This window comes from Corythoichthys intestinalis, chromosome 11, assembly GCF_030265065.1.
Source record: "Corythoichthys intestinalis isolate RoL2023-P3 chromosome 11, ASM3026506v1, whole genome shotgun sequence".
Lineage (NCBI taxonomy): Eukaryota > Metazoa > Chordata > Actinopteri > Syngnathiformes > Syngnathidae > Corythoichthys > Corythoichthys intestinalis.
This window is the reverse complement of record NC_080405.1, coordinates 9964489-10036577: the sequence shown is the minus strand read 5'-3', so window position 1 is coordinate 10036577 and position 72089 is coordinate 9964489. Positions and strand designations below refer to the sequence as shown.

The 72089-nt window shown below is 39.2% G+C and overlaps 1 protein-coding gene across 2 annotated transcripts; it reads right to left on the bottom strand.

Annotated features, from left to right (window-relative positions):
* Positions 1-23313: 23313 nt before the first annotated feature.
* cnot6a (CCR4-NOT transcription complex, subunit 6a) lies at positions 23314-69442 on the bottom strand. 2 transcript variants are annotated; one of them, XM_057850141.1, is made up of 12 exons: positions 69280-69442; positions 62816-62937; positions 56438-56624; positions 52436-52521; positions 52193-52297; positions 51984-52052; positions 43976-44133; positions 43694-43848; positions 43321-43475; positions 43017-43250; positions 32590-32792; positions 23314-27027 (listed from the first exon to the last, which is right to left on the bottom strand). In XM_057850141.1, exons 2-12 carry the CDS (start codon positions 62925-62927, stop codon positions 26812-26814), a joined length of 1680 nt encoding a protein of 559 aa, XP_057706124.1. In that variant the 5' UTR covers positions 62928-62937; positions 69280-69442; the 3' UTR covers positions 23314-26811. The 2 variants fall into 2 exon arrangements, with proteins under 2 accessions (XP_057706124.1, XP_057706125.1); XM_057850142.1 differs by having other exon boundaries at positions 69294-69371.
* Between the last annotated feature and the right edge of the window lie 2647 nt (positions 69443-72089).

Here is a 72089-nt window from a genome sequence, read left to right as displayed (position 1 = left end):
TCCCTCGTTCTACTGGGGGACTTTAACGCTCACGTGGGCAATGACAGTGAGACCTGGAGGGGTGTGATTGGGAGGAACGCCCCCCCCGATCAGAACCCGAGTGGTGTTCTGTTATTGGACTTCTGTGCTCATCACGGTTTGTCCATAACGAACACCATGTTCAAACATAGGGGGGGTCCATATGTGCACTTGGCACCAGGACACCCTAGGCCGCAGTTCAATGATCGACTTTGTAATCGTGTCATCAGACTTGCGGCCACATGTTTTGGACACTTGGGTGAAGAGAGGGGCAGAGCTGTCAACTGATCACCACCTGGTAGTGTGTTGGCTCCGATGGCGGGGGAAGTTGCTGGCCAGACCCGGCAGGCCCAAACGTATTGTGAGGGTCTGCTGGGAATGTCTGGTGGAATCCCCTGTCAGAAAGAGTTTCAACACCCACCTCCGGCAGGACTTCTCCCTTGTCCCGGGGGAGGTGGGGGACATTGAGTCCGAGTGGGCAATGTTCCGCACCTCCATTGTTGAGGCGGCCGATCAGAGCTGTGGCTGTAAGGTGGTTGGTGCCTGTCGTGGCGGCAATCCCCGAACCCGCTGGTGGACACCAGTGGTAAGGGATGCCGTCAAGCTGAAGAAGGAGGCCTATCAGGCCTTTTTGGCCTGTGGGACTCCGGAGGCAGCTGACAGGTACCGGCTGGCCAAACGGACTGCGGCTTCGGCGGTCGCTGAGGCAAAAACTCGGACATGGGAGGAGTTCGGCGAGGCCATGGAAAACGACTTCCGGACGGCTTCGAGGAAATTCTGGTCCACCATCCGGCGTCTGAGGAGAGGAAAGCAGTGCACCATTAACACTGTGTATAGTGAAGATGGTGTACTGCTGACCTCGACTCGGGACGTCGTGAGTCAGTGGGGAGAATACTTCGAAGCCCTCCTCAATTCCACCGACACGCCTTCCTTTGAGGAAGCAGGGTCTGGGGACTCTGAGGTGGGCTCTTCGATCTCTGGGGTTGAAGTCACTGAGGCGGTTGGTAAGCTCCTCGGTGGCAAGGCCCCGGGGGTAGATGAGATCCGCCCGGAGTTCCTAAAGGCTCTGGATGTTGTAGGGCTGTCATGGCTGACATGCCTCTACAATATCGCGTGGACATCGGGGACAGTGCCTCTGGATTGGCAGACCGGGGTGGTGGTCCCTCTTTTCAAAAAGGGGGACCGGAGGGTGTGTTCCAATTATAGAGGGATCACACTCCTTACCCTCCCCGGTGTAGTCTATTCAGGGGTGCTGGAGAGGAGGGTCTGTCGGGAAATCGAATCTCGGATTCAGGAGGAGCAGTGTGGTTTTCTTCCCGGCCGTGGAACAGTGGACCAGCTCTACACCCTCAGCAGGATCCTTGAGGGTGCATGGGAGTTCGCCCAACCAGTCTACATGTGTTTTGTGGGTTTGGAGAAGGCGTTCGACCGTGTGCCTAGGGGAGTCCTGTGGAGGGTGCTCTGGGAGTACGGGGTACCGAGCCCCTTGGTAAGGGCTGTTCGGTCCCTGTATGACCGGTGTCAGAGTCTGGTCCGCATTGCCGGCAGTAAGTCGAATTCGTTCCCAGTGAAGATTGGACTCCGCCAAGGCTGCCCTCTGTCACCGATTCTGTTCATAATTTTTATGGACAGAATTTCTAGGCGCAGCCGAAGCGTTGAGGGTGTCCGGTTTGGTGGCCTCAGCATTTCATCTCTGCTTTTTGCAGATGATGTGGTGCTGTTGGCTTCATCAAGCCGTGACCTCCAACTCTCATTGGGGCGGTTCGCAGCCGAGTGTGAAGCGGTTGGGATGATGATCAGCACCTCCAAATCCGAGACCATGGTCCTCCGCCGGAAAAGGGTGGCATGCCCTCTCCGGGTCGGGGAGGAGATCCTGCCCCAAGTGGAGGAGTTCAAGTATCTTGGGGTCTTGTTCACGAGTGAGGGTAGGAGGGAGCGGGAGATTGACAGGCGGATCGGTGCAGCGTCTGCAGTGATGCGGACTCTGCACCGGTCCGTTGTGGTGAAGAAGGAGCTGAGCCAAAAGGCGAAGCTCTCGATTTACCGGTTGATCTACGTTCCTACCCTCACCTATGGTCACGAGCTGTGGGTCGTGACTGAAAGAACAAGATCCCGGATACAAGCGGCCGAAATGAGTTTCCTCCGCAGGGTGTCCGGGCTCTCCCTTAGAGATAGGGTGAGAAGCTCGGTCATCCGGGAGGGGCTTGGTGTCGAGCCGCTACTCCTCCGCGTTGAGAGGAGCCAGTTGAGGTGGCTCGGGCATCTGGTTCGAATGCCTCCTGGACGCCTCCCTGGAGAGGTGTTCCGGGCATGTCCCACCGGCGGGAGGGCCCGGGGCCGACCCAGGACACCCTGGAGAGACTATGTCGCACGGCTGGCCTGGGAACGCCTTGGAATCCCGCCGGAGGAGCTGGCTAAAGTGGCTGGGGAGAGGGAAGTCTGGGCTTCCCTGCTAAAGCTGCTGCCCCCGCGACCCGACCCCGGACTAAGCGGAAGATAATGGATGGATGGATAATTCAACTTATACGTCAAATACCTTTTAATGTTTTTGTAAAAAATAACAACATTGTGTTAATTTCAACAGCTAACTGATTTTTTACTTCAGTAGATAAATCTAAGTTTCTTTACGGACAGGGAGTTTTGAATTGGTGAAATTTTGGTCACTTTGGGAAGTCAAAAGAGCGACTTCATCCTCTATTGCAGACATGTCCAAAGTCCGGCCCGGGGGCCAAATGCGGCCCGTGGTCAAATTTCATCCGGCCCCCAGCCTCTGTCATAAAATCAGTAACGTCTGGCCCGCACACAGACTTAATAAATTGGTCAGCAATACTGCTACCAGCATATGAAGTAGCTTACACACCAAATGCTGCTGCTCATTTACCCACTAAAAGGCAACAGCACTCTAAGCAACATTACCCCGTGAGACCCTTCCAATTTTCTAAAATGGCGACAACAAAAAAAATAGTTGACTGCGACGGCCGACGCTTCAAGGATAGGTGGAAATTTGACTATTTCTTCACTGAAATACGCAACAACTGTGTCTGCCTCATTTGCAGAGACAGTCGCCGTTTTTAAAGAGTTCAATGTGAGGCGATATTACCAAACAAGAAAAGACATGTACGACAAGATTAGTGCTGCAACGATTAATCGATTAACTCGAGTATTCGATTACAAAAAAAAAATATTCAAATTAAATTTTGTTGCTTCGAGTATTCGATTAATTAAAGTGCCGTTTTAATGGTTTATTTTAAAAGTGTTTGCAATTAGTTTTATTGATGAGGGCGGATACACTGCCCTCCGGTCTGCCTTTTTACACATGGCTGAATCCAACTGCTCCCTGTTAAGACCAACGTCAGCTAAGTTTCTGTTTGAGCTAATTTTTTTTTTATTCATTCTTAATTTAGTTCATAGGTATATTTAGCTGTTTTTTGTGGGAATTTGTGTCTGAGCCATTTGTTAAGAGCATTGTTTAAAAAAAACAAAAAACATTAGCATTTAAGCTAGTGGACTTTTTCTATGTAAGTTAGCCAGTTGTTCTTTTGTTGTACATTGATCCTCATTTAAAAGAAATATATACCGTTTGAGGCTCAGCTCAGGTATTTTAATTTTTCATGTTCCTTATCCGATTACTCGATTATTCGAACTAAGTAGACCATCGATTAATCGACTACTAAAATATTCGATAGCTACAGCCCTAGACAAGATTACAGGGAAGATACGCAGCGAGAAATTGAACAAATTGAAGCAACTTGAAGCTAGTTAAATTTCACAGCAGCAGTATTTCGCAAGAGCCCGAGAGTCAAAAGAGAACGCCACAAAGGCTAGTGGCGAGATTGTTGAAATTATTAATTAAAAACAATAATAAAGCAAATGTGACACACAGAATGGCTTGCTAAAATTTGCTTAAATATATTGTTCTACGTAAAGGACGTCAGCCAGGATCGGCCCCCCACATTTTTACCGCACCAAATCTGGCCCCCTGTGCAAAAAGTTTGGACACCCCTGCTCTATTGAAATACTTTCACTCAAATTTAGAAAAATAACACCTGTGAATACCCCTACTGATGTAAATTGGATGTTTTTTTTCATAACGCAAAACACTTGTTTTCTGAAGCCCTTTATCTTCGCGTGTCTTTGATGGACGCCAGATTCGCACAGCCAAAGGCTTTTCTGCTCTGACAACAATTAGCCTTGCTAAAGACAGAGACAGACAGCAGAGACAAGCAGTCACACCAAGAGATGACAGCTTGTGACCCTGCTCGGGCCTGACATTCTCCACGCAACCACACATCCTGGCCACAAAGGAGACGTGCAGCCAAACGGGAAGGGGAGAGTCAGACAGATATTTCTCACCTGTAATTTCAATGAACAATCTGGCATCTTGTTCCATTGAAACTCAACCAAATTTGTTTGTTTTTACACCCAAACTTTTATCTTCACATTGTATCTGTTCAAAACCACTCTCCAAGTAGTGCATGTCCCAATTTTCCATGACCAAGTGCAGCTTTGGAAAAGTCCAACAAAGCACATGGGCCAGATAGTCTGGCTGCTCACACCTCGACTCCAAATAAACGCAGGAAACACGGAGCATTGCTTTGTTTTGAGAGAGTTCAGTGAACACTTTTTTTTTTTTGTCTCACTCCTTTTCACGAAATACGTGTCGTAAATTCTTGGCTTCACTTCACAGGCAAGTAGCCCTGTTTCCTTTCTGGCTCTTAGTGAATAATAAACACACGCCACACTCCACTACATTAGGTACACATGCGCAATATATTGAGATTTGTTTTTATTTGTTGACTTCCGCAGTTAGGATCGGAAGTAATTCAACATGTAACTAAATTAAAAAGAAGAACTGGAAGAAAGCCAGGGGTGCAATCGTGTATACCCTACCCTACCGCAGAGGTGGGTAGTAACGCGTTAAATATACTGACTTCGGTAATTTAAGAAAAATGTACTTAAAAGAGTAGTTATATCACACCATACAGTGGTATGAAAAAGTATCTGAACATTTTGGAATTTCTCACATTTATGCGTAAAAACACCATCAAATGTGATCCGATCTTTGTCAAAATCACACAGATGAAAAAAACAGTGTCTAAACTAAACTAAAACCACCCAAACATTTATAGGTTTTCATATTTTGATGAGGATAGTTTGCAAAAAATGACCGAATGCGGAAAAATAAGTCAGTGAAACATCACATTTAATATTTTCTGAACCCCATACCCCCCCCCCCCCCCCCTTTCTGTTTTGGCAGCAGTAACTTCAACCAGCCTTTCCTGTAGCTACAGATCAGTCTGGCACATACATCAGGACTAATCCATGCCCATTCTTCTCTTCAAAACTGCTGTAGTTCAGTCAGATTCCTGGGATGTCTGGCATTAATCGCTGTCTTTAGGTCATGCCACAGCATTTCAATGGGGTTCAAGTCTGCACTTGACTTGGCCAATCCAGAACGTGTATTTTGTTCTTCTGAAACCATTCTGTAGTTGATTTACTTCTGTGTTTTGGAACATTGTCTTGTTGCAGCATCCATCCTCTTCTTAGCTTCATCTGTTTGACATACGGCCTCAGGTTTTCCTGCAAAACGTTTGAATTCATTCTTCCATTATTGATTGCAAGTTGTCCCGCCACCATGCTTCATGGTGGGGATGAGGTGTTGATGTTGGTGAGCCGTTCCATTTTTCCTCCACACATGACTTTGTGTGTTACCCCAAACAATTCAACTTTGGTTTTCTCAGTCCACAAAATATTTTGCCAAGACTTCTGCGGAGTGTCCAAGTGCATTTTTGCGAATATTAAACGGGCAACAATTTTTTTTTTTTTTAGACAGCAGTGGCTCCCTCCATGGAGTCCTCCCATTAACACCATTCTTGGCCATAGTTATACATAATGTTGATATGTGCACAGAGATATTGGACTGTGGCAGTGATTTCTGCAAGTCTTTAGCAGACACTCTGGGGTTGTTCTTCACCTCTCTGAGTATTCTGCGCTGAACTCTTGTCATCATCTTTGGTGGACGGCCACTCCTTGGGCAAGAAGCAACAATGCCAAACTCTCTCCAATTGTAGACAACATCTCTGACTGTTGACTGATGAACATCTAGACTTTTAGAGATGGTTTTGCATCCTTTCCCAGCTTAATACAAATCAACAATCCTTGATCGCAGGTCTTCAGACAGCTCTTTTGACCGAGCCATGATGCTAATCAGACAATGCTTCTCATCAAAACAATTCTTACCTGGTGTGTGTTTTAAAGTGAGCAGGGGTGCTTTAAACCACTCATCAGTGACTGGGCTCACACATGACTTAAATTGTTTGGTAAAAAAATGGTTTCAATTGCTCTTTAAGTTTCCTTAGGCAGAGGGTTCACTTAGTTATTTTCCCCTCTTCTGCCATTGTTTGCATGCTATCCTCTTTAAAATATGAAAACCTATCAATGTGTTTTATAGTTAAACCTGACACTGTTTTTACATCTGTGTGATTTTGACAAAGATCAGATCACATTTGAAGGCTATTTTGGTGATGGTGATGCAGAAATGTGAGAAATTCCAAAAGTTTCAGAAACTTTTTCATATCACTGTACCTTTTACTTTTACTTGAGTAGATTTGTGAAGAAGAAACGCTACTCTTACGCTGCTGCTTTGGGTTAGACTAGTCATCTAGTCGTTTTTTCTCCTTTCTCATTTCTCTTTATTTGACATATTAGATTTTACTTCTTTTTTTGCCAGCAATGCCAACAGTAGCTCTACCAGATTCACCAGTGAGACCTCGCAACAATAATCACGTGCCTTCATTATACCAATGAGAGTCAAGCTCACCGTTTTATGATCGCACCGGCCTGTTCAGTCACGTGTCTTCTTTAAAGCACCGTAAAAAATTAAGTATTTGACATAGAGTACTGCCATCAACATGACTTGAAAGTGCAGGTTTTAACGTCTCTCCCAGTTTTTATTTGGCACTCAATGACCATGGAAACCGGGGATAAAATCTTTTTAATTTCATAATAGGAACTGTGATGGAACTATTTACTATTCAGCTATTCAAACTAGGAACTCTTTTCTCTACTAGAGGGCTCTAATGCTCTTTGGATGAATGGTGCTTCCTTTCTGTAATTTTTTTTTCTCTCGCCGGAATTCAATGATTTTTATTTTTTATTATTTCTTTTATTTATTTGGCTTAATGCGATTATGTAATAGATTACAGATCTGTATAATCAAAACAATTCATATAGATAACTTTGTGCTGAGGAAAAAAAAACATTGTTTTAAAAAAAAAATCAATCGTAAGCAGTTACTCACAATGTTACTCATTACTTAAGTACTTTTACCAAACAGTTTTTTAACTTGCACTTGAGTACTATTTTTGGATGACTATTTTTAGTTGAGTAATATTATTATGAAGTAACGCTACTCTTACTTGAGTAAAATCTTTGGCTACTCTACCCACCTCTGCCCACCAGTTGGGGTAGAGGCAGTTCACCTTGTGAGCTTAATGAGTTCAAGAAGAAGAAAAAATGGTCAAAGTTCACTATATCTCCCAATCTGTGTTTCACAACCTGTAATTTACCCTTTTGTCCAGCCTGAATGCCTGTAAAGGCATCAATCAAGTAGTTTTGTTATTGTTCTCCTTCTTTTGACAACAAACTATGAACTCCATCATTTCTGAACCGATTGTTACATAGGCAGATGATCTATGAATCCTCACAGCCCGATGTTTAAAACAAAAACCAAAAAAAACAAAAAAGAAAAGAAAAAAACATGTATCAGGGCTGATAATTAATTGAGACTTATTGGTGCCTGTTTTCCCTGTATGTTACAAGTTAGTTAATAAATGGTATACGCGCACAACTTTCAACCTGTAGTGTGCTTGTTCTCTAAAGCTTAACTATTTTCCATGTTGAACCACATTATATTTTTACCATAAAACCTTCAAGCATGACTCCTTGTTATCGTCCTGGTTTGACTCAGCCGTGATCTCATTGCCTCTGTGGTTTTTCAATACACAGCAGCCGTTTGGTGTATTCAATACACAACACAAATAGTGCGCGTCCAAGAAGGAAACATCCTTACATTGAGGGTTGGTCTCCATTTGGCAGACAGTGTTTTCAGCACGTGGATTCTTAAAATATGTTTGAGGAGGCTCATCCCAAGTTATCACAATAAAAGCGAATAATAGGAAACAGGCTTTGAATGGCTCGCCAAAAACGATCTTTGAGGGGGAAAAACACAAGAGATTGAATACAGCCATCCCAAGTGGCCCTGTCCTGATGTTAATTTGCTCCACATTCACATGAATGAGGTGACTCCTTTTATTAGTTTATACATCTGGTCATGATCACAGCTGACCACCCTCCTCTCAAATTCAAAGAAACACTGCGCGAATCTTTACGTCAGACTCGTGACTGCCTTAAATGTCCTTCAAACCATACCACAACCACTAAGTTTGAAAAATTTCGACTTAATGGTGGTAATGTTGTCAAAACGATAATCTTACCGAATCTGATAAAGGTCAGTTTTTTCAAGTCAGTCAGTTCACATATGATAACATACAAAATGCCCTTTTAATTCAAGACAGGTTATATGTACAATAATAAGATGTCTTTTTTTACCCATGAAATAAAACAAATGATTGAGTTTAGGGCTGCAGCTATCGATTATTTTAGTAGTCGATTAATCGATGAACTAGTTAGTTAGAATAGTCAAGTAATCGCATAAGGAACATGAAAAAATAAAATATCTGAGCTGAGCCTTAAACGGTAAAAAATAAATAAATAAATGAATGAGGATCTAAGTACAAGAACAATTGGCTAACTTACTTAGCAAAAGTCCGCTAGCCCTAAATGCTATACAATTCTAACGGTTTTTTTTGTTGTCTTTTTTTTACAATGCTCTTAACAAATGGTTTAGACACATATTTCCACAATAAAACGGCTAAATAAAGCTCTAAACTAAATTACAAATGCATTAAAAACCACTAGCTCAAACAAAAGCTTCCGTTGGTCTTAACAGGGAGTAGTTGGATTCAGCCTTGTGAAATGAGGCAGGCCAGAGGGCAGTGTATCCACCTTAGTCATTAAAACTAAATGCAAACACTTTCAAAATAAACCATTACAACGCTACATTTAATAAACGAATACTTGAAGCGACAAAATTTAATTTGAATATCTTTTTCTAATCAAATAGTCGAAATGCGAAGGGTGTACTCACTTTTGTGATACCCTGTAGTTATGAAGCCTGCCGAGCTGTGGTGCCTTGGATGAAAACAAAAACTTATCTTGTAATTGGCTGATTGGTGTCGGGCGGGACATCAGTTGTAAACACAGAATCAAAACAATAAATTGGGCTATCGGCTTTTAAAATGGGAAAAATCTCAGTTTAACAATTGAGATCCTTGTCTGAAGTATTTCCCCCAAAAAAACATGTTTCTTGAATGTCTATTGAAATATTAGGACCATTTAATGAATGATTGAAATGCAAATCTTATATACAGTATTGTTCATACTGTAAATAGCACCCAAGGTTACTTTGTAAGCGTCATGGCCAACACATTTATGTTTTGGTGCTTGTGTGATCTGGTTCAGTGACAGTCTAACTTGTTGAAGTCCATTTAGCAGACATCAACAGGAATATGGGCCTCTCTTTTTGTTCTGCCATTATGTCTAGTCTGGCAGCCTGAATTAGAAACACACAAAGCCATATTTCAAATGTCTCCTTTCTAGATCCTCGCAACTTGAATTCACAAGCAAGGATGCCAAAGAAGCGTGTTCGCAGGAGTTGGCACAGCATCACTCAGTCAAATAGCCCCATGCATGCACATACAGACACAAGTGGGAATTTCACAGGGAGAGGACTTTTTATAAGGTGGTTTAGTGGGGAGTAGAGAGCAAAAATTGGAAGTGTTCAAGTGCGAGAGGACTTCACAGGCTTTCCGATGGTGCTGCCACGTCTACACAACAGATATTGTCTGCCAACTTTGAGGAGACGAAGAAAAAAGGAAGAATGCGTCTGTCTCACGACAACATTGTCTGTAAGGGTCACACACGCACTCATAATAATTGAGCTCACGATTTAAAATTATGGCTTTAAAAAGCTTTGATGTTCATTGCTGTCCACGTCTCAGCTCCCAGCAGCAGAAAAACCCACGGTCCGGCCAACACAAATAAAAGACAACGGACGAAAACAACAGCGGCCGAGCGATGAAGAATGACGTCAGCCCCAAATGCAACCTTCTTCTTCCAGCCACACATTAGGAAGTTTTTTCCTCTATCAAATTACATAATTCTCATTTCTCAGGTTGTTAGAATCTATTTTCCGTATTTGGGAGAATACGATTCACTGGTAGAATGTAACAAAGTAAACTGTACTTAACCCTATATTGCCAAATGTATCACATTTGATACACCTAAAATTTCATGATTTTGAGATTAATTCAGAATTTTGACATTTCTTTTTGAAAAAAAAAAAATAATGCATGCAAGTCAACACATGCATCTGCAGGTTCCATGAGAAAAACAAACAGGATTTAGCAAGGGTTATCTGAGTGCTTATTACACATATTCATTTTGACTTTTCTTTTTACAAATGTGAAAAAAAGGTTTCATTAGGACCTTATTTTTCAAATTTTGGGATTCTCTGATAATTGCTTCATATTGCTGGCATTAAAGGGTTAAGTACATTTGTGTATCTGTACTTTTCTTGAGTCCAAATATGAAATGGAACTTTTATTTTTACTTCACTGCATTTTACAGCAGATATCTGTACTTTTTACTTCACTACTTTTCAAATTGTCGCCAACGTTACATCTTACTTTTGTTTTCGTTTTTTTTCTCATGCTGAATTGATACTTTCATTTTCATGCCTCCGGCATATTCGATAAGCACCATGCAACGATACCGTCACTGAGCACTAGGGGCAGCAACACGAGTACGAGCAAGATTAGGCAGGTAAAGAAGATATTGACCAATAAAAACCACCACACTCTTGTAACGCACGTGGCGGTAAGCACCTGATAGTTGCTTGCAATCCGCTATTAATCTAAGTTTTTGAGTTTTTGAGCTTGTTCAACTTCTGTTTACAGTGCAGTCAATTTTATTGATTGTTTGTTCCATTCTGCACAGTATTAAATAAAACTGAGCAGTCAATGAATTTTCTGGTTCTTTCTTTGAATATTGACTCAGATCCCTGTATGTATGTACAGTGAGGAGCAGAAGTATTTGCACTCATTATTTTGCAAGTTCACCCACTTAGAAAATAGGTAGAGCTCTGAAATTTCAATCATAGATGCATTTCCACTCATAGAGACAAAATCTAAAAAATAAATCCAGAACTCACATTGTGTGAATTTTCAATAATTTATTTGTAATTTACTGGGGTTCATAAGTATTTGTACCCATGAAGAAAATCAGTGCTAATATTTAGTGCAGAAGCCTTTGTTTGCAATTACAGAGGTCAGACACCTTCTGTAGTTCTTCACCAGGTTTTCACATATGGAAACAGGGATTTTGCCCCATTCCTCCACACAAATCTACTCTAGATCTGTCAGGTTTTGGGGTTGTCATTGAGAAACACGAAGTTTGGGCTGGATCCATAGATTTTCTATTAGATTGAGGTCCGGAGAATGGCTCAGCCACTCCAGAATATTGATATGCTTTTTACGCAGCCACTCCTTGGTCAGCTTGGCTGTGTGCTTCGGATCATTGTCATGTTGGAAGATCCAGCCATGACTCATTTTCAAGTCCCTGATTGAGGGAAGGAGATTGTGGCTCAAAATCTGACGATACATTTCACCATTCATCCTCTAGTACAGTCGTCCTGTACCCTTTGCCGAAAAGCAGCCCCAAAGCATGAGGTTTCCACCCCAGTGCTTCACAGTGGGGATGGTGTTATTGCAATTGTACTCATCCTTCTATTTCCTCCACACTTAACGAGTAAAGTTTGCAAGAAAAAGTTCTACTTTGGTCTCATCTGACCACATGACTTTCTCCCATGAGCTCTCTGCATCATTCAAAGATAAGCAGCCAACTTAGGACAATGTCACTTACAGCTACAAATCAAGTCAGAAACCTTGGCGTAATTATTGACTCAGACCTAAAATTTGATAGCCATTTAAAGTCCGTCACTAAATCCGCTTATTACCACCTAAAAAATATAACCAGAATTAAGGGGCTTCTGACTCAACAAGACATGGAAAAACTTATGCATGCATTCATTTTCAGCAGATTGGACTATTGCAACGGTATATTTACAGGTCTTGATAAAAAATCAGTCAGGAAGTTGCAGCTGGTACAGAATGCTGCAGCCAGAGTCCTCACAAATACAAGGAAGCTGGACCACATTACACCAGTTTTGAAATCGCTACACTGGCTTCCAGTAAGTCAAGGGATAGACTATAAAATACTACTGCTCGTCTACAAAACACTTAATGGCCTTGGACCAAAATACATGCTTGACTTGTTAGAGTCCTATGACACATCTAGACCCCTAAGGTCGTCTGGACCCGGTCTTCTGCATGTTCCAAGAACAAGAACCAAGCAGGGTGAGGCAGCATTTAGTTATTATGCTCCTCACCTCTGGAACAAGTTACCCGAACGTCTGAAGTATGCTCAAACTGTTCGCTCTTTTAAATCAGGGCTAAAAACGCTTTTGTTTAGCACTGCATATCTATAACTGTCTATATATTTCAATCTACCTGCTTTCTATTCCTCTTGTTTTTATCTCCATTGCTGATTTCAATTATTATTATTAGTAGTAGTTTTTGTTTTATTTTTATTTTATTTATTTATTTTTATTCTGTGATTAAATGCGATCTTTTGTCTTGGTTTCTACGTTGTGTTGATTTAAATGGGATTTTTATGATCTTCATGTGATGTAAAGCACTTTGAATTGCCTTGTGTTGAATTGTGCTATATAAATAAATTTGCCTTGCCTTGCCTTGCCTTGCCTTCAGATGGTCCCTGGCAAACTTCAGACCAGCCTTCACATTTAATGGATTCAACAGGGAAACCTTCTGAGCAATGCATGATTTTAAACCGTTGCACCATAATGTTCTACTGACAGTAGCTTTTGAAACTGTGCATCCATCTCTCTTCAGGTCATTGATCAGCTCCTGCCGTTCAATTCTTGGCTGAGTCCTCACTTTTCTCATTATGAGTGATGCCCCACGAAGAGAGATTTTACATGAAGCCCCAGTCAGAGGTAGATTATCAATCATGTTTAGCGTTTTCCATTTTCTAACAATTGCTGCAACTGTTGATATATTCTCACCAAGCTGCTTTCCAATTGTCCCATGGCCTTATCCAGCTTTGTGGAGATCAACTTTTTTTTTCTCTGGTGTCTTTCAAAAGCTCTTTGGTCTTACCCATGGTACCAGTTGAATTATGACTGACTGTGAGGTGCAAAGGTGACTATAATGATCTTAAACGGGTGGTGGATGGGTGGTTACTCATGGGGTAAAGATGGACTTTCTTAAAGGTAGACTGACAACACTTTGAGTGTCATTATTATTGCTGATTCTCAGGGGTGCATATATTTATGAACTCCAGTAAATTACAAATAAATTATTAAAAAGGTTTACAGTGTGTGTTCCGGATTTTTTTTTTTTTTTTTTTTGTAAAGATGATTTCTCTATGAGTGGAAATGCATCTATGATTGAAATTTCAGACATCTTTATTTTCTAAGTGGATGAACTTCACAAGGGGTGCAAAAAAATTCTGCTCCTCACTGTATATATGGCGGAAAACACATTTAGGTGACTTGAAGTTCCGCTATAAGACCCCCAATTTGGCCAACTCTCAAAACTGTCTCAATTTTCTGGGGGAAGAAAAATTTTGAACAGGAGGGCTTTTTTTTTTTTTTATTTTTTTTTTTTTAAAGGTTTTTTAAACAGCAAAACCCTATCTGGAGGTGAACGCACGAGAGAGCAGAATTACAGACGCCATGACTGATGGTCGAGATTTTCTTTTTCATATATTTACCCTTTTAAATGGTTTTTTTTTTTCAATTTTTCTCTGTTTGGATCGATTATTTTTCATGTAACATACAGTATATCATAGAAAATGCGACAGTAACAAAAAAAAATACAATTAAGTGATAGTTATGAGGTAGATATTCGTGACTTTTTTTACAGACGCCATTTTTTTCATTGTGACATAATTTGTTTAAAAGTTTAAAATAAGTGAGTGAATAATTTTTAATGTCATTTTTTTAAACCAAATATGAGACATTAATTAATGATTCTAAGCTAAAACGACAGACATTTTGAATAAAACATAATTAATTACCTTAGTTTTATGGCTGGGTAAAACAAAAGCGGTTGCGCAACATCTGTAAACAGGGGTTTTCAGGGTAAAAAGGACAAATTAAAAATAGTTGGGGGGCTTAATGCACCATGAACCTGCTATGGCAGCATATCTACCTACCTACCTACCTACCTACCTACCTACCTACCTACCTACCTACCTACCTACCTACCTACCTACCTACCTACCTACCTACCTACCTACCTACCTACCTACCTACCAACCAGAGGTGGCGCTAGACTTTTTCGTTGTCTGTCATTTTGACTGACAGGGTCATAAAAATCCGGTCATAATCTATTTTTACCCGTCACTTAAATTTTTAAAATGAAATGAAAAAATGAAATAAAATGCCGCTTGCTCGCTTAGTAGTTGCCGAGGGCTGATTGCTTGTTTGTGTCGCGTTCTGCTGCTTGTCAGAATTTGTTTTTGTTGCAGAGCCGGCTGTGGGGGTGTGCCGACGTCGCACCTGCAGCTAATCCCTGCTCGTCAGCTGCAGTATATAAACGCAAACTATCCGGGAGAAGAACGCCAAGATATTTCCCTTGCTGGTCGCCATTAACACGTACTGCTTTCGAGTCTCTTGGTATATGCCTTCTAGTCGTCAGACGTCTTAGTTTTGTGATCCTCTACCTTGTGCAGGTATTGAATGTATTTTTGTTTGTCTTTTGGCTCTGCCCTCCGCTTGGTTTTCGCGTTTTTGATCCCCGTCGACCTATTTGTCACGGACCCTTTTTGTTATTCCCTTTTTACCGCGTTTGCGTGTTTTGTTTTATTTGTGATTAATAAATCCCCGAACGCTTCCCCTCTGTTGTCTGCTTTTGGGTTCAATCTTGTTCGCCGCATTCGCGGATCTCAACAGTTTGTCCTTCATCCTACACTGCATCAGTCCCTCTTTTTTCACCTCTTTTATCAACACCATCGTTGTTTTGGGGCTTTTTGAAGAAACTTCGGACACTCAGTTGCCTTGACATTTTTCCGAGTAAGGCCAACGACGTCATGCATCAAGAGAGACAATAGCTAATTAATATGCTCACTCGCCACCCTGTGGTCAGGGGTGTGAATTGCAACCTGTCAAAATGACAGATGGACTTCGGTTTTTTCCGTCACCGTTTTAAAAAACCGGTCAACGACGGAAAATATTCGGTTAACGCGACCCCTGCTACCCACCCACCTATCTATCTATCTATCTATCTATCTATCTATCTATCTATCTATCTATCTATCTATCTATCTATCTATCTATCTATCTATCTATCTATCTATCTATCTATCTATCTATCTATCTATCTATCTATCTATCTATCTATCTATCTATCTATCTATCTATCTCTATGACAACAGTTCTTTTGGTTTAAAAAAAAAACAGTTTATTTAAAGAGGGGTGCAAGAGCAGAAACTTTTCCGCCATATATATAGAAGATTCATGGCGCATTTTTTATTTGTCCATTTGACCCTTGAAACCCCCGTTTACAGATGTCGCGCAACCACTTTTGTTTCAACCAAGGCATAAAAAGAAGGTAAGTAATTATTATTCAAAATCTCTGTCATTTTTAGCTTAGAATCATTAATTGATGTCTAATATTTCGTTTGAAAAAAAAAAAACGACTTTAAAAATTATTCGCTCGCATATTTTAAACTTTTAAACAAATTACGTCACAGTGAAAAAAATGTCTGTAAATAAGTCGCGAATATCTACCTCATAACTATGGCTTGAATTTTTTATTTATTTTTTTGTTACTGTCACATTTTCCTCAATATGTTAGATGATAAATAATCGATCCAAACAAAGAAAAATTGGGAAAAAAAAAAAAAATGTTTAAAAGGGTAAATATATGAAAAAGAAAACCTCCACCACTCCTTGATTTCTGCGATTTCTGCATCGCGACCCTTGTTATATTACCATGTTTCACCCATAAAATCCCCCAAAAATCCGGCTGTGGCCATTCACATCTGTGTCTTGACACTCGATGATACATGCTACAAGGAGTTTTTGGATCGAAACAAGGTAAGTACGCGATACTATCTCATTAAAATCATGGCGTCTGTAATTATGCTTTCGCAAGCTCTCACCTCCAGTTAGGGTTTTGTTGTTTAATTTTTGTTTTTTGTTTTTTTAAATGCCCTCCTGTTCTAAATTTTTGTTCCCCCAGAAAATTGATATTTTAAGCTTTCCAATGATGTATCACACATGCATATAGGACAATGTGGAAATTTGGCCAAATTGGGGGTCTCAGAGCGGAACTTCAAGTCACCTGAGTATTGTCCGCCATATATATTAATTACATTTTTGCATCGGGAGAAAATACTTTTACTTTTTACTTGTAAAGTAAATTTTAAAGCAAGTACCTTCGTACTTAAGTATTTTTTGCACCTGTATCTGTACTAGTATTTCATCCACCACTGATAAGATTACAGAGTAAGGATAACCGTTTATCAGTAAAGGGGACCATGCTAGCAGGTGCAAAATTATTGTAGCCCAACATACGGTACCAGGTAACAGTGCAAAACTGCAAAGGTATACCAGCACTAGGTGTGAAATTGATTGACACCTCATTCTTGAATCCCTATGTCTCGGATTGGTTGTTTTTCCTTGGGCACAGGGGTTTTTACTGAGAGGGCTGGCAGTTATTCACTTTTAATGATAATCCATTTAAAATCTATTGCCATCAAGTGCAATGAATGAGGTGATAAGAGACGTTTTCTGTAGCTCCTAAGTTATCAAAATGGCCTTTTTACATAATCGACAATTAGTTTATTTTCCTTAAGCAATTAACAGAGGACCGTTTTAAACAATTATTTGTACTTCTACAGCTCTCTGCTCAAAAATCAAACAATCATATACTAGTGTCAACATCCTTTTTATCTCTTCACATGGTTGTTATAATTCAAAAATTTTTGTTCTAATATGAATCAACTATGTATACATGTGTCATTTTTAAGAAGAGCTATTCAATTCTGCTGCTTTGCGTACACATGCAGAATATATTCATGTTTTTCTCTAGCTTTTTCCCCACATACTTGATCTGACTAGTCAATTTTGTGAAGTCCTTCTCCAAGGTTGACGCTGACATGTGAATCTTTAACACCATCTAGTGGCTAAAGGTGATCCTACATGACGTTCTCATACGTACAGGGAGAACGGAACACGGCACAATGGTCATGTTGTAATTTGTATGGAAAATAATGGCACATGAATACCACAACAATCGAAGGCCTGCAATCAAACAAGTTTTTTTTTTTTTTTTTTACTTTACACATGAATACAGGCTGACGGGTGCGTGTACTTTAACCTTTTTAAAGTGTTATTAGAGCTATGAACTGAGTAAATTTCGGTTTTTATTCATTTTATTTTTATTGCTTAGTTCATACAAACATTTTATGAATTGATAAAGTTATACATATATTTAAAACGGTGATAATGAATAAGTCATAATCATAAATGTTTTAACAAATATGATGTTAATATTTAATATTAAAATTATTATTTGTTTAAATTACCCAAAATAGTCGCTTCCCCTATAAAGGGTTTCCTGTGACATATTTTATTATGAATATTTATTTTATTTGTTTGTTTGTTCGTTTGTCAACTCTTAAGTATTAACTTAACGGACTGTTGTTCGTACTTCCCCTGCCCCAGATGTGTAAAATGATATTTATGACAAATTGACAGGGAATGTGTTTCAAAACTAATAGCACATATAAAGGATGTGATTAACAACAGCACAGTAATTAAGTGGGGATAGAAATTTTGCCCTAACATGATTGAGTTCACCATTTAAAAGAAAAAACATGCATGGTACAGATTTTGAGGCTCAGTAAAAACTACATTGATGTAATTATAGGTGTGAATCAAGGGTGTAGGTTTGCATAGGGACGGTAAGGACATAACACTATCAAGTTTTCAGGATGCTCAAATTGTCCCCACCACTTTTAAGCAACCTTATATGCATTATATAATGAGTTCAGTTATATAAGTCTTTTAGATTCTCCTCATATATGTTGTAAGGATAGAATATACCCTTACCATTATGAAGTGAATTTTCATTATGTTCAGATTTACATTGACCCTTTTTCACTTGCTGATGTGCCAGTCCATTTTTTCCCTCAAACGCACTTTTGTTTGGCTGATGACTTGAACCGCCCCACACACACACAAACACACACACACACATACTTACGCGCGCATTCACAGCCCGACAGAAATACAACATGCCTCCTGCTCCGCCCCCTTCCAAGACGAGAGATATTAGAAGTTGTTTTCCGTCAGCAGCAGCCACTGTAAGTAATGTAAAAAGATGTCAATGTTGTGGAGGTGGGGAACATAACACTAATTTTGCTACTGAAAAGCCGACCTGCATCAGAGTTAGCATAACATTAATTTGTGTGAATTTTTCTAACTCAAGGAGGAAGCTTCTTTGAGAGAACTATCCTCCTGTATGTTTTCTACTGTTAATGTTAATTAAACAGTAAGAAATGTAGTGAACTGAGGATTACCCCCTTCTCCCCAATTTTAATTTCTAATTTATTTAGGTGGTTTTAAAGCAGCCCAAAGGAGCTTTAATTTTTGTTGTTGTTTAGTTCGGCTATGCTTGTGGACAAAAGCAGTAGTGTTTAACATGAAGGAAGGCTCAATTTCTATTTATTTTTGTTATTCCCTGACTAAGATGTTTTTGTGATATTTATTTTATTTAGACAATTTTGAGTGGTCTTTAGACAAATCTTTATTTTTTTGCATTCCTGGATAGTTAAGAGATGATTAACATGTTTGTATTTCTTGTGTATGTTAATATAATTTGTGTTCAAATGTTGCAATTTAAATTTGCTAATAAAATCCAGACATTTATTCTGGAAGTTTTCAAAAATGTTTCTTTAGTAGTTTTTGAAAACAAAGGTTTGAACGGTGTATCACCTGAACCGATACATATGCACTGCAAAAACCCACCTCCTTAAAACTGAAAAACTGAAAAAATAAATAAATGAATAAATAAATAAAACTTAAATTCCCTTGTTTTAAGTGTAAATCTACTAGAAATAAGTGAAATTATCTGCCAGTGCTTCCTGTAAATTTTACTCAGATTTCTTGAAATAAGAAAATTGTCAGATGAAAATAATCGTAACAGACTTATTTTAAGCAAAAGCTTTGTATATATATTCTTAAAATTATATATATAAAAAAAAAAAAAATCCGTCAGAAATGTTAATTCAAGAATATTGTTCATTGTTTGAAAGCATTTTTTCTCGATTTAGGTGAAAAATGACCAACTTTTTTATGTATGGGCTTCAGAAGAACAAATAGTAATACTTACTTAAAGTAACTGAAATAATCTGACGCATTAATCTGTTAGCTACCCTTTAACACTCAAAACAACAAGAAAAAATATCAGATTAAGAAGTTATAAATTTGCAGTGTGAAAGTTAGTAAAATCAATAGATTTATCTTGCATTAATCATTTAGCCTGTCAATTAATTAGGTTCACATTGGTGAGAAATGTAGCCCTGACCACCGTTCACCCAATCTGTTTGGTCTTATGAATGCCCCGTCCCCAGCAAAAAGTGTACGTGGAGGTTATGCTGTTATACCGTCCCTATCAATATTGAGACCAAACCTACGCCATTGTTGTGAATGTCAAAAAAGTTATCTCACTTAGTCCAGGACAAAATGAGATACTGTGCTACAGAAACGGATTGCTGTACTTTTCAAACTCATTTGCTGCCAGTGATGACAATATAATTGGCAAATCCATTTTAACTGCAAGCTCTCTCAGTTAAAATTGATTTGCCATCAAAAGCAGCAAATGAGTTAATGTGGGGTGGGTGGATTGTTAAATTAACCAATGATGGCTACAAATATTTGCTGTCTTGACATTTGGGGAAGAAAAAAAAAAAAAAAAAAAAAAAAAACATTCCAGCAACACTACATCCAAGCCTTAAGGTAAGCAGAGCTGCAGTGACTTTTATGGGATGTGCAGATCAGCATTAGAGAACAGCTTCAGCTGAGTAGTACATGCTTGATTCTGTGATTAAGTTGTCAACCAGTTTTCAGTGCAAGAGTAGTTGTGTCAGTTAATGTGTCATCTGTGAGGTCTGCATACTATTTGACAAGTGGAATGTGGTGGTTTGGTGCTAGCTCCATGAGGGGAAATACAAGCAAGTCATTGGAAAAGCTCACGTGCTTTGAGGAGTCGCTTGTTTAATTCAACAAGCTAAGTGCAGTCACCTCTAGTTGTCCTATGGAAATCCAGGGGAAAGGTGCAGGTGCTTGAGCATCACCTGGGATATATGGCATGCGCACATGCCTGGGGACCACTCTTTCAAATGAGATTACTTTGGCTAAAAATAAATAGATAAATACAGTATACTGTACATAGTATTGAATAATTTTAAAGTTAGATATACTGTAACTAACTGTATAAAGGTGTGCTTGTGCGCACCTTTACAGTAAGCACTTAAGACATGAACACAATTGATTCGATTAACATTGCTTTGTAAAAGCAATCTTGCCGCGAATTTCGGCAAGACAAAAAACTGGGTGTAGACCAAAGGAGCTGCTTAACAGAATGATCGTGTGTTTGCGTGTGTGCATATAATCTTTTTTAATGTGATTACTGTACTTAACACACTAATACAATTTATTCTATTAACGTTGCTTCGTATAGAAATGATATAAAAACTCATTCACTGCCACTAAAAGCAATAAATAACCAGTCCAAATGGATTGGACTCATCATACACTGTATATAGTAATGGTTGTTACTTCGTTATTACAATGTAGTTAATAACACTTCATAAAATAGCAAAAAAAGCAGACAGTGATGTCTGCTTTCACATTGTCAATTGGCATTAGAGCAGCAGCTACCGATTGTTTTAGTAATCGATTTAACTTTCGACAAGTTAGTACGAGTAGTAATCGGATTAGGACCATTTAAATGCGTTACAGAATAAATTTTTGAAGATGTAAAACAAAGGCTTACTCAGATTGCACTTTTAAAAGAGCATAAATGCATACACAAAATATAATTCTAGAGTTTTACAATGCTCTGAACAAATTGTTCAAACACATATTCCCATTTAAAAAATGCTAAATATATCTATAAACTAAATTACGAACGCATGGAGGAAAAATAAATAAAATAACATTAGCTCAAACAACAACTTACCTGAATTCTTTACCTTTACCTTCCTTACCTGGATTCAGCTATGTTAAAACATTTGTCATATTCAGTGTCAGCCACTAGAGGGTAATGCATCCACTCAAATCACTAAACCAACTGCAAACACTTTCAAAACAAACAGAACACCACTCTAATGAAACGAATCCTCGAAGCAGCAATATTTGATTTGGAGCTTTTTTTCTAATTGAATTACTCGAGTTAACCGATTAATCGTTGGAGACCTAATTGCCATCAATGGCAGTAAATGAGTTAGTCATGAAATGCAAGTATAGCAGTGCTGGGCAAAAGTATTGGCACCCCTGCAATTCTGTCAGATATTGCTAAATTTCTCCCAGAAAATGATTGCAATGACACATGCTTTGGTAGTGATATCTTCATTTATTTTGCTTGCAATGAAAAAACACAAAAGAGAGTGGGAAAAAAAATATCATTTTACACAAAACTCCAAAAATGGGCCGGACAAAAGTATTGGCACCCTCAGCCTAATACTTGGTAGCACAACCTCTAGACAGAATAAGTGCGAACAACCGCTTCCAGTATCCATCAATGAGTTTCTTACAATGCTCTGCTGGAATTTTAGACCATTCTTCTTTGGCCAACTGATCCAGGTCTCTGAGATTTGAAGGGTGCGTTCTCCAAACTGCCATTTTCAGATCCCTCCACATTGCTGGCTACTTTAGAAGTCTCTAGTGCTTTCTCTCAAACCTTTTTCTAGTGCTTTTTTAAAGTGTGTTTTTGGGTCAATGTCCTGTCAGAAGACCCATGACCTCTGAGGGAGACCCAGCTTTCTCAAAAGGGGCCCTACATTATGCTTGTTTGACTGTGGGGACTGTGTTTTTTTTTCTTTCTGTAAACTTTATGTTGATGCCTTTTCCGAAAAAGCTCTACTTTTGTGTCATCTGACCAGAGAACTTTGTTCGAAAACGTTTTTAGCTTTTTCAGGTAGGTTTTGGCAAACTCCACCTTGGATTTTTTTACGTCTCTTGGTCAGAAGTGGGGTCTTCATGGGTATCCTATCATAGAGTCCCTTATCATTTAGTTGCCGACGGATAGTACGGGTTGACACTGTTGTACCCTTGGGCTGCAGGACAGCTTGAACTTTAGATGCTAGTCGAGGTTCTTTATCCACCATCCGCACAATCTTTCGATGAAATCTCTTGTCCATTTTTCGTCCGTCCACATCTAGGGAGGTTACCCACAGTGCCATGGGCTTTAGACTTTTGACACTGCGCACGCTAGACACAGGAACATTCAGGTCTTCGGAGATGGACTTGTTACCTTGGGATTGCCCATTCTCCCTCACAATTTTGCTTCTCAAGTCCTCAGACAGTTCTTTGGTCTTTTCTCCATGCTCAATGTGGTACACAAAGACACAGGTTGAGTCAACTTTAATCCATTTTAACTGAATGCACGTGTTATTTTTTGCCACCACATTATGTTCCACAGGTAAGTAACAGGTGCTGTTAATTACACAAATTAGAGAAGCATCACTATTTTTCAAAGGGTGTCAATATTTTTGTCCCCCCAATTTTTGGAGTTTTGTGTAAAATGATTTGATTTTTTCCCCATTTTCTTGTTTTTCATTGCAAGAAAAATAAACCAAGATATTACAACCAAATAATTTGTAATTGCAATCATTTTCTGGGGGAAATTGAGTATTATCTGACAGAATTGCAGGGGTGCTAATACTTTTGGCCAGCACTGTGTATGTGTGTGTATATATATCACACATTATGAAGTCTATGAGCAAACAGAACAATTAGCCGACTTGAGAACAGATATCGAATATATAAAATTATTCGCATAGAATAAAAGGTGACACCGCTTGAAACAGATAATATAGAATTTATTCTGAACAAGTAGGAAAATACATAGGTAGGTGAAAAGGAAACAAGCAGAACCTGTAGTCAATGAAACAAAACAAAAAAAACAACCAAAAAAAAAAGTACAAAACTAGTCCAAAGAGAATTGAGAGGACGGCTAAGTGTACAACAGAAAACATTGTTTACCATTCAGTTCCGTTTTCAAACAATAAGTGTTGATTTGAAAAGAGCTGCCTTGATTTCTAGTCTTGGTTAATGAACATTCTATAACATTGTGCAAGTGTTTTGTCATCAGTTATTAATTTATTCTTTTTTTTTTTTTTTGCTGGTATTTATGAATGGTAAACAATAGTTGGTCCAGTGCATAAACACAGTGACAGATCAATAAAATGTACTCAGCTGACTACAGATAGACAATCCTGATCATTGAACAACTAGCACGAGGTCAGCAAGGGAAGGAGATGAGCAAATATACAGGTGAAAGCAATGCATCAGCTAAAAAGTTAGGTCAGTGTTAATGAAAGAAGCTACATTAGTGTCCACAAAAAAATGCCTAAAAAATGTGTGAATGTTAGGAGTATTATTGCCATTTGTCTGAAAGGGATGCAATCGGTAATGTGAAAATCTAATGATGTGAACCCGAGGAAAGCGTTACTTGCAGCCCTACTTTCACTGACTTTTGATGGGGGAAAAATATGACCAGCGACTACAAGCAGCTTTGGTGCACTGTTGGAAAAAAAATCACTACGTCAAAAGGAGCACAACACAAAATCACAAAAGCACATGATTGTGGCTCTGCGAATTGGCCCTTTAAGGTGACAATCTACTTTCAGGAGGGAAGTGTGTCAAATTAAGTAGCAATAAAAAAAACTAAAAAAAACGATCACAGGAGCAGTCTGGCGACCAGCGGCACAAGCTCAGCAGCCACGAGGTCAGCTCTGCTGCCCTCACCTTCAGGCACTAGCACTGTCCAGCTAGTGCCAGGCAAAATATCTGCAATAAAGCTGAAAGGTAGCAAAACCACAAATTAAAAAAAAAAAAAAAAAAGTGTGGGGGCAGGCTTGAGTCTGCAATATAAATGGATGTCACCTTTTCTGATGCCAAAAACAAATAACATCCTTCATTGCGGAGCATCCAACTCCTATACACATCATCTACAGAGGATTTGGTTTGTGGCGGGAGAAGCACGCACGATGGGAAAGTACTTAAAAAGTCGCAAACGATACCATCGTAGAATTCATTATTTATACATCAACACAATTCAATATCAGTTTAGAAAGGAAACATGAGATACATCTTTTATTCACACTTTACAAAAAAAAAAAAAAAAAGCTAGACTTTTAATCTACTACAATACTAATGCCATTCAGGAAAAGTGAAGGAAAAGAAAAATGGACACTTGCTTTTCAGTTAAAAACAAATAGGAGGCAAACAAACAGGAAAGACCTCTGAGGACTACATTGATACTTCCTATTCCTTTGCTTCCCTTGATTAAAACAAAAATGGCGATGATGCGGGAGGTCGGGCGTCTACTAAGTGCTCGTCATCAAAAGCCAGGCCGAGTGTCGTCACTGGCATTTCGGGGTGAGACAAAATAGATAAGTGGTGATGGGGGAATTAACAGATGGCACAGTAGCTGCTGCGACGTGAAACAGTGATACAAAGTGGTTGCTCAAATGGGATTTAAAAAGACACAGCTCGACAAAACCAAGTTGTGAGAGATGGTGAGGGTGGTCCTTTGATATGAGGGGCTAATTCAGGTGGACTTATAAAAATGCAGAGATGATCTGGCTGTGGAAGCAAAGAAATAGAGCTGTGCTTATGTACAGTGACTTCATAAAAGACACTCCTGATCCACATGGAGGATGGGGGTCACACACATACCTGATTATGGGGCTCAAAGAAAAGCAATATACACAAGATCATTAACATTGTCACGGCTTGTAAAAAAAAAAAAAAAAAAAAAAAAAAGGAAAATAAAGTACTTTAACAAAACACAAAAGGACAAAATCTTCACAAATGTCTCAACAGTATTTAAAAATAAAAGCAGAAAAGGTTGTTCAGGCGTCTGTCGAAATGTTTAGTAGTGCAAGACAACGACTGCTACGATGAGGCACGATGTTTGCTCGGATGCGTGGGATTCTTATTGGGTGTCAGTCCCACGCCACATACTAAATCTGTTGCGTGTAGTATATTGATGAGGAGGAAAACCCGGTGGGGATGACAAGACGGCGGCGTTGACTCTCGCAAACAAACCAAACCGACAGAGCAGACTGGGACGACGCGGCTTAAAAACAAAAGATACTGCGTAATGGTCGATCTAGAAGGGAGTGCAAAGTCGTGACAAAACGCCGTGAACAACCTCTTCTTCTTAACGTTGTTTGTACAAGCTGGTCATCAATTTCATCGCGACATGAACGGATTAAAAATTTAGCCATAGTTTACATACAATCTTCTCAAATGGGATCATAATTTACTCTTGGTACAAAAAATGCCAGAAAACAAGTCTTCTGTGGTTCATATACAATCATGTAAAGACTGAGTCTACATTTTTGATTCTGTACAAACACTTGTGGAAAAAAAAAAACTGAAGAAAACACTGATTTCACTTGAGTGTGTTGGACTGGAGGAGATGGGGACGTCACTACTGGCCATCAAGACAGTGCTACAGAGTGTGTGTACATGTAAGATTGTGTGTGTTGAGCTGGATAGAGAGAGGAATGCTAGTAACCACCCATGACTTGCTCTCTTGCTTGCTGACTGGAAGCAATCGAGACCCAAAACCGTCCCTGACCCAAAATTAAGTGCTGGCTGGGAGTGTCGTATAGCGCGAGACCACATTAACAACACCCAAAAACAGTCTGAATTTAGGTTGGCGGCTGTTTTTCAAAGCATCGCTCCAGGCTGTGTGACTTGTGGGAGCTACTGCACCAGGGGTGGGTGGGGTCAGAGGTGTAGCACCACAGGAGGTCGCGAGAACTGATCGTGGCCCCGAGCACCACAGCGCGGAAAAGCTTCCGTCTCGACTGCTGACTACCCCCTGCCCGCATGAGTTTCGAGTGACGTGTCTGTCGTCTTTGCTGGTTTCAGGTTTATACAGGACAGACTGGCAGACCCACGCCACACGCCATCAACTCGGAAGCTCCTCCGCTAAACGTGGCCCACCCTCTCGCGTCGAAAAACGCGGGATGAACTAGCATCCTGTGTAGCATGATAAGAAGGTAATGTGTGCGGAAATGGGATCCAAAAGACGAAATATGATACACAAATTGGACTGAATCGAGCAGTTAAAAAAAAAAAAAAAGGAGAGAGAAGAAAAAAAATATAGAATATCTATAACATACGAAATCCCTGTTGGCCAGATCTCACTGTACGAATATTTTACAGGTTGTTTTTTTTTCTTTTTTGCCTTCCTCCTCCGGGGGTGACAGAGGGACACGCTGGTCATAGGGTTGGTGGAGAGGGAGCAAGCCCCCCCCTGGTGGAGTGGCAAGGACTCACTACCTGCGTGTAGGCAGATGGAGACCGTTGACCTGGGGAGGGACGTTGGGCAGGAGCAGCTCCAACTGGGTGAAAAGACTGAAGTGGTCGGAGGGGATGTGAGGGTGCGGGCAACCGCTGACATTGTTATCTACCAGCCAGTGAGAGTCCAGGGGGCCAAGGATGCCCAGGACGTTCAGATGAGGCTTGGAGTAGAAAATGTAGTCGATGACACCCTGGAAAAAGAAGCACAGGAAGTCAAGGCGGATCTCATGACTCAAGTCAGAGCTCATTTTAGCATGACACATGCGACTCAATCAACTAGATAAACACCGGCATCTTCAAATTCAGCAAGGGCTAAAATTTGAGAGTAGTTGCCAAATCAAGTAAAGAACATCAAATTTACCACTTTCACTCAGTATGGTAAAATGACCTTGACAATTTGCCTTTTTTTTTTTTTTTTTTTTTTGCATTTTACACTGCTGGCCATAAGTATGCAGACTGTAATGAACAGTTCTTCATAAATAGGCAACAATCCAAATTCAATTTCAAAGCAAACTCTCGTTTGACAATTTACGGTTTGAAGGGACTGAGCTGTTACACTGCTGGCCAAAAGTATTGGCCCCCTGAAATTCTCTAAGATAATGCTCAATTTCTCCCCCAAAAAAGATTGCAATTACAAATGCTTTGGTGGTAATACCTTCTTTTATTTTGCTTGCAATGAAAAAAACAAAAGAAAATGGGGGAAAAAAAAACAAATCAATCATTTTACACAAAACTCCAAAACTGGGCCGGCCAAAGTATTGGCACGTTTTGAAAAATCATGTGATGCTTCTGTAATTTGTGTAATTCACAGCACCTGTTACTTACCTGTGGCACATAACAGACGGTGCCAATAACTAAATCACACTTGCAGCCAGTTAAAATGGATTAAAGTTGACTCAACCTCTGTCCTGTGTCCTTGTGTGTACCACATTGAGCATGGAGAAAATAAAGAAGACCAAAGAACTGTCTGAGGACTTGAGAAGCAAAATTGTGAGGAAGCATGGGATATCTCAAGGCTACAAGTCCATCTCCAAAGACCTGAATGATCCTGTGTCTACCATGCGCAGTGTCATCAGTAAGTGTGAAGCCCATGGCACTGTGGCTAACCTCCCTAGATGTTGACAGATAAGAGAAAAATTGTCAAGAGATTTCAACAAAAGATTGTGCGGATGGAGGATAAAGAACCTCGACTAACATCCAAAGTTCAAGCTGAGCCGCAGTCTGAGGCTACAACACTGTCAACCCGTACTATCCGCCGGCGTCTGAATGAAAAGGGACTCTATGGTAGGATACCCAGGACGACCCAACTTCTGACCCAGAGACATAAAAAAGCCAGGCTGGAGTTAGCCAAAACTTATCTGAAAAAGCCAAAAACGTTTTGGAAGAATGTTCTCTGGTCAGATGAGACATAAGTAGAGCTTTTTGGGAAAAGGCATCAATATAGAGTTCACAGGGAAAAACTTGAGGCCTTCATAGAAAAGAACACGGTCCCCACAACGTCAAACATGGCGGAGGTTCCCTGAGGTTTTGGGGTTGCTTTGCTTACTCTGGCACTGGACTGCTTGACTGTGTGCATGGCATTATGAAGATTGAAGACTACCAACAATTTTTGCAGCATAATTTAGGGCCCAGTGTGAGAAAGCTGGGTCTCCCTCAGAGGCCATAGGCCTTCCAGCAGGATAATGACCCAAAACACACTTCAAAAAGCACTAGAAAATGGTTTGAGAGAAAGCACTGGAGACTTCTTAAGTGGCCAGCAATGAGTCCAGACCAGAATCCCATAGAACACCTGTGGAGAGATCTGAAAATGGCAGTTTGGAGAAGGCACCCTTCAAATCTCAGAGACCTGGATCAGTTGGCCAAAGAAGAATGGTCTAAATTTCCAGCAGAGCATTCTAAGAAACTCATTGATGTATACCGGAAGCGGTTGTTCACACTTATTTTGTCTAAAGGTTGTGCTATCAAGTATTAGGCTGAGGGTGCCAATACTTTTGTCCGGCCCGTTTTTCAAGTTTTATGTAAAATGATAACGATTCATTTTTAAAAAATTCTATTTTGTGTTTTTTCATTGCAAGCAAAATAAATGACGATCTCATTACCAAAGCATGTGTCATTGCCATCATTTTCTGGGAGAAATTTACCATTATCTGACAGAAAGAATTGCAGGGGTGCCAATACTTTTGGCCAGCAGTGTACATTGCCATTGTTCATGCACACCAGAACAGGTTTCTTGTACCATTTTAAAAGTCAAATTTAATGCTTTTGAAGACATTTTTAAGACCTTAAAAATATTTTTTCTTATGAAGAAAAAAAAACTAATTTTATTTCAGTGTCAGGCATGAAAATGGGTCAGGGGTTAAAAAGGTGAGAAAGGTGTGGAGGAAATATGTTCCGGCGTTCTGCCAAAATGTCCTCCGTCGGCGAAACGTGCTACATGTGGCGAATTTGACAATTTTTCACATAAGGCTTAATATTCGAGTTAGCTGGGGTTTAATTAGTTGGAGTTGATTTCAACCACCATTGACTCGCGCTAGCTTAGCATCTCCGGAGTCCTGAAACTAACAAATAACTGGCAAACTGCACAGAATTTGTTCAAATCAACTCCAACGACTAATTAAACCCCGGCTAACTCAAAGATTAATCCTAATGTAAAAAATTCTGAACTTCCCCTTTAAAATAAAAACCATTGAATATGGCCATTAAAATGTTGTCTATAAAAGTTTTAGAGCAATAAAACAAACAACAAAAATGAATGAAATGAACAAGAATCCTTCAAAGTATTTCATAATGGGTCCAAATTATTTTTCGAACAGATCATGTGACTATAGCACCTTAGAGACAGCCGTTTGCATTGCTTAGCCAAAACTACAGCTGAGGAGGCAAGATGGATATTTAGAATTTCTTTAAACCTAAGCTTTCAAAACCATCAACAACAACTGAGCTTGAACCGAGGATTGAGCACGAGCAGTATCAAAAAGTCCTGGCTGTTCTGTTACCTGTTGTGCTGTAATTCCAAGTGGTACTTGAATTGGATGCTTTCGCGGTCGACAGTCTTTTTGAGCCAGCGCAAAGTTCGCAGCGCACGGAGATATTTTGGTCATCTTTACTGGACAAAAATGTGAAGTAATGGCTGTGTTTCCAGTGTGCAAATGCAGCTGTTTGTAGTATATCTCCTGCCTATTTCACTGCATCCTGGCGAGGTAGCAAGGCTATGTTGTTTGGCCGCAAACTCCCAGCGCTCACGGCTCACGAATCATGGTAATACACGTGACCCGTTTTTTTTTTTCCATCCCCAATTAGAAAATGTGACATGTGATGTCACTCCCATGACTACAGTATTCTTCATTCTACATACATTATGGGGCAATAACAAAATAGAAACGCACAGGCATCAAGGAAAGTAATTTTAATCAGATTACTGATTTAGAAAAATGAACGCGTTAGATTGTTCTTTACTGAAAGACAATAATCAGATTACAGTTACGCATTACTCACATAACGCTTTACTGACAACACTGCTTTTATATTACCGTTAAATACACAAGCTTGACGCTACCTTAACGGGATCTATTTTTTCACCGGACGATCTGGAAGTGTTCAACGCAAGCTGCAACGAACGGCAGTAACTTTGACATACCGCAAAATATGAAAACGATCCATTACTCACCAAATTCAATATGCAGGCAAATGCATTCATCTAAAAAAAAAAATTGGGAGTGAGACCTCACCTCGTCCAGCAAACGTGAATTTGTGCTTAGGACAAGATCATCTGTCGCTATTAGCGATCTTTGAAGCTCTTTTTTTCCCCTCCCCGCATACAAACTTGTTTCTCTCTCAGCGGCTGTGATTAACCTCAATGAAGTTGCTCTCCTAGCTAAGCCTTGTCTATCATTCGTCTTTGTAAGTTTTTAGTAACTTTGTGTATTGAATTTGAAAGGAAATGTGTGTTTTGTTTTTGGCGAACTTTTTCATGAAGCTTAACTGTTGAAGCTACTCACACGGGGAAAAATACGATTGTACGTTTTAAATGTATTTATTTGGTATTTTTCAGTTACCACGATTTGAGAGATCAATAAATTGAAGAATTTACGCCTTGTGTTTGGAGTGTTTGTTTTTGGGTTTGCTGGAATAGCATCACTGACACACGCAGCATCAAACGGAAAGGGGTAAGCGTTGCCGCGCCAGCCACTGCGCCAAGCCACTTCTGGCTGCATTTTCGACACATGAAAAATAACGAATACGTACTACTGTATGACGGAAAATTTTAGTGGTTTTGTAACCGCGACGTTTTCATAGCATGGTAAACCGTGAAGGTAACCGGCACATGCCTACACCCCCCCACCCTCCTTAAAAAAAAATTCTCCTCGGATCTACACGATTCACGTAGGTCATCCTTTTTGACTTCAAAACGGCGAATTACGCCGAAAGGTGAGAGATTTTCATGCCTGCAGTGTAAACACAAAATTGCTCACACAGACCGCTGGTGTTTATCTTCTTTCATGTGAGACTCGACGGCTTTAACCCCCATTGTCACTTACGAAACACTTTTTTTTGCAGACTTTGCACTAGGGGTGGGAACCTCGGTACCTCACAATATGATTTGCGATACAACAATCAACGATACATGGGTCAGGAAATCATTCTAGGATATTCAACAAAACAACGGAAAAACAAGCTCTTTTCATCCTTCTGCTGTGAGTTCATTACTAGTAAACGTCCAATTAACTTGAAGTGGGAGGGATGGCAGCGAATGTCATTCGCTTTCACCCCTCCCACGTCTAACAGATTGGACCTCTATCGCCGTCAGTAGCAGCCAATGCCAGGCAACGAGTACATTTTAGGCCATTTGACATAATTTCTTGATTTTCGGTCAATTCCTTTTCCTGTTGAGGCATTTAGAGGTCACTTCCTGCTGACTTGGGGGCATTTACAGGTCACCTCCTGTTGATATTGGGTTACAGAAAAAGGAAATGACTCAAGAAGGTCCCCAAATGAATATGAAGTGACTCAAAATCAACAGGAAGTAGCCTGTAGATTCCTGAAAATGAACAGGAAGTGACCTGTAAATTCTCACAAAGGTGGTGAATGCTCTAGTTTCAGTAACTGGATTGGACGTCTAGGACCGTCAATGGTAGCCAAAGAGCTAATGTGGACACTTTTCTAATGGAAGATTATGGAAGCATATGATGGGAGCATATTGTTATGGTGTTATGGTTATGGTGTTATACTTATATAGCGCTTTTCCAACCTTTTGGGCTACAAGGAACAGCGATATACCACCTTTTCGATATATTGTCACATCCCTACTTCGCAGCGGGAACGGTTATTACTTTCACCAGGGGCCAACCACCTCTTAAATATACAATCTTGTCCACTGATGACATTAAGCAGTAGTAACTAGGGTTGTGCGCGACTAGTCTTTTAACCACCAACTCATAATTAGACGTTTCATATTTTACTAGTCAATTAAATGCAGCATCATGCATCTTGGTCATCTTTGCAAAGAGGCTGTTAAAAAATCCAGGTTGTTTCCATATTGTGTGGTTTTGGACACCCCTGGTGGCGTGGAGTTACCTTTTGTTATTTGTTCTGATTAGGCATATCTTTGGCCCCCAAAAGCTAAGACCTAAGGTAAGTTGCATTTAAATTATTAATTTGTATTTCTTTTTATGCCTATTTGCCAAATAACTGCTTTACGTGAACTTGATCCTTGCTGCAAACAGAGCTAGACTATTTGGAGCCAATCCAGTTACCTTGAAGTCAAACGTGTAGTTGGTGTAAGGCATCAGGCCATTCTCGTAAGCGCTTTTCAGCTTGAAGCCGTGGGTGATCCTGCCATTGGACGTGCTGTTCTTGCCATTGCAGTTGAATTTGGTCAAGCTGTCGCTGTAGCGAAGCTCCTTGAAGTCCTTGTGGGTGCAGTCCACTCCGCCTGTACTCAGGTACTCCACCACACCTGTATTGGAAAGAAGCTTTATTAAGAACTGAGTAACTGCCACATCTTTTCCACCAAAAGAATATGGGAAAAGAACCGTTCAATGCTTGCGCTCATACCGTTCTTTGTCGGTTTGAATCACATGCTTCCTAAGAACCGTTTTGGTTTTCCGTCAGCAAAGAGTCAAGTTGGAGTCACATCACCGTTAAACGCCTGTACACCAGTCATTACATGAGCAGTAAGTGAACGCGGGACATGTGTATGTGTGTGTGTGTTCGGGGGAGTCCATAAATTTATGTTGTGCGAGTATGAGAACTGCCTGACAAAAAGTGTCGTTCCTGAACCCTGTCTCTGTATTAAGCGTAAATGACAACAGCAAAACAAGCAACAAGCGGAAAAAGGGCAAAAGTAACAAGCGGAAAAAGGGCAACAGTCGCCGCTCAAACTCATCTCCAAGCCGAATGATCGTCACAACACTGTTTGCACCAGGCGCAACATGTCTAATGTGATGCCGAGGAAGAACGTCGAAAATCAGGTGACTCCGGTGCAACAAAAAATGCAATTGGGACAGACGTAGTCCTTAGTGTTGTCACGTTATAGCATTGTTGCTAGGGACCATTTTGAAACAGGTGCACTACCGGCTGAAGGCTGTGTGGCATGCATGCATGCCCGCTACTGGCTAATATGTCATTTTTAAATCAGGCTCCGAGGATCGAAAGATACTGGCCCACACTACATAGATACCAAGTTCAAGATGATCGGTTCACCAATGATGGTGGAGCTTTCCAATATATGTCTATGCAAGCTTATACATATTTATTATTTATTTATGGTGGGGATTGTAGGAGGCACTGAAGGAACTTTACCTTTATCCTGCTGTGCACTAAAGCAGGGCGGAAAACCGAAACTCTTCACGATGACCGGCGTAATTTTGACCATGTCGGTAAATGCGGTAATTTAATAAAACAAGAAAATATAGTCTTTTCATCCCGCTTTGACTCTGTGTTGTTCGGCTATGTTCATTCTAGGGCTGTCCCAAACGACTAATTTTCTCCCGATTAGTCAGCCGACTATTTTTACGATTAGTCGACTAATTTAATAATTTAAAAATATATATATATTTTTTGTTTACTAATTTAGCAATGAAATTTTTGTTGACGTTTATCAATTCACAAAAAACATATTGGAACACTTAAATTATTTATTAAAGTACAAATAAACACGTAAATAACGATAATAAATTACAAATAAACAATGACTTCAAATGCTGATAGAATTAACTAGTGGAGCATCCCGATTGAAAAGATGGTCTGTTAAACTGATGGTTTACAACTTTTATTCCATCCTTTATGTAATCACACCGTAAGAGCTACGGTGCACACAAATAAAACAACACAATTAGAAATTAACAAAAACTTTTCATCCTTTTCCTTTTAAACCTTAGTTATATATCAATGAATTGCTTATATGAATTGCCTTTACCTTAATTTATTACCTTATCATTGACAATCTCTCCCTTGAGTGCAATCACTGTATATACTGTATATATTTATGACCTTTTAACCTTATATAATTTTCCATACCATAAAATAAACCATAACATGAAATAAACCTTTCAGTTAACATTAAGAACAATACTAATAGAACTTATAGGCCCATTGTCAATGAAACATTATAATTTAGTAAGGCGACAGCACCCTCTGGTGTACAAAAAATGAAAAAAAAAATTTTTACAAACTGGGTGATGGCGCTTGAGGTGTTTATTCTCGGCTGACGTGCAGCCAAGCTTGGCATTGAAGAGACAGGACAGAAGAGTGTACCCTCCTTTGTTTCTTTGAATTAAGTCAATGTTTTGGACACTCTGGTGCGCTTTTTTTGGCTTTGTGCCGCATTCCCCGCTTGCATACAGAGCATCCGACATTCTGAACTTTCCACGCATATATATTTTTTAACCCTTCATTAACCGTCGACGGGATGTTGTGCTCGTCGACGGATTTACGTAATCGATGACGTCGACTATGTCAACTAGTCGGGACAGCTCTAGTTCATTCCCCTTTAAGAAAGCAGACAGTATGCTCACGTATGGAGTCACGTGGTTTTCACGAAGCCAAACAAACAGAAGCCCGGTAGGCTAACGCTAGCGGCTAACACTACAAGTAAACGGGATGGAGTCGGGTTTAAGTTAGCTTCGCCAAACTTTCACCCGACATTAAGTAAACTCTTGGCGGGTTCCAGACGGGCTTTCACCCGCTGTCCTCCCTGGTTCTCACGATTTCAGGAGAGTATGCTTTCAGTGCTTTCTTCTGGTAGCCAAGCCACAGGCTAACGCTAGCGGCTAACAGCGGCTACAAATGAACGTGATGGAGTTGGATAGCGGCTCGAACGTTGTCAAAACGGCTGAAATTAATGAGTGGACTGGGCACTGACTTCATGTAGCAATCATTATGTCACGTTATTTGGTATCTGTGTGATTTCTCTGAAAGCTTTCATGATGGCAAAGCACTCAGCATAAAGTATAATCCAACAGTGAAGCCTATATATAATATGACAGTTTAATGGCCACAGCTATTTTTCTGTATGTGTTTGCTTTGTTCTGCCATCATAAAATCTTAAATGTTTCATTGGCATCAGAGCAATACAGCTTTAATCTGGTTGTGTCTGTGTGGGGGGTGCATGTGTCAAAAAATGTTCTGGGAAAAAAAAAACAAACCTTGACGTAAACACTTGTGTTGAATAATTATTTCACAGCAGCCATCACCAATAAGTTGTCTGAAGTGTACTGTTAAACCTGCAAGTCATTTGTGTTAGAATGACATGTTTGCACAGTCGTCATATTGATTTTTTTAATGCAGTACATTTTTCAAGTCATACAAGCTGTTATAAATGTTCACACTAGAATTCTTATTGTTTACAAGATTTTTTAAATACTTAAATGTTTAGACTGCATGTGCAATTGTTAAACTGAAAGCTGGTAAATAAATTTAACGAGAAACGGTTGATTTGTATTCCATGCATTGATTCAAATTTTCAAATTATATAACTGTCCGCTTGGGCGAATTTATCATCATTTATCGTTATCGAGGTATATTTGCTCAATTTATCGTGATACATACTTAAGGCCATATCGCTTGCTCTACTCTGCACCAATCACTTTTAATGGGTTTTGACTACATAGTTTTGTTGGAACTCTAATATAAATTTCGTCGTTATCCTGACAATGACAAACTATGAAACTGGATCTGTATGACTTCAAAGTGTTCACAAGAATTACAACAACCTGAGTTGCAATTTCAGCCTGGAAAATACGCCTGTGACAATACTAGCAGTGGTCCTTATGCTGGAGACATTCCTGCACAGTGGAAGGAAGAGCAACCCTGGGGGACTTATCCTGACTGAGGCATTTTGGCGTCCCAACAAGAAAAAGGCTAATGCACTGGTAAGTGCTTATGTTTTTGAAAATGGTGAATAAGTCATGATATGCCGATTTAAGTGACCACATAAAATTTTGCTAACAATTTAATTTCCAAATGAAAACAAATGCAATAGCATATCATACAATACAAGATTCGAGATATGAGAGATTCAGCTCTATGAGCTTATTAAAACAATACAATGTTATGCTTCAGAAAACATTTAAGTAATCTGGAACACAACTGTCTGCATTTGGTATGGCCCTCTACAAACATTCAAGAATTACAACACAAGACATCGATCAAATAGATAGGCTGCTGAATATGTAAAATAGCAAAGAGAAGAAAGAGGGCAGCAGGTCATGTCTATGTTGTCAACTGTAATGGATAGAAATTGGATGACTCAATTGTTGAAAAGAGCTGAAACGATTAGTCGAATAATTTGAGTAACTCGATTTAAAAAATTGATCAAGGAATTTTCTCTGCCTCGAGGAATTGTTTAATTTTGCTAGCTCTAAGCATGACGTTTTGCCCGGACTACTTTTAATGCGTCATAACACGCTGACGCCACATGCGTCCAGTAAGAAAAAAGAGGCGGTGAATCTATTTGATTTCAACCACGCATGGAGGCAACGACGAAGACGCCGACGAAAGCAAATAGAAAGGCACCAAGAAAAAGCAGAAAATGTCAAAAGTGTAGGAGCCCCGGCTGGACCCCGCGACTGATCACTGCCCCCGAAACTCAGGCTGGGTGTCACCGCGCGACCCACCCGCCTAGCCCCCGCTCCACCGAAGGCACCCCGTTTAATCCGAGAGCAGAGGAGCTCAGGACAAGGTAAAATTAAAGTAGCGCTAAAAAATAAGATTAACGTTACTGTACCTTGCTAACGTAACGTTACAAACCTAGCCCTCCGCAGGGCTATTAATTATGACTACTGTCGATGCGTGGCTGACGTGTCTTTCATACAGGCTTTATTTAAACTGTAAAAACAGAGTGCTGTAGGGTGATGACGTAAAATAAAAAACATAAAAAAGCTAAATGTCAATTTTAGCTCGGTAGTCATTGATGGATAAAACACCAAATAGCGGTGGTGCCTAATGTGCTCCTATACAGCAGGTATGCATATATTTTGAACACTGCAAAAACTCAAAATCCTATCACGACTTAGAAATGTGACTTAAAAATAGCTTGACACAAATGGAAATTCATTTGAAACACGTGGAAAGAACACCTAACATTTAAGTGGTGTGTTACCAAGCTAATGACATTTTTGGGTAAGAAATAAGATCTTATAATAAAAAATAAATTTTTTTGAGTGAAAGCAGTGAATTTGGTTTTTTTTTCTAGTCACATCTTAGATGCAATTGTTGGCTCTTTTGAACAATGTACATCTAAAAAAGACTGTCTAAACATGGTTGAATCTTTAGGTGAAATGTGTTTTTTTCTCATGTATATTTATAATTGCTCTTTAAAAAAAAAAAAAAAAAAGTTTTATCCGATTAATCGATGTAATTTTCAGTAGAATACTCGATTACTAAAATATTTGACAGCTGCAGCCCTAGATGAAACCTTCTCTGCAACGGCGTAGGTTTGATCTCAACATTGGTAGGGACATATAACAGCATGACCTGCATGTACACTTTTTGCTGGGGATGGGTTAATAAGACCAAGCAGATTGGGTGAATGGGGGTGAGGGTTACATTTCTCACAAATATGAAGCTAATTAATTGATAGGCTAAATGATCAATGCAGCAAAATAAATCAGTATTGACTTATACACTACTGCTTTGTTCCACAAGCACAGCCAAACTAAACAAATAATGAAAGCTCCTTTAGGCTGCTTTAAGACCACATTAAAAAAGAAATATTAGGGAGAAGAGGGTAAAACTCTGTTCACTACATTTCTCACAGTTTAACGTTAACAGTAGAAAACACATACAGAAGGAAACTTCTCTAAGCAGCTTCCTACTCAAGTTTTGCAGATTAGCAAATTCGCAGTTTAACGTTATGCTAACTCCTGCAGGTCGGACTTTCAGTAGCAAAATTAGTGGTGTGTTTCCCACCTCCACAATATTGATGTCTTTTTTTAGGGCTGTCCCAAACGACTGATTTTCTCCCAATTAGTCAGCCGACTATTTTTACGATTAGTCAACTAATCTAATAATTAAAATTTTATTTTAATTTTTAATTTATTTTAATTTACTAATTTAGCGATAACATTTTTGTTGACGCTTATCAATTTAAAAAAACATATTGGAACACGTAAATTATTTATTTAAGTACAAATAAACACGTAAATAACAATAATAAATCAAAAAATAAACGAGTTCAAATACTGATAGAATTAACTAGTGCAAAAGAATGGAATGTAAACAGATTCAGAACACTGACTTCGCCTTTCCAACATGATTCAAAACAATTATTATTTTTTTTTTTCGGGGATCAGAAGCAAGTGGGACAATCCACATTAAAGAGGCAATCAGCAGTAGATGTGCCCATCATCAGTTCATCAAATCCCCCTTAACTTTTATTTTAATACAACAACCAAACAGAACAAAAAAACCCCAAAAAAATAAACGGAGGGGAAAAAAAAGGAAAGAAAGAAAACAAGCCGAAACCCACCCCCTGACCCCTAAAACCCCCGGCACATATCTCCGACCCATGTATTGTTATGAACAAAGGCTACATGACAAAAGTGTACGTCTATATTCTGCGAGTTTTCAGGCATATTTCAAAAATTTAAATCAAGATGACAATCTGTGCTCCTAACATATAACAAAAAAGGGTTCCAAGTATTTTCAAAGGACCCAGATGATCCACCGAGTGTCAGTCTAATTTTCTCCAATTTGAGAAAATACAGCATCTCTTTAAGATTCAAAACAATTCTTAAAAAAACACCTAGCATTAATATTATAGTATAGTACTATATATAATAGTATTATAATAATTATAATAATTATTCATTGCCAATCAGATTTTTCATAAAGGGTGTCATTTTAAAGGTATTCTTAGTGTAGAATCTGAATTTTGAAGTATGTGGGATTAACTCCACAAATCGCTATTTATATGAAGAACATCACATGCTTTTATTTTGAAATGTTCACCGGAAGTACGTTCGCTAAACCGCAAACTTTAACTTTACACTCCGCAAAAAAAGCACTTTTTGTAATTGCATGTAGTGTCAGTAATAGATTTTTTTGGTCATTTTTTTCGTTTGCAAATGCTGTTAACCTGCGATTTTTCATGTTTGAAGTGTCACCTTTTAACCGCAAGTTTGCTTTCACGAGACGACTGCCAATGTTTTATAGCGGGCTAAAGTAAGTTGCCTTTTTCCCCCATTCACCTCAGTGTAGCAGTGCTAACGTTACAGTGTTTAATACAGATGTGTTTTCTTATTTTGTATGTCTGAACTTTAATTCTACAGCGTGTTGATAAGAGAAAGGAACTGGAGTCTCATATGCCATCAGCACGCACGCACCAATGTATGCACGCACGCACATGAAGGCAGCTGTGAAAATTACCAGCCTCATTTTTATTTGCCGTGCAATAAATAGACTCATTGCATATCGTGACAGGCTTAGCAACTTCAATAAAACATGTCATTAGTTAGTTAGATGGACTTACAAACTGGGTGACGGCGCTTTAGGTGTTTATTCACGGCCGACGTGCAGCCAAGCTTGGCATTGAAGAGACAGGACAAAAGAGTGTACCCGCCTTTGTTTCTTTGAAATAAGTCACTGTTTTGGACACTCTGGTGCGCTTTTTTGGCTTTGTGCCGCTTTCCCCGCTTGCATACAGAGCGTCCGACATTCTGAACTTTCACCGCATATATTTTTTTAACCCTTCATTAACCGTCGACGGGATGTTTTGCTCGTCGACGGATTTACGTCATCGATGACGTCGACTATGTCGACTAGTCGGGACAGCTCTAGTCTTTTTACATTACTTACAGTGGCTGCTGCTGCTGGCCAAAAAAAAAAAATTCTAATATCCCTCTTCTTCTGAGGAAGCGGAGAATGTGGCATGTTGTCGACATGTATTATAGTAGTATTTCTGTCGGGGCTGTGAGTGCGTGTGTATGCAAGGGTGAGGGAGTGGTTATCAAGTCATCAGCCAATCAAACGTGCGTTTGGGGGGGGGGGGGCTGACTGGCACATTCAGCAAGTGAAAAAAGGGTAAATGTAAGTCTGAACTAGACATGTGCTGATTACCGGTTTCAAGGTATATCGTGGTATGAAAACGTCACGGTTTCAAAACCACTAAGGCATTAGCCATTTTTTATGTCCCAAAAAAAGCAGGGAGAAATCCCCGCTTGCAGCAGCAAGGCTCAACCCTCCCCGACCGGCTATTGCTCAGTGTCAGTGAGTCTGCAGTGCTACACGATGGCTGGATGAGGTGAAACTCCTGAACTTTTTTCCCCAATCGAAGAAAACAAAATCGCTGGTATGGGAATACTTTGGCTACAGAAAAGTTACAGACAACCACGGCTTTGAGGAGGGCCAACAGACATGTAAAACATGTTTGCAGAGGGTGGCTGCTGAGGAGGCAATACTTTCAATATGATGTTGCATTTGTATAAAATTTGAGGTTACTAAACACTATCATGAGCGTTTCCCACCAGCTAAGAGAGTTAACTCCAGCATGTTTAGTGTCTAGCGATGGTAAAACGTGGTGTTTTTGGCTCTCGGGCAACTGTCGGCATTGAGAAAGAGTTTGTGTATAATGTAAACATGATGCAAGCCATACAGACGTCATACGCTTTTATGGAAAATAATTCTATTATTTTTGTTCTGATGGTATTAATGCTGTGGGTTTCGGCTCAACTAAAGGACTGCGTTTATTTAAATGTTATTCAGAATATGAGTTATTTTTTGTTATTTATTTTAACTAAACATGCTTATGTTCCAATTTGCTAATATGTTTTGGAAAAATAAAAATCCGGTTCAATGGAAAAAAATATTTTTATTTTTTAAACTCATATCTCAAAGTAACACATTTTAGAGCTGTAATTGCAATACTGTGATACCGTGAAATTTTAAGGTTTTTATCTTATGGTCATCATACCGTCAGAAACAAATAACGGCACATAAATAATAATAATACGCAAATTCATTTAATAAGAGTAGGGTCAATTCCATCCTTACAACATAAGAGAAGACGAGCTAAATTACCTTTATAACTGAAAGCATTATACACGGGTGATTCAAAAAGAATGTGCCAAAATCATCACGCATTTATTCATTTTAAATCATTGAAATAGACTAAATTATTAATTAATTAAGATTAATAATTTAATAAGAATTTAAAGTCTTTTTAAAAAGTAATTAATTTTAACAAATTAAAAGTCATATCAGCTTGATGCTGTCCGTGCCACTGGTGGTGGTCACATTGAGAACTTGTAAAGCATGAAATAAAAACTTTATAGTTAAATACAATACCTGTATCCGGCTAGTTATCATTTTTTTTTTTTTTTATGTTTTAAAAGTACTGCAAGGATTTTGGCACATTCTTTTTGAATCACCCTGGTATAATGCAAATAAGGTTGCTTAAAAGTTGGGGACAATTTTAGCATCCTGAAAAGTTGGTAATGTCATGTACCACCCGTCCCTAAGCAAACCTACACCCTTGCTTCTTTGTGGAATAATTGGGCTGGGTATTTTGGCTTGAAGCAATATTGCAATATATCAAAGAACAAATAATAGCTGTGTCGAGCCATCGCAGCCACATTCACCGAACATGTTGCCTCTAGCAGCAAGAGAAGTGCATGCTACAGAGCTATTTACTTGTGCCAATGCAACTTCCAGTTTTGGCAATCTTATTTAGTTCAAAAAACATTTTTAGTCACATTATGGCCCAAAATCTTCGGCCCGAATAGTCAGTGCATCGTGATTGGATTTACATACCAAATTAACATAACCACTAGAGGCGTGCGAAATTTCCGATTCAGCTGTGGAAGATTCGAGAACGATTCACAAACATCCAAATTCCGATTATTAAATTATACCAGGAAAAGCGGAAATAAAACAGTCAGCGCGGTCTTCAGGACGCAATGAGGAACGGACCGAGAGTAAATATGTTCAACCCATGCCGCTAGATTAAAAAAAAATAAAATATAAAAATACCTGACTGCAGCCGTCAGCCGCTACAAACAGCGCCCAGTTGTTAGTTGCTACAAACATACGGCAACATACGGCTATGGTAGATATCACATATCTAGAACTAGATGCGAAATGACAGACGACGGCCGTGTTAGATCATATACCAAGAACTAGATGCGAAATGACAGACTTTCCCACGCTAGTAAACAGGTGCCATCTTAAGGCAGTAGTCTTCTCTAGAAGGCTCTGTTGTAGCGTACCTAATTACTTTTTTATCTAAAGAAAAAAAAAAACAAATCGGCAAAATCTTGAATCTATCTTTAAACGATGAAACAGTTTTAAAACTTTCACGTCAAAAGTAGATGGAAGGGAAATTGTGAAATAACGGGAGCAATTTTAACAACTTTAACGGTTGATTCACAAAATTAAATTAATTGAATGTAGTTTAAAGCTGCCGATACAGAATGGGGACTTGAGTATTTTATTTACTGTTTTTAATGGTTAAGTTGATACTGAAATAGTAGTTTGTTTAGCCCGAGAGAATTTTTGAACAATTTTGGAACTAGTGTATAAAAAACTAAAAGAAAAAGGGGTGGATGGGGGGATTGTGGTGCATCAATAATCGATTTATAATCGAATCGGAGCCTCTGAATCGTAATCGAATCGTTAGGTGCCCAAAGATTCCCATCTCTAATAACCACTGCCCGCACATAGAGTGGACATCTGTCTCACATACCAGAATCAGGCAATGAGTTGAGGTCAGCGCAGAGCACCAGTGGAATGCCATTGGTTTCACCAGAGACTGAGGACAATTTTAGGCTGCGTGTCGCCTTGTCCACGATGTTCTTAACTTCTGACAGGAACATCATTGTCTGTACCAGCTTGACGTCAGAATATTCTGGGTCCCAGTGCATATGTGCATTGGCTACCAACAGCAGCTGCTTCTCCATGCCATGCAGTGACTTTCCAGCTGAAAAGATGGTGAGCAAAAAGTGAGGCAAAAGCTCTAAAAGGTAAGAACTACAGTGGCATCAACTCACAGGAGACTTCCATCATCTCTTTACGAACTTCAAGCAGTACGGCAACGCCGATGTTGTCCTTCGTCATCACACGATTTAACATGGCCTCTGAGCCCTCTGAGTTAGCCATTGCCAGCTGGTTAAACTCCACTGTGTGCTTCTGCACGGCACTGAACCTGAAGAGATGTGGATCACACGGTGAGAACTGACCAAAAAGTGTGCGTCACACATCACTTTAATTACTTCATACACATGCTAACAGGAATTGACAGTCGATTAAGGTGAAAACATTTTGAACCCACCAAGATATTAATTCAGACAGATATTCAAACTAATCATTTAAAACTACAGTAGCAGGTCTAGTTTCAATCACTGTTGCTTTTAGAAAACATACTTTTCTGTCTTGTAGAAAATTGCACATCCATCCACATGTTTACGGTCTGACTCGGACATGGTCCTCGCTCGTGACTTTGGACTGAAGAAACCATCATAACCCTGCTCCTTCAACTCAGGCAAGAAAAAATTGTAGTACTGCTCCGTCTCCACTTCCTGTGTTTCACAATGAGCCACGGGTCAAGGTGGACAACGGTAAGAGCAGAGGTGATGACATAAATTTATAAATTGTATATGTCATACAAATATTACAGGGAAAAAGGTAGAATAATACATGTCTCACCTGCAAGCTGATGATGTCTGCATTGCATCCCATAATCTCTTGCATGATGGACTTCTTCCTGTACTCCCAGTTAAGAGCCCAAGAGGGGCAGTAGCCGTACAGCTGCCTTGTGGCGTACTTATCACACAGCACGTTGTAGCACATGACAGAGAACAGTGCTACAAAGGGAAAAGCAAAGAAAACTGGTTAGTTCCTCTCGTACAATTTTAATAATAACAATGGTCATTCAATACATTCCTCGACTTTTGAAGAAAAAAAAGAAAAAAACTAAAGAGAATGAGTAAGAGGCCTAATTTTGTTTGGGAATCCCATCTTTAAGATGAATTCACAGCCTGTTGATAAACATTGTGTTGGTCAAGTAGTCCAAGGTTTGTACAGTTTTTTACATTAGCACAGCAAAGCGCAACTGGACGGAATAAGAAAGGCGCCCACTTGGGGCTGCCAGGGACATGGCTTTGAATTGAAAGTGGGGATTCCGTCCAGCCTCTTCACTCAGTGTGTGTATTGCCTTACAGTGGGGCAAATAAGTATTTAATCACATTGATTTTTAAAGAATTTATTTCCAAATTACAGTGGAAAATAAGTATTTGGTTACCTACAAACAAGCAAGATTTCTGGCTGTCAAAGAGGTCTAACTTCTTCTAACGAGATCTAACGAGGAGTGGCTTCGTAAGGAGTAGCTTTGTAAGAAGCATTTCAAGGTCCTGGAGTGGCCTAGCCAGACTCCAGATCTCAACCCCATAGAAAATCTGTGGAGGGAGTTGAAAGTCCATGTTGTCCAACGACAGCCCCAAAACATCACTGCTCTTGAGGAGATTTGCATGGAGGAATGGGCCAAAATACCAGCAACAGTGTGTGAAAAGCTTGTGAAGAGTTACAGAAAACGTTTGGCCTCCGTTATTGCCAACAAAGGGTACATAACAAAGTATTGAGATGAACTTTTGGAATTGACCAAATACTTATTTTCCACCATGATTTGCAAATAAATTCTTTAAAAGTCAAACAATGTGATTTTCTGTTTTTTTCCCCCACATTCTGTCTCTCATGGTTGAGGTTTACCCATGTTGACAATTACAGGCCTCTAATATTTTCAAGTGGGAAAACTTGCACAATTAGTGGTTGACTAAATACTTATTTGCCCTACTGTATATCTAGCGACATGATTCGCATCACGATTCACAGGTCCTGATTTGGTCCTGATATTACACTAGAAGATGATTATTGCGATATTTGCATATCACTTCAGAAAAAAAATCAAAATGCTACAGGTGTCCGATAATGACTTTTTAACCGATAATCGATGTCCCGGTTTTGTCCAACTCCAAAAATGTAGTACCGATATCAAACCGATACAGATATATGTGGTCGTGGACACATAACACATTGTGGCTAATAAATTGTACTGTGATGCCCCACTGGATGCTTTACTAATGCCAAGTTTAACAACTTCTAGGTTTTCCAAATAAAAATTCTGTGAAAAATAATGTCACCTGAAGTTATGGAAAAAGTGCTTATATTGCACCTCTATATTTATTGTTGAAATCAAAATAGTGTAAACATCAGTTTTCTGGATCAAGTGGAAAGTGCCAATAAGGCGCTTATTCCGTCCTCAGTATGTGTGGGTACACACATCGACAAACAGTGAACAAATCAGGCTCTAAAGAGCAGTGTTGTTAATCTTACCTATAAAAAGTAATTAATTAGTTACAATTTACTTCTCCCAAAAAGTAATTGAGTTAGTAACTCAGTTACCTGAATGTAAGAGTAATTAGTTACTTGGCAAAGTAACTGGTGCTACTTTTCATGTTTTTTTCCCACCCATTCAAAAAAGGCCACACTATGTGAAGTTCAAAGGGTTTTTTGAACAGTGGCCCTAACCCAATTTTTTACCATAAACTTAACTAGACACAGGGGTATTGCAGATATTGCGACAACTAGAGAGTAACTTTTGCTATGTTTGGAAGTCATTGAAATGTTGTGAATCAACCATTAAAGTTGTTAAAATTGCTCCCATTATTGCATCAGTTCCCTTCTGTCTACTTTCGACATGTGAAAGTTTTAAAACTATTTCATCATTTTAAGATAGAAGTCAAAATTTTGCCAATTTAGGAGTATTTTAGATAAAAACATACTTATGTTTGCTAGGAAGGGTCTCTACAACAAAGCCTTCCTGAGAAGTCTACTGCTTTAAGATGGCGGCTGTTTACTAACGCCGATGAGTATCATTTCGCATCGCCTTCTATATACGTGATATCTACCGTAGCATCATGTGGGCGTAGTTTGTTGGCTATCAGCTAAAGTCAGGTATTATTGGACCCACCTAGCATCGCGTTTGTAATGGCGTCACAACTCCCCTCCACCCCACTCCCGCTCTGCTCTCTCCATGACTCAGTGTCCCTCAGACTTTTCTGGCGTCATTCAACCAACGTAGTAACGTATGGTAACGCACGCCTATACATTCTCAGTAACCGCGTTGCAAAGATGAGAAAAGTAATTAATTACTCACTACTGAAAAAAAAAAACGCCATTAGTAACGCCGTTATACTCTAACGCCGTTATTAACAACACTGCTAAAGAGAAGTCAGACGTGAACAAATCAGACTCTAAAGAGAAGTCAGATGCTGGAGTAAAGTAGAATTGGCTTTACTGTGGTCATCTTTCTCTTAACAAAAGCACTGATACTTCTTGGTAAAAAAAACAAAAAACATCGTGTCAATATCACGAAAAAAAGTCAGAAATAAAGCAAAGTATACACCAGGGGTCTGCAAGTCCGGTCCTCGAGAGCCACTATCCTACTTTCCATGTCTCCCTCCTTTAACACACCTGAATTTAATAATCACGATCGTTATAAGCACCTGCAGAGCTTGCTGATGAGCTGAACATTTGATCGATTTTTTTATTTTTTAACTCTTTACTTTAGTCCCAAGCACGAATGCATTTATCTTGCATTGTTGCACACACAAACCACAACTTTTCTTACCAGAAGGAGTAGGGGAGATTATAACAGCCATGTAAAGAGATTTCTTAGGTCCTGCAGGCATGAATAGCTTTTTTGTTACTAGTGAACTACAGTTCAACTCAAACTAGGGCTGGGCAATATGGCCTTAAACACGTATCACGATAAATTGAGCAGATTTACCTCGATAACGATAAATGACAATAGATTCACCCAAGTAGACTGTTATATAATTTGAAAATCTGAATCAATGCATGAAATACAGATTAACAGTTTCTTGTTGATTTATTTACCAGCTTTCAAATTAATATATTTAACAATTGTACATGCAGTCTAAACATTAAGTATACAAAAATTTATTGTAAACAATAAGAATTCAAGTATGAACATTTAAAACAGCTTGTATGGCTTGAACAATGTATATTGTCAAAATCAATATGCCTGTGCAAACATGTCATTGTAACACAAATTATTTACAGCTTGAACAGTACACTTAAAAAAAAAAAAAAAACTTATTGTTAATGGCTGCTGTGACATAATTACTCAACACAGGTGTTTACTGCAAGGTTTCAGGTCTTTTTTTCCCAGTGCATTTTTTAATACATACACACACACATTAAAGCTGCATTGATCTAATGACACAGAATTAAGCACATACAGAAAAATAGCTGGGGCCATTAAACAGTTATATTATAATTTTCACTGTTAGATTGTACTTTATGCTGAATGCTTTACCATCACAAAAGCTATCAGAGAAATCACACACAGACAAGAGATAAACAATAACGTGATAAACTAATGCTGCATTCCAGAGAAGTGGGAAGTCGGATTTATCCCACTCGGATGGTACCAGTTCCGACCTCAAAGCGTTCCAAGCAAATGTAAACAACAAAGACGGCTGATCGCGACGAGGTGTTTTTTATTTTGGCCATCCAAAGACATTTTGACCTCCAGCGAACCTGCCTTCCTATAAGCGATCAAATAGTAGAGGAAAAACGACGGCTGCGTTATAGCCCACACTGTAAACTGCCTTTTTTAGTTACATCCTTTGCTGATCGTCAACATAAAAACATAGCACAACAAAGATAATTCACTGTATGAGAAAAAAATACATGGCGTCTCAAATAAACTTGATTTACTTCATTATTGTGTTATCATTCAATACGTTTTCATGAACGCCATTTTGTCCAGTGACGTCAGATTGAAACAACTTTGAAGTCGGGGTAGTTATTTTTTCTCCGACTTCGCGACTTGGACCTCCCAGTTCGAGTGGCGTTCCAATGATATTTTCCTACTCGGAGGTCGGAAAAGTCCGACATCCCACTTTTCTGGAACGCAGCATAATTGCTAGATGCAGTCCGAGACCAATCCACTCATTAAGTTCAGCTGGTTCGACAAGTTTAGAGCCGCTATCAGACTCCATTACGTTCATTTGTAGCGTTAAACGCTAGCGTTAGCCACTAGCGTTAACCTGTAGCTTGGCTACCAGTAGAAAGCATTGAAAGCATCCTCTTTGGAAATCGTGAGAACAAGGGAGGACAGCGGGTGAAAGCCCGTCTGGGTGCCGCCAAGAGTCTATTTAATGTCGGGTGAAAGTTTGGCGAACCTCCCTTAAGCAACACTCCATCACGTTTGCTTGTAGCGTTAGCCTACCGGGCTCGTTTGTTTGGCTTCCTGATAACCACGTGACTCCATACGTAAGCACACTGCTTTCTTAAAGGGGAATGAACATAGCCGAACAACACAGAGTCAAAGCGGGATGAAAAGACCGTATTTTCTTGTTTTATTAACTTACCGAATTTACCGTCATGGTCAAAATGACGTCGGTCATCGTAAAGAATTTCGGTACCGGTAAATTTTCGGTTTACCGCCCTGCTCTAACTCAAACGTGCATTGAAATATTATTCACTGTAACAAAGAGGTGAAACCCACATTATGAGTGTCCCAAAGCTCGGGAAACTCAAAGCGCATTTATCAAGATTTCTTCTGCTGTGACTAGTGTGTATCCATCTGCCAAAGCACTACGACAGCACATCCGCTTTTGAAGCGCTCAAAACATACCCGCTCTTGAAAAAAAAACAAGTTTCTATTTCAGGACCCCCACAGCAAATTCACTCACACTTTGCCGCTCGATCGGAAATGGCCAGAAATGCTAACTGACTTCAGCAAAGTCCCTTCCCACATACAACATGAACGGCAAACTACGCTGCCACCGTTAATCTAAAAAAGACCTTAAAAGTTCAGAATTAGGGCATGGACCGTAATGCAATCATTATGATTAACTAATAACAGGAAAGTCAGAACAACACGGGACATATCAGTACACATTTCCTGGTATTTGGATTAAACTAGTCATAATTTTAAGCACTTCAAATTAACATTTTTGTTTCTGGTTGTTTAAACAGAAAAAGAATGATGTGGATCACATGCCTAATTGATATTGAGATTTTACCATTAAAACTGTTCTGAAGAAGAAAAATAACAGTCCTTAAATAGGACCATTTTGACCTGGGATATTTTCCAGTTTCTCCACTGTTTTGAAAGTAAATGCAAGGATACGAAATGCATCCCCCCCAGAGTTAGCCGTATTCACACTTGTGTCTTTTTTTAATTCAGACCTTATTCCATAAAAATGCTTTCAGTTGAAAAAGTGCAACGTTTTGGGACAAATATTAGTGATGCACGATAATACATTTTTCAACCGATACCGATAACCGATAATTTCCTCCTCATTCCAATCGATAACCGATAATGTCAAGCCGATAATTCTATTAAATGATTTATGTAAAATTTTAAAGTATACACAAAAGAAAATATTACTGTGCAAAAATATAATTTATTGCTTTTTTTTTTCAACATAAAATATGAACAAGTCGTCAATTCAAACATCTAAATATTGACAGATTGTCTGAAATTGTGTAATGGTAAACCTTTGGCAACAATTACTTACAGAGTAAATACATAAGTTGCACAAAAATGCCTTTAAAAGTAAGCCATTCCTAACATATATTTAACATTAATACACTTAAGCCATACATTATTATACTTAATCCTAAAAAAAAAAAAAAAAAAAAACCCTGGAAGAAGGAAAGATTTTGAATAATATTTGTGGCTACAGAATATTTAAGAATTTTATTATCTACTGTGACTGTAATTGAGCAGAGAAATAAGTTAAATAATTTGAAAAGTGATTGCTAATATTGGCACATTTGTTGCACACTGTGAAAATGATTAACTTAAAAGAGCGAGATGTCATGTACCCATTCTGCAGCGCTTTGTTTACATTTGCGGCTTTCACGACATTTGCTTAACAGCAGCTAAACTGCTAAACGGCAGTACTATTTGGACGGAGTTGGAGCTGGCATCCGCGTGCGTGTTGTTTTGTGCCTGAGTTTTGTTAAGCCAAAAATAAAGGCAGCGTTACAAAGTCATCTGACCGCTCGTCATTTTACATACTGAATGCATTATTGACTGACTGACTTCGTTTCCTCCATGTTTAAATTATCATCTAACCACTGTGCCGTCATGATAAGCTTGCTTACTGGACATCACTTTTTCATGAAGAATGGTGGTCGTATAAAATGCATTATTTTTTTATCCAGGGCTTTGGTTCTCGGGTCATTTAGGTAAAAACAAAACCGTGTCTTGTTTTGGCGGCGGCAGCGGCAGCTACGTTCGTACCGGTTAATCCGCCCGCCCCGGCCGGTTCGCCGCAGCGTATTCGGGTCCTGGCTCTGCTCGCACGCCGTGGGGGAACGCTCGAGAAACCAGGGTGTTCGCCGGAGGTCCCGAGGCCGGGGAACCGGGCTCGGCCCGCCATAGGCGGTGCGGGTCGCTGCTCGGCCTGCCGGACCGGCCAGAGCAGCGGGCTCCGTCGGAAGACGGCTACTTGCCATCTATCGGTCTCCAGTCGTGCCGGTGTTTAGCCTTAGATGCGAATTTACCACCCGCCTTGGGCTGCATTCCCAAACAGCCCGACTCTGTATCGTCACAAGCCCTGTAGTTTAACTTAGTTAGTGTTCACAATAGCTTTAGCATTCCCGCTAGCAGCGGCCTCGTATTCGTTCCAAAAATCTTTGTGATGCAGTTTTAAATGGCTGCTGGATTAGTGGTTTTGAATGAGGACGCTTTCTTTCTGCCTCGTGGAACTTCTACGGTACATGTTTCGCAGATGGCGAGAGCGTCACTTTTTAGTAACAGCCGCCATAATATTCAACTACTTCTTGTCGTGTAACTACGTCTCCTCAACCCCTCCTCCCTCAGGGGCTTCAGAGAAGGGAGGGGTTGAGGAGCCGGCGTGCTGAATTCTTCGGTTGCGCATATTTGGAGGCTAAATCAAGTATATAATTATCGGATTGCGTTATCGGTTGAATTTTTGTTATTATCTGGATTATCTGTGTGACGTCATAATTGCCATTATCGGCTGATAATTATCGGTGACCGATATTATCGTGTATCTTTAACAAATATTGTTACCCACTTAAAAAGTAAATTGTCATGGTTAATTCATTTCAATGGGTCTAATCATAAGATCCCTCTTTTGATCGAGCACTATCCATTTTGTTGGAAGGCCACTTTGAAGTCAAGGCCAAGTAAAGTCAAGGCCGCCCAGCAGAATCTGACAGATGTTGCTACAAAATCTTTCATTCGTTAAACTCCTTTAAACAAGAGTCAGGCAGTACTGCCTAGACTTATTTTTCTTGTGTCCGCAACAAAGGAAACGCATCTGCAAACCTTGTTCTGAAGCTAGCCGCTACTGATGAATTAGAAAGGTCACCAAGAACTCACCTATCCATTTAGATTTGCTTTGTGGACAAAGCGGAATAAAAGGCTTGAATTTTAACTTTTAATTGATGAATTTCAAAAGAAAGGTTTCCATCCCACCATCGTATCGATCCACTACTATTAGTTTGGTGATTAGCAGTTTTTAGTATACCTTTATGATGTTATAAACACAAATAAGCCCTCTGGCTTTATCAAAGTAATGCAAGTACGAATGCAACAAGCTAATGTAACACTACAATGTACTATCCTTACTGTCTTTTGACATACCTGATGGCCGGGCTCGGTCTGGTTCCTGGAGGGAGATCCACGACCGGGCTGGGGGCTGCTCTGTTGGTACTGGTGGTGGGCAAAATAATGTTAAGTGTTTCATTTATGCTATTCCTTTATCAGTTACCCACTATCAAACAAGTATTTTGCAAGCTAAAATGGTTGGAATATGTATGGAGTGGAGTGGAGTATTCAGGAAGGCCACTCACTGCGCTTGATAGCCCCCGCCAGATTGTCTAACAAGTAGTTGAGCAGTCTTCGCGTACCATCAGGTTCCTGGTAGAGGCTCATAATTTCTTGTGCAAGTGGGTTTCCTGATATGGGTTTAAGAAAAGCAGAGAGGTAAAATGATATTGCAAGATAGGGTGCCTGTGCCTCACTTACTGACACCAGTGAATATGTATGTTTCAATGCTATAGCCATCAACGGCAGTGAATGAGTGAGTGACTCACCTTTTAACCCCAGTGTTTGTAACTGAAACAGTTTCCCCAATTCAAAGGGCAGAACCCGCAACTGGTTGTTATTTAAAAGCAGTTCCCTGTGAAGAATAAAAGTTAGCTTTCACCACCAGGCAGGAACATTCGGAAGTACAGTAATACCTGGAGATATGAAAGCATAGGTAAACGAAAAATTCCTTTCATCATACGAAAGATAATACGTACCGTAATAGATCATTCCCACTCACGCAATGCAATAATGGAACTATTGTTTGACTATACAGGGTTCCCCTACATATAAAAGATTGTGGCGCTGCATCAAACCAAAATTAAAGCTGCCATGCCTTACAAATGAGATTTTTTTAAGACGTAAAAATGCATTCTAATTTATAATTTCCAATTTGTATAATTTAACATGACGTATAAATTTATATAGCTCATAAGTCGTTTGAAATAGCATGTCAAATATAAATTGTTCGCATTATTTTGAAAATCACATCGAATCTCCTGTTTCAAGCTAGCTACCAGAAGTGTTGGCACAGAGTTGGAAATCGAGACAAGAATCCACAAAAAGGTATTTCAAATTAATGAATGTAATTCTGGTTTTAACCTGTAAAACGACCTTAATTTTGACAATGACGTAATGTTTAAGTTCTTTATGGCGTGTGGCCCGAATCGTCGTGTCCTAGCTTAACATTAGTTCTTTGCTCCTTTCACTGGGTTTAATTTCGGATGAGTATTTTTTTAAGAGAAAAGTTCCAGAGGATGAGGGTCAGGTAACAAAAAGACTATTATTGTTGTGGTAATTTAGATAGTCACGTTCCGAAATATTTAATTAGCCTCAGGCTAAATACATATTTCCACATTCCGAGGAGTAGAAATAATCAAATGGTTATGGCAAGTGTTGTATTTTACCGTTGAGATAACGTTTTACTCGTACAGTCGAGGGAAGGACACGTCTGGATCTGGCTGCGACAAAACATGGACGAAATAGCAAAGTTCAAGCCCTGGCTGTACCACACAACTATTATTCTTAAAAAATGGTTGGAATATGTATGGAGTGGGGTGGAGTATTCAGAAAGGCCACTTACTGCGCTTGATAGCCCCAGTACGCCAAAACGTTCATTGTTTCTAACTTGGAATATTCCTTCGCCAAAAATTGTATTTCCATTTAAATAAATATTTTTCATCTCATTGAAACAAATCCTTTTTTTTTTTTTTTTTTTTTTTTTTAAATATCAGTTTACACTAGGGACAAGCTTTCAAACAATCAGAAAAATAACTCCCACAAAGACGTTTCAGTTTGAACTTAACTTGAGTACACTGACGTAGACTTGATTTATTTGATTTAAATCCTAATGGGTACTCCGTTGAATGGGTTTCAGAATATGGACCTGGTCAGCATTAGGGATGTGCAATCTTAGGCACCCCACAATTCGATTACGATTCAGTGTGCTACGATTCGATTATTGAACGATGTTCACGGTATCGGCGACGATCAGGACTATCACGATTATTGACGCATCATACAATACTAATTAATAAAGTAGCCAAACAAATTTATGTCCATTATTGATTTAAAATATCCTAATTATTCAACAGGAACGATGGAAACAAAAAAAAAAGCTGCCCTTAAACTGTTTTTTTTTTTTTTTTTTTTTTTAAAACAAGAAAGTGCAAAAACATTAACCATTTTAAAGGCAGTACTTATTCCTCAACATGCCTATACAACACAAAACTGACCTTGAGATGCTCTTTTTCACAAGAAGGTGCAAAAACATTAGCTGTTTTAAAGGCAGTACTTATTTCTCTCAAAGGTAAAATTTACACTGATGGAATGAATTCCCCATGTTCTGGAAACAAAGTGTCTTTACAAATAGACTTCTTTTAACCAATTTACTTTGTTTTCACAGATTTCACATGTTTGTAGTGTTACTGCTGTACTTAATCTTGGTTTAAACGTTCTGCATCTGGAATAACTTTTGTACACCACCAAACAAGACACAACTTGACATGCAAATACATTTTAGCAGAGTCGCTAATTTGCATAGGCTCGGCGCTACCTTAGGATGTGCCATCTTAGGCACCCCACGATTCGATTCGATTACGATTCAGGGTGCTAAGATTCGATTATTGAACGATGATAACCGTGTTGACAATGATCACGGTTATCACGATTATCGATGCATCGTATATTACTAATTAATATAGTAGCCAAACAGATTTATGTCCATTATTTATTTAAAATATCCTAATGATTGAACAGGAACGATGGAAAAATGCCCATACAACAAAAAGCTGCTCTTAAACTTTTTTTTATTACAAGAAAGTGCAAAAACAGACAGATTTCTGTACTATTTCGCATGTTTGTACTGTCACCGCTGTACTTAATCCTGGTTTTATACATTCTGCATCTGGAGTAACTTAAGTACACCACCAAACAACGAACAACTTGACATGAAAATATATTTTAGCGAATTGGCTAATTAGCATAGCTCTCGGCGCTAACTAGCAGAGGTGGGAATCTTTGGGTACCAAACGATTCGATTACAATTCAGAGGCTCCGATTCGATCATAAATCGATTATTGATGCCCCCCCCCCACACTTTTTATTTTTTGTACATTAGTTCCAAAATAGTTTAAGAAATCCTATTAGATTAAACTAAACTAATATTTCAGTATCAAGTTAACAGTTAAAAACATTAAATAAAATACTCAAGTCCCAGTTCTGTATCAGCAGCTTTAAACTACATTCAATTAATTTAATGTCAATCAACCTTTAAAGTTGATAAAAATTGCTCCCGTTATTCCACAACTTCCCTTCTACTTACAACATGTCAAAGATTTAAAACTGTTTCATCATTTAAAGATACAGTGCCCTCCATAATTATTGGTTTATAATAATTATGTGTTTTTTTAGCTTCTAATATATATTTTTTTCTAAATACTATGGGACCTTAACGGAAAAAAAGAGAAAATACAACCTTCAATACAAGTGCATTCATTCAGTGGGGAAAAAATCCCACATAAAGAAATAATTGCTTGAGATCAAATAATGTGTGTCATAATTATTAGCACCCCTGGTGTTAATACTTTGTACAACCCCCTTTTGCCAACAAAACAGCACCTAATCTTCTATAATGTTTCACAAGATTGGAAAAAACAGAAAGAGGGATCTTCAGCCATTTCTCTTTGCAGAATCTCTCTAAATCATCCAGAGACCTGGGTCCTCTCCTCTGTACTCTCCTCTTCAGCTCACCCCACAGGTTTTCAATGGGGTTAAGGTCTGGGGACTGAGATGGCCATGGGAGGAGCCTGATTTTGTGTCTGGTGAACCATTTCTGTGTAGATTTGGCCATACGTTTAGGGTCATTGTCTTGCTGAAACACCCAGTGACGACCCATCTTCAGCTTTCGGGCAGAGGGCAACAGATTTGGATTTAAAATGTCCTGGTATTTCAAAGCATTCATGATGCCATGTACCCTAACAAGGTCCTCAAACGTGTCACACTATATCCTCATCTACCTACTGGTGACGCAGCACCAGGACAACGTGGGGTTTAGTATCTTTCTCAAGGATACTTAGAAGAGGTCATCAGTGCGGAGAATCAAAATCACAACCTCTGCGTTGGGTAATGACTACCAATGAACCAAGCCAAACTTTGCAAATAGATCTTCGTTATGATTTTTATTGGAATAAATAAATGTTGATAATTTTGCCGGGACATGTTTGGGCTGTCCAATTCCAATGCAGCACACCATTTACAGTGGCGGCAGAGACTTAGGGGGTTGGAGGGCGTGAAAAGTTTTCATCTTCCTTTCGTAAAATGAATTTTCCATGTACCGAACGAAGCTTTCATATCTCGAGGTAACACTGTAACCGATTTAATCACATGGAGAATAATAAAAAGCCCTTTAACCATAGGAACTTTAGTGAAATGCTTTCATGCAAGAAAATGTAATTCAACTGATTCTGTCTAAATAAATAGAAGACCCAAAATTATCAGCGACGTCCTACCTGAGAGACACCATGTTGCCAAGCTCTGCCGGCAGGCTCCTGATCTTGTTGGATGAAAGATCCAGGTACACCAAATTATGAAGTTTGGCAATGTCTGGCGGGATGCGTGACAATGAGTTGTCACTGAGGTGAAGGGCAGTAAGGTGGGTGAGTGACCAAAGGGCGGTGCTGAGACTCCTTACTCGACCTAAAATCATGAGCATGTGTGACTTACCATTATGGTTTCACGGTACAAAAGTCAAACATGTGTTGAGACTGTTGAGTATAACTGCACAGCTAATCAAGATCAAGCATTGGGATTTAATTTTGCTTTATAGTCATGTAACCTCACACGTTATGACAACCAATGAGAAACTGAGTGCCGTACAGATTCAGACAAGTTTAAATAATTGCCATCTTTGACAAGGACAAAATAAATTATAATAATGAATATAAGGCCACAGGTCTTTCCCTCTACTTACTACTTTTTTGGATTTCGCCAAACATCTCAACTGCTTTCTGAACAACAATTAGCACATCTGAACCCCTATTACTTTTATCTGTCATATTACAGCTCTGCCACACACACACACACACACACACACACACACACACACACACACACACACACACACACACACACACACACACACAGAAACCAATGAGTTAAGCACCACAACATCATAATAAAAAGTACTTGCTAATGACATTTGTAAGTCATATTCAATTATGAAAATTGAAAAATGACAAAGCTTCAAAATCGAATTTGATTGAGGGAAGGACATGCCAGCGATCATTACAAGGTCCAATAGTTATCCCAGGTCAAAAATGATTGAAAATACAAATACAGTATGTGTAAAATAATATGAGGTTTGATAGCTGATAGACTCTATAAACTCACAGATGGGACGCTATTGTCATCCTTTATGTTATGGGCTATTAGTGTTTGAGGGAGCTTGTGCACAAAACATTTTAAAATGGGACCAACAACATTTTGTCCATGGAACAGTTTTATTGATGATACATGATCAGAAATAAAAAAACAAATAATCAAGATACGTGGGGAAAAAATAAGTTTCTAACTTTTCCAATGCGATAATCATTTTTCAATATTACAAGATCACTTTGGGAACTTAACAGTGACACAGAATTGCCACCACTCAAACAGATTAGAGACTGACAGATATTTCGGGCCGACATAAGGACTTTTTTCCAACAAAAAATAAGCCGATAAAATATGATTTTGATCAGGCATCTGTGTGGGCAACTGTGGCTGCCGCTGACTGACGGTAGGCCCCGGAAAGACCCTGCTACAGGAAGCTTCAGGCTTGCCTATTTTGTGAATATTGTCCGATTTTTTTTTTATCTTGCATGAGCGAATGTGCAATGTTGCTTTAGCCTCGGTAAAGTGTTTACCGAGTGATCCTTACACACTAAACTCATAGTGTTGGCGTAGCATTCGCGTTAGCATGGCGAGCATCTTCTTAAGCAATCACTCGCACTTGTTTACATCTCATCGTGATGTCCTGGTGGGTTTAATTATTTGAAAATAATGTAGTGTTTTTGCTGATTGTGTATAATCAGAAAAAGAAGTGCTGCGTTGGTTGATTTGGTAGCGATATATACAGATTTATTAACAGTGTTGGGTGCGTTACTTTATAAAAGTAATTAGTTATAGTTGCTCACTACGTCTTCCAAAAAGTGAGTTAGTAACTGAATTACTCTATATTAAATGCAACTAGTTACCAGGGAAAGTAACTATTTCCGTTACTTTAAAAAGAAGTTGTATGTCAAAGAATTTGAAATTTTCTGAGCAGTATTCGAGTCAGTTGAATAGAGAAGAACAGACAGGTAGTTGTGTTATAGAACCTTGTAATATTTATTGCACCTCACCAGCAACCGATTTATCCTACACTTGAAGTGCAACAAAAATAAACAGATTTGAATTGCTTACCACAGATTTCGACAAAAGCTTTGCCCCGGGACATAAATTACACTTTACATGCACGTTCTTTCCTTTAATTTCGACCAACTTGAAATAGTGTTTATATCTTCACCTCGTCAAGGACAAATTTTCCCATATCCCTCTGCATCCGTTTTGCGTGTGTGTGTTTGCCGCATGCGCTGTTCCGGTTTGTGTGTGAAAACACCGGCTCTGAAGTACATGCGCTATTAGGCTCGAGCGTTTACGTCACAGAATGGGGGACCATGTGAGATTTGACAACAACGCAGCCATAGTGGAAGCAGGTCTGGCTCGCGGGACAGTAAACTGTAACTTGCCAGTTCGATAAAGAGACAAACTCATTACTAAGGCGATACAAATGGTGTAAAGATGTCGACGGGCTTCCACAATAACTCGAAATGGACATTCTGCTGTATTTATTGTTTGGTGTAGGCATGTGCCGGTTACCGTGGTGTGAAAACGTCGCGGTTTCAAAACCACTAAAATTTTCCGTCAGACCGTAGTACGGTATTCGCCATATTTCATGTGTCAAAAATGCAGCCAAAAGTGGTGTGGCGCGGCAGCGCTCACCCCCTCCCGTTTGTTTCTGTGTGTGAAAGTGACGCTATCGGCTAGACAGCCAGCGAACCCAAAAACAAATACTCCAAACATAAGGCGTTCTTTTCTTCAATTTATTGAGCTCTCAAATCGTGGTAAGTGTAATCTACAAAATGAATACATTTAAAACGTTGTACAATTGTATTTTTCCATATGTGAGTAGCTTCAACAGATTAGCACCATGGAAAAGTTCGCCAAAAACAAAACACACATTTTCCTTTCAAATTCGATATACACACTAACTAAAAGCTTACACAGATGAATGTTAGCCTAGGCTTAGCTGGGAGAGCAACTTCGTCGAGTGTTAGAGCCGCAGAGTGAGAAAACAAGCTTGATTCGCTTTAATGAAGGGGAAAAAGGATAGCATCAAAGATCGTTAATTGCGAAAGATGACCTTGCCCTAAGCACAAATCCACGTTCGTTAGCTCAAGGAGAGGTCTCACTCCCAATGTTTTTTTTTGTTTAGATGAAACCTTTCCACAACAATATTTACATTTTAACTAACTTTTACATTTTTAACTAAGTTATACTAGCTTGTACATTTTTAACTAACTTATTAACTTATGAATTCTTTATGTTCTTTTTAACACAAAGGCATGGCATCATGTAGACTAGATCTGACACAGTGGCTGAAATTGGCAAAACTTCACTTGAGCTTTTCCACCCTCAAAAAAAAGTGATGCAGTATAAATTTTTAAAAATTTTATTCAGAAGTGATTTTACTTTTTTATAGAAATTATTTTGTTCTTGCGCTAATCTTGAGCAACTTGAGCTGTGGCTGTGGGTATAGTCTATAAGATATATTTTAATTTTATTTAAAATATGTTTTTTTTAATTGATATTTTAACAATATATTCATGTTCCAATTTGCAACTATGTTCTGAATTTTTTTTTTTTTTAAATCCTGTTCAATGGAGAAAAGGTATTTTCTTTAACCCATACATCTCAAACACATTTTGTAGCTATAATTGCAATACCGTGATATCGTGAAACCGCAGTATTTTTGCTCACGGTTATCGTACCGTCAAAATCTCATACCGGCACATGCCTAGTTTGGTCTATGTTACTTAACTCATCAGCGATTCCAAAATTACAAATCGCTACAAAGCTACGAACAGTTTTGCTGCGGATGGGTGCAGGACCTGCACATTATGACCGTATCAAACGGCAACTCCATCGTTCTTGCAAAGGTAAGCCATGTGTGTTTACCATTTTCATTGCCATGAACCTAAACGCACCCAAAGTATTGGATGCCAAATAAACAGCAGAGTAGACTCGCTACGGCTGGTAGTTTCTTCAATTTATTCAAAGTAAGTAACGCACCACTTTTCACCGTCAGTAACGGTAACGGCGTTGTAACGGCGGGGAAAAAAATTAGTTCGATTACCCAGTTACTGAAAAAATAACGCCGTGATGTAACAGCGTTACTTATAACGGCGTTATTCCCAACACTGTTTATTAACAGACTCGATGTCAAAACCACAACAACACAGCACAAGCAAAAGATTATTATTATTATTATGATTATTATTAAACTAAAATAAAAATAAAACAAAAAGAATTAATCCTTTAAGTTTAGGTCATCATTGTAAATTTGAAGCTGTTGAAGCAATTTTCTGAAAAACTGCCTTTCATTGTATACAAAGTACTGTATATCTGCCTCAAATATCGACTTACAAAAATCTGCTTTGGAATATATATCTGTATAAGCATTGGCATTTCAAATCTCATATCGGTCGAGCTCTAAAACAGATTATGGATTTTAGAGATAAAATACCAAGTGGATAGCATCCAACACCAGCAATGAAAAGCTCTAGTAGCGTAGAGCTAATTACTACTACTACTGGTAGCTACTACGTTTTTCTCTTTTTGATTCTACTCCATAAATCATTAAATCATATAGAGGGGCAAAAATTTATGTCCTGTCTGAAACTATATTTTCTCTGATTTACTCATTTACTTGTGAAAACTAAGTCACAAAATTGGATCATAGATACTCAGGTGGGCATGTGCCAGTTACGAGTTTCAAGGTTTACTGTTGTATGAAAATGTCATGGTTTCAAAACCACTAAAATTTTCCATCATACCGTAGTACGGTATTCGCTATTTTTTACATCCCAAAAATCACATCATGAATCACAATATACCACATGTCAATACACACTGACATTTTATTCTACTCCAACAATAAATGATTTAGATTGAATGTCCTGTTGGTAATGTTTGTTTTCTCTTATTTCCCAACTAATGTCCTCGTTTCCATATTAAAAATGATAGTCATGAATTAGAATAATTTATTCGGAATAGCTTCTTTTTTTGGTCATTATCAATGTCGCCAATACCGTGACTTGCCCTTCTGAACGAAACGGTCTGATGGATTGAGGGATAGACATGTGCCGATTACCGGGTTCAAGGTTTATTGTGGTATGAAAACGTCAGGGTTTCAAAACCGCAAAAATTTTCCCTCATATCGTTCCTACGGTATTAGCCATTTTTACGTCCCAAAAACGCATGGAGAAATCCCTCGCTTGCCGCTGCAAGGCTCAACCCTCCCCCACAGGTTGTTGCTCAGCGCGAGTGAGTCAGCTGTGCAACACGATGACTAGAGGAGGTGAAACTCTGAATTTTTTTCTCCAGCGAAAAAAACGAAATCACTGGTATGGGAATACTTTGGTTACAGAAAAGTTACAGATGGCTGTTGGCTTAGAGGAGGAGGGCCAACCGACATGTAAAACATGTTTTTGGAGGGTGGCTGCCGAGGAGGCAATACCTCCAATATGATTTAGCATTTTACAAAATTAAGGGTTAGTAAACACTGTCATGAACGTTTCCCACAAACTACGAGAGTTAACTCCAGCGTGTTTAGTGTGTCTTACGATGATGTTTTTTCTCTCTGGCAACTGTCTGTGTTGAGAAAGAGAGTGTGTTTATTATGTAAACATGATACGAGTCATACACGCGTGCTTTTTATGGATAAAAATTAAATTATTTTTGTTCTGATGGTAATAATGATTAGCTGTGGCTGAGGGTTTAGGCTCACCTAAAGGACTGCATATATTTTAACTTCATTTAGAATATTTTGTTCATCTTTTTTTTTTTTTTATTATTATTTATTTTAACTTCACTTTATACTCATGTTCCAATTTGCTAATATGTTTTGAAATATAAAAATCCTGGAGAAAAAAAAAAAAAAAATCATTACTCCTCCGTTCGCCAGTCTTTTTAAGTTAAGGTGACAAATTTTACTGTGGTAACATCGCCACCTTCATCAGGATTCTAATCATTTATTCAATCAACACTGACGCCACCATCAAAACAAAGTAAAATAGAAACGCGCTCTCTTGCTCACCATCACGTCTGCCCCGCGGTGCGTTCAGGTACAGCAAAAAAAAGTCCGCCACATTAGAACCCGATGCGTTACATTATTACAGATATTATTATTACCATTAATATGATTTTTATTCATAATTTATTTGTTTTGCTCTTTGTAATTGCTATTTGCAATAGTAACAGCAGTATTTATTAAGGATTTAGTGTAGGTTTTTGGGCTGTGGAATGAATGAATGGAATTATAATGTATTCTTATGGGAAAATCCAGCTCGACATACGACCATTGACTTACAAACAAGATCCTGGAACGAATTAACTTCGTATGTAGAGAGGTACCACTGTATCTCAAAGTAACAAATTTTAGAGCTGTAATTGCGATACCATGATATTTTGGCTTAAGGTTATCATACCATCAGAATCTCATACCGGCATATGCCTAGTGTGGGGTGGTCTAACCCAGCAGAACGTTGGACAATATTTGCATTCAAGATGTCTTAAACAATACGTACCACTAATTTCCAGCTCAGCCCAGTATGACTTCTTCCCATTGGCTGCCTCCTCGCTGGACATTATTGTGTACATCCGCCTGGGATCTGGCGGGTCATATTTTTCCTTGGGCATTCCTGTAACACTAGAGACAGATCAATGCCTATTAGGAGAGGTTGGAAAGAACAATCAAGCTGTCTCTCCAGCTAAAAAACTTAATCATAAAAAGAAATAGGTGTGTGCCTAGTGATTAATGAAATGACCGAGAGAAATTTTCCAATCAAATGACCCACAACTAGAGCAGTCAACTTCTCACAATAGAAAAACAATTGACTAGCAAAACCAGAAAATATTAGTACAAGCTGTGGAATTATCGATGGCAAACAGGGAAATTCAAATTCTACATATTTCGATTGTTAAAAAAAATAATACTTGGCATGATGTTCCATAAAATGGTTATACATCACTGGCATCAGAGCATACCCTCGTATTTAAAACCATTACTTTGCGGTAAACCAAAAAAAAAACTTAACGTTTGTTGAGCCATTAGCAGGGCATCGACAAAGACATCCACGTGCGGGCTGACCAATAGTACGGATTTGTGAAAATGTGAACAGGCCCACCAAAAGAATACACTTTTTGCTCAGTGTCAAAATGAGATATGATGCCCTCTAGATAAAGTCTTGTATTGTACATATACAGGGTAGGCCAAATGTACTTCGAGAATTGAAAATGTTGTTTTTGTACATACATTTTCACTTAAAAAAAATACCTTGAAATATCCTTTTTCAACACCACGACCATGTCTACACTTAGCAGGGTATTTGGCAAAAAGACCTTTTTCTACCGTTTGGCCAATCATCCGCACGCACATTTTAACGGGGGTTCATAAAAACGCCGTCAGAAGTGAATACTGTATGTGCGAATTCTGCATTTGTTGCACCATCATGTGGACACGAATAACCGAGATTAAACTGTGGAAACTTCACTAACTGCAACAAACTTTCTCCCAACGTCACACATGAGACCAATGTTTACATTTGGAGTAAATAAGAAAGGTGCTTTTTTGCTTAAATTTATTTACAAAAAAACTGTTGTAGTGCTTCATATTGAAGAACAAATGTAAAGGATGGGGTATTACGAACAATTATTTTTCTCACATTGTTAGAATGTACTTGGAAATGAATGAATGCGGTTGGCTGTGGAAGCTTTTTGTTCAACAAACGTTGCTGGTGTGGACGTAATTATTTTTTCCCGGCGTATTAGGGCAGGATCCTCAGTTTTAAAACAAAAAACCCCTCCTAGGTGTAGACATGACCTATGATAGCATACTACTCAAAGGTTTTCAGAACACTGCGGTTTAAAAAAACTGTCCATAAGATTTACAGTGGGGAGAACAAGTATTTGATACACTAATACGACTAATTTTGAGTCGGCTTCATTTACAGTGGGGCAAATAAGTATTTAGTCAACCACTAATTGTGCAAGTTCTCCCACTTTAAAATATTACAGAGACCTGTAATTGTCAACATGAGTAAACCTCAACCATGAGAGACAGAATGTGGAAAAAAAAACAGAAAATCACATTGTTTGATTTTTTTTTTTTAATTATTTGTAAATCATGGTGGAAAATAAGTATTTGGTCTATACCAAAAGTTATGTACCCTTTGTTGGCAATAACGGAGGCCAAACGTTTTCTATAACTCTTCAGAAGCTTTTCACACACTGTTGCTGGTATTTTGTCCCATTCCTCCATGCAGATCTCCTCTAGAGCAGGGCAACACAGACTTTTAACTCCCTCCTCACCCCGTGGTGTCAAAATGATAACAAGAACGGGGAGCAAAAATCCCAGAACCACACGGGGGGGCCTAGTGAATGACCTACAGAGAGCTGGGACCACAGTAACAAAGGCTACTATCAGTAGCACAATGCGCCGCCAAGTACTCAGATCCTGCACTGCCAGACGTGTCCCCCTGCTGAAGAAAGTACACGTCCAGACCCGTCTGCGGTTCGTTAGAGAGCATTTGGATGATCCAGAAGAGGACTGGGAGAATGTGTTATGGTCAGATGAAACCAAAATAGAACTTTTTGGTAGAAACACAGGTTCTCTTGTTTGGAGGAAAAAGAATACTTCAATTGCACCATACCTACTGTGAAGCATGGGGGTGGAAACATCATAGAGATGAACTTTTGGTATCGACCGAATACTTATTTTCCACCATGATTTGCAAATAAATTATTTAAAAATCAAAAAATGTTATTTTGTTTTTTTTCCCCACATTCTGTCTCTCATGGTTGAGGTTTATCTATGTTGAAAATTACAGGCCACTCTAATATTTTCAAGTGGGAGAACTTGCACAATTAGTGGTTGACTAAATACTTATTTGCTTACTATATACGTACTATATACTTATTTGGGGGGGCTGTCATTCGCTACCAAAGATGTACAGTACAGGCCATAAGTTTGGACACACCTCATTCAATGCAACACAAATGAAGGTCCCAAACCCATTAATAAAGCAATAAATTCCACTAATCAACCCTGAAATGGCATACCTGTGAAGCCAAAAACCATTTTAGGTGACTCCCTCTTGAAGCTCATCAAGAAAATGGAAACAATGTGCAAAAAAGTAATCAGAGCAAAGGGAGGCTATTTTAAAGATACTAGAATATTATACGTTTTTAGTTATTTCACCCGTTTTTGCTAAGTACATAATTTCACACGTGTTCATTCATAGTTTCATTACCCTCAGTGAGAATTTACAATGTAAATAGTCATAAAAATAAAGAAAACGCATGAATGAGGAGGTGTGTCCAAACTTTTGGCCAGTACTGTATAAAAAAATGCTGTTTATGATGTTTAACTGCTCATATCTAAAGAATGAAAAGAGCAATAACAAACTTTTTTTTAACGATGAAAGATGGGAATCTAATAGGGCTGAACGATATTGGGAAAAAAACTGACAATGCGATTTTTGGGGGTTTGTAATATATCAAAACAAGAAGAATTTCACCAGATGACTTGAATAGCTCTATTTGGAAAGACTGGTTGAGTCACAATGACACACGCGCACTGTTCAAACGATATAATGTGCAGGTCTAGAATCTAATCTTTTTGTAAATTCTGTGTTCATGTAACAATAGAACACTTGAAAGAGGAGTCAAAATCATCACAAATGGCCGGTACAGAAGGGGATGTCTTGCGGAAAATGGCTGAGAGTTAATGAGATAAGCTATTTGAGGCAAATATAAAGTATCAATGCTAAGCTACATGAAGGGACAGCAAACAGGTCTCATCCTATTCAGCAATTATCTAAAAAAATTCTTCTGATATTAAGGAGAAAAACGATTGAATAGGTTCCCTTATTTAAAATATCTTGCGATTTTTGAAAGTGCATTTGAAGCACAGCGGAAGTTCAGAATTTTTTACATTAGGCTTAATTGTCGAGTTAGCGAGGGTTAACTTAGTCGATGGAGTTGATTTCAACTACTTCCGTGCAGTTTGTTAGTTATTTACTAGTCAAATAAATTCAAAATGCAGATCCTTGTGCAAAATAACAATGCAGCCAAAACATTGTCACACCAAACTGCCATAATTCATTTATTTCTGCGGGACTATTTTTTTTAGAGGTGTAATGCAACCACAATAGAGAGGCGTGCTTCTGCCGTCGTGCTCATGCTGCATTCGAGGTAGGTTGGAAGTCGGACTTATCCCACTCAGATGGTACCAGTTGCGATCACAAAGCGTTCCAAGTGTTTTTTATTTTGGCCATCAAAAGACATGTTGATCTCCAGCAAACATGGCTTCTTGTAAGCCACAGGTGTCAAACCGATTCCAGAAATGGCCAAGTGGGTGCAGGTTTCGTTTCCAACCAATGAAGAGGACACCTTTTCACCAATTAGATCTTTTACATGTGTAATCAGTCGAACTTTGTCAGGTGCTGCTTGTTTCAGCAGGAAGTTCATTGGTTAAACTCTCTGCGTTGTATCTGTTGGAACAAGATCCAGCACCCACTTGGCCCTTTCTGGTATCGGTTTGACACCTGTGTTGTAAGCGATCAAATAATGGAGGAAATACGACAGCTAAGGTAAATAGACCACACTGTAAACTACCTTCTTTAGTTTTACTACTGACTGTCTGCTTTTCGACGGGCAGCGCATTTTGTCGAGTGACGTCTGATTTTAAGCAACTGGTGAAGTCGGGGTACTTTTTTTCCCCCTGACTTCGCGACCAGGGCACCCCTGTTCGAGGGGCTTTCCAATTATATTTATCCTGGTCGGGAGGTTGGAAAACGCCTATTTGCCACCTTCCTCGAATGCAGCATCAGTCTACAGAGTCTTGACTGAAAACCTGCAATATAGTGAAACATGCATTTAGAAACTGTGGAAACAGACAGAAGAAATGGGCAAATGAGAGTTTCCACAAATTCCCTATGAAGAACAAGGAACAATACAAACTGGATACTTGCTACTGGCTACGACAAACACACCGGCGGAAAAAAAATGTCCCTCCGCTCTGCAGCCTGTTACCTTCAGAGCTACTGGATTACAAATGTTGCTGTTCATACTGCAGTAATTGACATGCAATGGAAAGTTTTAATAACTTAATCCTGGAAACATAGCCAACACTATTGATTGCAAGGTCATCGGCTATTTTCATGCGTGCATATGTTGTTTTTTTATTGGTGTGCTAGGACAGGCTCATTGACTCCTACTAGCTTAGCCCTGAAACTAATAACCAAGAAACTAACTACACGGAATTGGTTGAAATCAACACCACCGACTAATTGGTCCACTCCGCTGTCTGTTTGCTGTGGCTTGCTCCGCCCTGGAAATTTATCCGCTTAATGGTGGCCAGACTCAATAGCTGGAACAGCGGTGAGTCTGGAGTACCAGGCTATGCATTAGCAACATGTATAATGAAGAACTAGATGCGTTAGTAAACAGCTGCCATCTTAAAGCAGTAGCCTTCTCAGGAAGGCTCTGTTGTAGAGAACCTTCCTAGCGAGCCTAAGTAACTTATTATCTAAAATGCTCCTAAATCGGCCAAATCTTGACTTAAATCTATCTTTAAATGATGAAATAGTTTTAAAACTTACACATGTCAAAAGTAGACAGAAGGGAACTAATTCAATAAAGGGAGCAATTTTTAACAACTTAGACGGTTGATTCACAGCATTAAATGACTTCCACACATAGCAAAGGTTACTATCTAGTTATCGCGATATCCCCAATACCCCTGTGTCTAGTTAAGTTTAGGGTAAAGAATTGGGCTAGGGCCAATTGTCCCAAAAAAAACCTTTAAACTTCACATTGTGTGACTTTTTTTTGTTTTGTTTTTTGGGGCGCGGGGGGGGGGGGGGGGCATGAAAATTATCACCCGTTACTTTGCCAAGTAACTAATTACTCTTACATTCAGGTAACTGAGTTACTAACGCAATTACTTTTCGGGAGAACTAATTTGTAACTGTAATTACTTTTTTAAAGTAAGATTAACAACACGGCATTATCACACCACAAACAACACTTTCAAGACTGAAAAGACATATCGTACATAAGATAATGTAGTTTTCCAAGCAACCCTACCTACATCCCAGTGTGGGAAAGCCTTCTCTTAAGATTTAGCAAAGAGGAGCACAATTTGATGATGTGTGCCTTCATTTAATAGAGACTCAAATTCGCATGCGCCTAAAAAATAACACTGTAATGAAAATGTCACATACCAAGTCACAAACTGTATTACAATATTATACTAGGATGACACCAGGTAACACAGAGCGCAGTAACAAATACTCGCGACAATGATAGAGATAATACCACAAGATAGTTGGAAAATGTGTTAATAGTCGAATCTAGTGATTAGTTGATCTTTTTCCTCATTGACGATAGCTGATTAGCCAAGCTTAACCTAAATAGGCATTTGTTGGCCACCAAACTATACATAACACACACGCCACACTGCTAGCGTTAAAACGGACACACTTCCTCCAGACTGAATAGGAAATCGAGTCACTAAGTGGGTTAAATAAATCCTATATAACGTAAGCCTGGTCCCGCTGAGTTTATCAACCACGCGCAGTACAATTTAGAAAAAGATACAGCACAATTGTTTACATAACAGCCTTGCACTGCCTAGTGAACAACACTAGGCCAAGAAACATCGCAGCAGCAAGCTATTGCTAACCAGACTATATTACAGAACCCACCACAAAACATGCTTCGTTTATTTAGATCAACCGGGTTACTAGAACTACACAATACTGGATCTACAATTCATTCCGAGCTATATTAGCTTTCGCGCATGCTAGCTAGTTGGCTAGCTAGCATCAAGCTAGCAGATCCAATTATTCGGAGCTGACCGACTTGCTATTCTAATAAGTATCGCTCCGGAAGGTGAAAAAAAATCACCGATATGTTTTTCAATATCCAACTCGGCCTAAAACAAGTGTCAAATGAGTCAGATGGATGTAAAGAGTCGCGCTTGTACCTGCAAGAGCATACCAAATGGCGAGGACGACTGCGTGCTCTCTTTTGTTTTCTAGCCACTTCTCAGCCGTTTCCGCTGCTGCTGTATTATGGCGACCGTGGGGATTTTTTCCCTCGACTGATAACGGCGAGCGCTCCTATTGGCCCACGAGTAGCGGGGCCCGAACAGCTGTTGAATCAAAATAAAACCCTCACCATTCGTGAACATTGAAAAGGTAGTGACCGTCTACTCACTCTTATCTGTTCTGATGCTGGGTAGCTTATACAAACCCCCTAGCAAGAAGTATGGAATCACCAGTCTCGAACAAGCACTCACTCAGACATTTTTTTACGTAGAACAAACTCAGATAAAAAGCTTGAAAAATAATTAGTTCAAAAGTGCAACTCTTTAGCATTCAGAAACACTAAAAGCAGTGAATAAAAACATTGTAGTGGCCAGTAAATGTTACTTTTATAGAGCAAGTGCAGGGAAAAAATATAGAATCACTTCATTCTGAGAAAAAATATATGGAATCATGAGAAATAAACAAAGAAATAACAATGAAAACACATCTCTAGTATTTAGTTGCACCACCTCTGGCTTTTATGACGGCTTACAGTCTCTGATGCATGGACTTAATGAGTGACAAACAGTATTTTTCATCAATGTGGTGCCAACTCTCTTTGATTGCAGTTGCCAGATCATCCTTGCAGGTCGGAGCCTTGCTGTGGACCCTTTTTTCCCCCAATTTCCACCACAGGTTTTCAGTAGGGTTGAGATCTGGGCAATTTGCAGACCATGACATTGACTGGATGAGTCTTTCTCTAAGGAATGCTTTAGAAGATTTAGCTCTGTGGCATGATGCATTGTCATCTTGGAAAATGATTGCATTATCCCCAAACATATTTTAAGTTGAAGGGTAAAGAAAGCTGTCAAAAATTTCAATGTAAACTTGTGCATCTATTGAAGATTTAACCACAGCGATCTTCCCAATACCGTTGCCTGACATGCAGCCCCATATCTTCAAGGACTGAGGGAATTTTGATGTTTTCTTCAGGCAGTCATCTTTGTAAATCTCACTGAAACGGCACCAAACAAAAGTTCAAGCATCATCACCTTGTCCAATGCATATTCTTGGCTCATTACCGAAAATAACCTTCATCCAGTCATTCACAGTCCATGATTGCCTCTCCTTAGCCCATTGCAGTCTTGTTCTTTTCTGTTTAAGTATCAATGATGGTTTCCTTTTAGCTTTCCTGTATGAGAATCCCATTTCCTTTGGGTGATTTTGCACAGTTCTGTCACATACCTTGACTCCAGCTTCCTCCCATTTCTTCTTCATTTGTCTTGATGTATATCTTCTTTTTTCAATGCATGTGGCCTTTAGTTGTTTGTCATGACGTTTGGATGTCTTCCTCGGTCTACCAGTATGCTTAACTTTAACAACCTTGCCATGCTTTTTGTACTTGGTCCAGATTTTTGATTGAGCTGACTGTGAACAGCCCACATCTTTGGCAACCATATGTGTAGTGCAGGGCCGGCCCAGGCCATTTGGGGGCCCTAAGCAAAATAATGCAAAGGGACCCATATTTTTGGCCCACCATTTCGTCACAGTGTACTGTGAAACCCATACATGCAATCCAACCCATACGTCCATATTTTGTATATTAATCACATTTTGTTGCACTGCATACTTCAAACTTCAAAGAAGAACTTCAAAGAAGTTAAGGAATAACTTTTATTTTTTTAAGCTTGTAATCAAGTATCAAAACTCACAAAAATCAAATAAAGCAAACCGTAGTAAACAAAATAGAATATAAATTAAACAATTGCCAAATTGGGGGCCCCCTAGTGGTCAGGGGCCCTAAGCAGCTGCATAGTCTGCGTATAGGTTGGGCCGGCCCTGGTGTAGTGTTACCTTCTTCAAGAAGTTTGATAATCCTCTCCTCGGTCTCAAGACACATCTCTCTTGCTGGAGCCATGATTCTTGAGAATCCACTTGGTTCAGCAGCCCTCCAAGGTGTGATAACTGCACTGTTTTAACTACTGACTAACGAGCAGATCTAATCTGAGGCAGGGGCCCAATGGCGTCCCGCACGCAGGCTATTTTTAGACCATGACGTCGCATCGTAAAGCGGAAGTAAAGCCGAAGTGGGACATTATAGACCCGCCCTCGCATAGACCCAACGTAATTAGTGCTACTTTTCTCCGGTAATCTTTCAAACACGAACATGCCGATCACGCATTGCTTTTTTGGAACTTGTAGAAACGACTCTAGACATTACGACACATGAAGGATGTTTTCTTCATACGTTTCCGGAAACCAAAAACTTGGGAGGAAAAGATGTGAAGACCGAATCAACTTGCGCGGACTTTAACACCAGCTCGGCAAATCCATTCACGTTTCATATGCAGTAAACATTATGTTGGGTTGGCACGGTCTTTCAGAGGACAAAGAGGTAAGCCATTTTTATATTTTTAACTTATTTTTTTAGCGTAACGTTGTGCCGTACTGCCTCTGTCTGACAATGAATGACGTGAAAAGAATTACAATGGTATCTGACTGCCACTGTTACCGTTTCTGTTATATATACGTATATATATATAAAAAAAAAAACTTTAGTAAGGCGGAAGTATAAATAAATTATAGGATTAAGATGTGTTATCAATGAAAAAAATTAAAAGTGTTCGTTGGCTGTCACTGAGTAGCATTTGCGATCGCTACACAAAGCTAACTAATTACCCCCAAGAACGGTAAGAGACGTAGAACAACCAGAGGATATATAAGAAAGACATGACTGATGGTAAAGGATAGCTTGTTGAAACAGGAG

Excerpts from the sequence above, each read along its gene's own strand:
- cnot6a (XM_057850141.1), bottom strand. The coding sequence starts at position 62,927 with ATGCCCAAGGAAAAATATGACCCGCCAGATCCCAGGCGGATGTACACA. Across the intron at positions 52,522-56,437 it reads GGCAACATGGTGTCTCTCAG|GGAACTGCTTTTAAATAACA; the intron begins GTAGGACGTCGC and ends TATTCTTCACAG. Across the intron at positions 52,298-52,435 it reads ACAAACACTGGGGTTAAAAG|GAAACCCACTTGCACAAGAA; the intron begins GTGAGTCACTCA and ends AACCCATATCAG.